The sequence below is a fragment of the Rhododendron vialii genome, chromosome 1a (genome assembly GCF_030253575.1).
Source record: "Rhododendron vialii isolate Sample 1 chromosome 1a, ASM3025357v1".
In the NCBI taxonomy this organism is placed as follows: Eukaryota; Viridiplantae; Streptophyta; class Magnoliopsida; order Ericales; family Ericaceae; genus Rhododendron; species Rhododendron vialii.
In genome coordinates, this window is record NC_080557.1 from 24,786,028 (window position 1) to 24,858,116 (window position 72,089).

General features: G+C 44.6%; 2 protein-coding genes and 1 long non-coding RNA gene across 12 annotated transcripts in view; 2 read left to right on the forward strand and 1 right to left on the reverse strand.

The window, feature by feature from the left end:
* Nucleotides 1-1,850, forward strand: part of LOC131334320 (uncharacterized) — a 4,431-nt gene extending 2,581 nt beyond the window's left edge. For 5 of the 9 annotated variants that reach the window (XR_009202121.1, XR_009202128.1, XR_009202120.1 and 2 more), the window contains 2 exons: nt 1-1,501; nt 1,603-1,850. The exon at nt 1-1,501 is cut by the window's left edge. This is a non-coding gene — a long non-coding RNA (uncharacterized LOC131334320). The remainder of the gene's footprint in view (nt 1,502-1,602) is intronic. The other 4 variants (XR_009202124.1, XR_009202125.1, XR_009202129.1 and 1 more) reach the window with 4 other exon arrangements.
* Nucleotides 1,851-4,141: 2,291 nt separating this feature from the next.
* LOC131334312 (LIM domain-containing protein PLIM2c-like) lies at nt 4,142-7,798 on the reverse strand. Of its 2 annotated transcripts, XM_058369255.1 has the most exons (5): nt 7,457-7,792; nt 6,783-6,882; nt 6,464-6,492; nt 5,887-5,976; nt 4,142-4,665 (listed from the first exon to the last, which is right to left on the reverse strand). In XM_058369255.1, the coding sequence occupies exons 1-5, from the start codon at nt 7,589-7,591 to the stop codon at nt 4,405-4,407; spliced, it is 615 nt and encodes a 204-aa protein (XP_058225238.1). In that variant the 5' UTR covers nt 7,592-7,792; the 3' UTR covers nt 4,142-4,404. The 2 variants fall into 2 exon arrangements, with proteins under 2 accessions (XP_058225238.1, XP_058225248.1); XM_058369265.1 differs by lacking the exon at nt 5,887-5,976 and having other exon boundaries at nt 7,457-7,798.
* A 2,691-nt stretch (nt 7,799-10,489) lies between these two features.
* LOC131329949 (uncharacterized) lies at nt 10,490-11,893 on the forward strand. Its single transcript, XM_058363397.1, has one exon. It carries the CDS (start codon nt 10,490-10,492, stop codon nt 11,891-11,893), a length of 1,404 nt encoding a protein of 467 aa, XP_058219380.1.
* Nucleotides 11,894-72,089: the final 60,196 nt, after the last annotated feature.

A 72,089-nucleotide genomic window follows, 5' to 3' on the forward strand; every position in this document is an offset into this window, starting at 1 on the left:
ACAAGAAAAAGGGGAATACGCAGCAGTTTGTTTCCGGCGTTTGTACAAAACCCAGGTAAAGTCCAAAAGTGACTATAGCGGAGCAGAGGCCTCCGTGCTAAAATTACACTATCCCCCTTTTATGTTATTTGTCATTATCTGTTTGTTGACTCTAATTGTTCCTCCGGGGGAAATATGGTGGATGCCTTTCGAATGCATGTTCCTCCAGGAGGTTTTGGTTTCTAAAGAGACCACCTCCTTGAATTTAAATCCAGAGGGTCCAAGCCAACTCTACAAAGTTGTGTTGGCCGGTTCTCAAGAGTATGCGTTGGCTCGCCAATCTTTAAGTTATATTGTTTGACTCTCCTCGTTGGATTTCCATTGTTTAATAGCTTTTGGCGGCTTGCTGTGTCAATTGCACTGTGGTCAAAATAGGACGCATTGGTACTTCAATGAATGCGTCACAAAGGCTATGTCAAAGCAGCATCTATGGTTGAACTATGTCGATAAAATGAATCTGTGAAGGACTCCTAGGATATACTACTTTTGTTTAGTAAGCAGTGCACGTTAAAGCGGTCCTTGCATTATAGCATTGACCTTTTTAGACAGAGAATCTTCAAAATAAGCATCCATCTTTGGTTTGTGAATTGTCACGTGTTTCTTGTACGCATACTTTGGTTGCTTATAAATGTTTGGTGATTATAGGTAGTGTTTTGTGATGTGATGTGACTGGGAAAATTCTGATGAAATGCTTTCTTTCTGGAATGCCTGATTTGAAGTTGGGTTTAAACGGTAAAATTGGCCTTGAGAAAGAGTCACAACTTAAGTCTCGTCCCACTAAGAGGTAAATTCTGAGGGCTTACTATTTTTCGCTCCCATCCTGTATTCGCTTGTCTGTGTACATCTTGGAAGTTAATATAGTTCCCTACTTCCTTTGAGAAACTTGTAGAAACTAGACATGCTGACACGTATGTTCCTTTTCATAATTTTTTCTGTTGAAGAAATAACTTTGTTAATGCACACCTTCTGGGAAGAAATAACTTTGTTGATGCATTCCTGGCCTGATAAAAACATGTATTCTAAGAAATATGTTGCTAGGTGAGCTGCTAGCATAACAGTTGTATATGTAAGTTAAAATGTTCCATCTGAACTAAGCCTGACTTCTAGGTGCGTGGGTTTTAGCTTTGATGCTTAACTTCTAAGTTTACCGTTTGAACTGCTGGATTTGTAGCTTTAACTTCTCAATTTGTCACTTTTTGTTTGTTTGTGATGAGTTAGTGCATAGTATTCTTCTGCCAGCTGCAGGCCAAACATGAGGAAGGTGCAACTAGTGGGAGATAACCAGAGATTGAGGTGGGTCTGATTTCATTTTAAGTGCAATTGTGGTACATCTCTGCAACATAAGGAAGTACATTCTTTGCTTTGGTACTGTAACATTTATTTGTTTGTTTTCTTATTTCAAGAGAAGGTTACATGGAACTCTTTTACAATGCTAGGTGACGAACTGCTTTAGTGGTTGGAGGTGAGTACCTATTGTAATGCCTTATTTCATAGTTTCATTCTTTGCTGCTTTCATATTATTTATTCTCCAGTTTTCAACTAATATTGCTTCTTTATTTGCAGATGCTTGAGAAACAGATGATCGGGAGAATGTGTTTGATAAAGGCGCGCGGGATACTGTTTATTTTGGGGACTTAGTGTTTATTTTCTTCGACTTGTTTGTCCTTTTTTTCCTTGACTGTATTTTATTGAGTATGGTTACATATGAACATGAATTTGGATTGCGAAAGTATGAATTATTGTTTCTTTTTGCTAGTATATGGATTCTAAAGTTTTGTTGTTTGGATATCAAGCAGCATTCTTGTAGATTTTCTTTTTAAAAAATAAAAAATTCCCGACGTTTTTGTAAATGCCGGTAAAACCCACCCTGCCGGAATTGGGAAAAGTCCAAGGTAAAGTCACAACCTTGGACTTTTCCCGGCGTTTTTGTAAACGCTGGTAAATCTCTGCCGGAATCAGAAAAAGTCGCCGGCCTTGGACTTTTCCCGGGGTTTTTGTAAACGCCGGCAATTGTAATAAAAACATCGGCGAACATTACCGGGGAATAGTTGTGGCGTTCACTAAAAATGCCTGGAAGACTTTTGCTGGCGTTTATAAAACGCTGGGAAAACCAAGATTTCTTGTAGTGCTGGAAGAGCATTGGACATTGTTTTATGGTACCCCTTACAAATAAAAGATTGCCACCACAAAATGTGGGTCATTACTTGTCTCCCAATTACTAAAAAAAAAAAATGTTAATGATTCTATCGTAAAATTGTTGCAACGTAAATGGTTGGGAGTATCACGTAGACAACGCCACGTGATACTTTGAAGACGCTAAATTATTACTGGTGTACACCAGCCACTCCACTCATAATGGGTGTGACCAGAGAGTGAGAGTTTAACTTAGATGTATATGCATGCGATGAGATTCAAATGCATTTTGCATATATAAGTGCAAAATTTGTGCTATGCATGAAAGCAAGGCACGCGAAAATTAATTTATGTTTCTCAAGATTACACTTGTTTTAAAAATAGAAAATATTACACTTTTACCATAGCTCTTTTTAAACCATATGCAAAAGAAAAAAAAAATTGAGAGAAATGGTGACAATAAATGAGTGATATGAGGAAGTGAAAGGATGGAGGAAGAAAAGACGTGAGATGAGAGAAATGAAGGGGGGGTGATGCAGAGCTCTACATGTATGATTTTATTATTCTCTTAGGAATAGAGGTAATGCCAAGCCCACTACAACTCTCTATGCTACGATGACATACATATGCATTGTATAGAGGGAGAGAGGGGGTGGCGGGAAACGTATGAGATCGGTAACTGAAGAGAGGGGGTGGCGGGAAACGTATGAGATTGGTAACTGATGAGTTAATTGCGAAATGGTTGGTAAGAAAATCCCTTGAGAAGCAAGGACGGATTCAGAAATATCGTTTAGTGGGGTCACTTTGTTAATTATAGTAGCGAAAATTTATTTTTCTAGTTAACCACAATAAGATCGTTATATAATTAAAGCATGCAATACAAATTACAAAAATATATAACACATACTTTCACTTAAATTATGTAAAAATAAGCACAAAATCTCAGACAAAATTTGAGAGTATGTTTTACATGAACATCGACAAATTTTAGAATGATCAATATAATTTTATTAATGATATTATTTTAAAATATTGCTCCTAGACGGTTAAAAATATATACAATTAAGAAAGAATCGATCCAAGTAGACAAATAGTTCGAAAATCAACAAGTATAAATGCACCATATGACGAAATTGAAACATAAAAACTAGTTTTACATGTATATTTTCAAAATATATGCACTTGTTTATGAGTAGTAGCACACTTAATTTCATAATTATGTAAAATATACAAAAATATATAAAATTATTTTAGTTTCGAGCGGGGGCACGTGCCCCCCTTTCCCTCCGTCCCTATTGAGAAGGATGCACAGGCGACTCTGGTTGACTACCACGTGTACGAGTTCGTAGAAGGAAATCCATGAATATCTTACATAGCAAGTGATGAGGAGAATTGTGCAAAAATTCCCTATAGAGAAAAAAAAAAAAAAGACTGTTGTTTGGAGAGTTTTTGTGAGCATTGTAGTATTGGTTTTCTTTTCCTTCCACTTTTTCCTGTCTTCTTTCAGATTTTGTTTATTTGGAGAGTGTTTTTTTAGCATTGTTAATCCTATTTAATGGCTTATTGTTTGTTTATAGAACTAGAAGTTTAATTTCATACCCATCTCTCTTATATTACCAATATTCTCTATTTTGTCTTTTTTTTTTTTTTGATCAGTCTATTTTGTCTTTGTTTGCATGAATTTATCTCATTATCCTTTCATATGTGAAAATTAAACTAATAAAAGAATTGTATATTCACATAAAAAAAAATACAATTGATATTGATTGTTGTTTTAGCTAAAAAAACAACAACAACAACAAAGTTTGTGATATACTATGCAAATGTTTTGTTCGATCGTTCTCAGCCACATGATTTTAGTCACTATTTGGAATCCAACTAATTTTAGAGATATCATTATTACACTTGTTTTCATAACGGTTTAAAAAGTACAAAACTTTAAAATCACCCTCTATTTAGTTTTAAAAAATAAACAAACAACAAAAGGAATTTCATAATTATACCATGCCGAATATTTGTTTGAATTACATACAAAACCTTGAAAACTCAAAGCAACAAGAAACAAATTATGAACAGTCAGACAAAGAAATTTCATCATAACATGAAGAGTAGTGGTGGTTGGCAAGATGGAAAATTGTGGAAATTCAGAAAGAAATTAATGAAAATGGGGGAAACCAATTACAGTAATTTGGTGAGAGATTAATTAGGACCACTCCACTCCACTCCACTCTACTACTCTTGTGTCTCTTCTGGCTCTGATTTGGGCACATCCACTTCGTCTGCTGCAGGCTCAACAGGTGCCACAGCACTCTTTTTATGAGTGGCAGCCTCAAGGACATGGCTGTAATTTCCCTTCTCCATGAAAAGCTGAGCAAAATGGTGCTTGCAGTAGAGGACTCCATTAAGGGCAGCATAGGATGAGTGAGTCAGGGGGCAGCCTCCATGGGCACACTTGAAGCATGACTTGTGGAAAGATTCTCCCTCCATTGTCACCTGTGTGTGTGTTTGGCAAAATGTCAATTTCTAATCTAAAAGAGAACTAATGCACGGGTTAGGTTATTCTTGCACTAGTTTAAACTAGCTTATTCTCCATTTGCAGTACTAATTACGGAATACTCCCTGAGTCTCATGTGACATCGGTTACATGAATTTTCTAGTAATGAGATTTCCCAAAATATACATGTCTATGTGAGAAAATCACAACTTTTTCTCATAACAACCCAACAAAATAGTGATCGATTTGATGTCCTGTCTGTAAAATTTTCCATAACGCAACTTGTTAGAAGTACCATATAATGTAACATATCACATGATCCTCCAAGAGCGTTCGATAACTACTCTTTCATCACCATTGAATGCCGATTGTTATAAATGTATCACTTATTTAAGATTGTACTAGATTAGAATTCAGAGTTGTTCCCTTAGGTTTGTTGGAATGATGTATTGAGAAAATACTCAAATTAGGAGATTATGGTGTTGTTCTCCTTGACTGAGATCTAGTCCAATTTCCTTTTCCTCTTGTCTAGTCCAGTTTTGGGGCATTTGTGGGCACTTCCCAGGCCCATAACAATTATCAAAACAATTCACTTTTTAGAGCTTGCCAAAAATATTGACCATGTCGAAAATCACGTCAATCGGATACAATTTGATATGATTTTGAATTGCATTAAGCTTCATATAATTGTGTTACATGTGTTGCAATTCCGTGTTGCACAATTATTATTTTAGGAACTTAATGCATTTCAAAATCATATCAAATGGTATCCGATCGACGTGATTTTCGACGTGGTCAATGTTTTTGGCGAGCTCTAAAAAGTGAATTGTTCCGATCATTATTATGGGGCCGGAAAGGGCCACAAATGGTCCAAAGCTGGATTGGACTTGAGGGAAGGAAAGCGGACCGGATCCTTCCCCCCGTTCTCCTTAGTTTTTTTAGAGCTTTTTGGACTTTTTTTGTCATCATTCAAATTTTTTTTGCTTTTATTAGTCTTGTGTCAAACTTTTATGATATATTGATTTATCTTGACAGAAGAAATCGGAAAAGTAAAAGTATTATATTTTTACCCAAATATTTTTGAAAATATCCAAGATAAAGCCTAAAAAATATATCTGTCGTTGTTGTTATTCATCTGATCAATGAAACGTTGCAATTGCGTGAATGTTTTCAATTGTGTACAAGCTTAAATAAGATCACTCTATGAAAGAATTGCAAACCTTCTCCAGTGGATACACAGTTTTTTCACAAGCTGGACACTTGTCTTGGGTTCCAGAGAATAGGGAGGAGAGTTTGCTTGGGGCCTTTGTCTGCAGAAGATATAAAAGTTGCGTATTTCATGAACTTATGTTTGGCGAAAGGAAGGGAATTACACAATGTGAACAAAGGAAAATAAAATGGAATGAAAGGAGCTAATTTTGTTGCTGTGTGTTTTGACTGTTTGGAACTTATGGAAAGGAAGAGAAAAGAAGAAAAAATTTAAAAAAAATTCCTTTTTTTTGTTTGTTTGGTTGGCAGTGGAAAAAGAGAAGAAAGATGAAAAAAATAGACAAGAAGAAATAGTAAAATCTTCTCCCAACTTTCTCTACATTTTCCCTTCTTTTCTCTTTCTTTCCTCGACTATAAAACAGACCCTGAGTTTGTCTGATTTGGTAATGAGAATGATGAGTTAGTTAGTTAACTCGTCATTTTCGTTAATTTTATGACAACTGTGGCTTATGAATGGAGTTAAAATTTAAACTTATAGAATATAAAATTATAAAGCAATAACACTTTTCAGGACATTGGAGAACATACCAGTGAATTTTCCCTCTCATGCTTCGCTGCTGAAATTTTCATCACGACAAAGCAAGCAAAGTCAATGAGACAATTTATAACTCAAGACTGCGTTTCGGTCTTGAATTTATAAGGGACTTTATCCAAAAAAAAAGGGTAAAAGATAGGGGCGAAATGGAATTTGATAGGCTAAACATAATTGTCTTTTTCTATGACCAGGTCCGAATGAAGAGGAGAAAATGAATGTATCATTGTCAAACTATTCCCCTTCCATTTGACAAGTCCAAAATCTTAACATAGCCTTGAACAAATTGGAAGATGAGTACTAGAAAAGCCTCACCTGGTTGGAAATTCTTGGTGAAATTGCCAGACTCCTTGAAAAGTTGTTCAAAATGAGTTTTGCAGTAGAGAACTCCGTCCATGGAGGAGTAATTAGACATCTGTCAAATGAAAAACAACAACTTAGTACTGATTCTAATTTTTTTTTTATAGGCAACACAAGTTTTATTAAGAATACTTAACAAAGAGTACATCAAGTGGGAGGAGGGAAATCCAATCAAGGGTTGGATGAAAAAAGAAAATAAAACGATGGGTCAAAGCCCACCAAACATCTAAAATAAGGGCTAGGCACCAAAAAATAAACTTAGAAATCACATGGGCCAGACCCAAAAAAGAGCCGAAACAAACCCTAAACCCTAAGCCCAAATCTCTTCCAAACACCAGCAAAAGCACCAAAACTCTAATTACCTATACATAGAACACCAAAATTAAATCTCCAACACTATAACTTAACCTTTTGCCATCTTTAAGCCAGAAATCAAGCTAAAAATTATATTTTTGCTTGATGCTGAGCGGAGGTTTCAAATGTGATTCGTGTATTAATCGAAAATCGTAGAACTAATGTGTTTTTTTTATTTCTCATTATTGTTGCACTATGGAATTCTTTGGATTGGCAACAAATTAAAGGAAATTGCAACACATTAATGAAGAAAAAGAAAAAGTGAGGACACATACAACAAGAGTTCCTTTGCAGTGGCTGCATTTGAAGCATGATTTGTGATAATTAACACCATCTACAGATAATAAATCAGCAAAGTAAACCGTCTTATCACAAGCCTTGCATTTATCCAACGTCCCCGTAAACGACATTTTCTTCCCAAAACAAAAACACAAAATATCAATTCGCTGTCGATTGCTTTTTATTCTAAACACTTGTGAAAGAGACAAAACCAAAACCCGAATGGATAAATGGGGTTTCCGAGGATCAAAGTGTTGTTTTCTATTGTCTTCTTTTTCCTCTACCTCGGAAGAAAAGCCTTTGTTTTGTCTAAAGAAAACTGATTTATACCAAAATAAACTAGAAAGGTGGTTCTAAACTAAATTCGATATTGCACCGATAAATTAAGGACACGTGATTGGTTATCCCAGAATATGAGGCTAAAATGGAAAGTTGATGGAGTGAATTGTGGAGGAAATGATTGGACTGGATTGAAACAAGGGTGGTGCTTTGACTCATTCTAGGAACAAAATTGGAGGGGGGGAAATTATTATGCGAAGATAATTTGCAATATTGGTAGTTACGTTGATTAAAGAGTTTCTTAAATATTTTTCGGAACCCCAATTTATAATATAAAAACAAATCAGTCTGTGGTGGCGTCGGTACCAAGCTAGGTAACGGTGCCAGATACTGTTAGCCGAGGTCCCGTGAGGGTCCGATCCGTAGGTCAATGCAAATGGACTGCGATGCATTGATTCGGTTAAACGTTCGGTAAAGATCCTTCAGTGCCAACCTCGGTAAGTTGCCAGCAGCATGCAATTTATTTGCATGGACGTTTCCGCGGAATTCATGAAAAGAGTTTGTTATACCGGGGGGGACCAGAAGGGTTACGTGGCAAATGTAATCATTATGATCAGATCTGGTCATGTGCTCCGTAACCGTTTTCGCTCGTGTCGTCATATATGACATCATCCGAGGCGGTTACGTGAGCGTATCCTCCACGCGCTAGCTTGGAGGGCAAGCAAACCTAGGTCTATAAATACAAAGGGATTCTCATCTTTGAGAGGTATGACATTCTTCCCTAACCCTAGATCTATATTCTCCCTTGAGGTCTGACTTGATCGTCGAAGGGTCACTGGGCTACTCCAGCCCTGTGACTTGTTCCAGGTCCAGAAGCAGGAGAACGAACCTACGGAAGGAGAACCCTAACCCAAGCCAAGGTCCTGTCAAATCGAACCCCAACAATTAGCGACTCTACTGGGGAGTCTAGCCTGATCTTGAGTATTCATCTCCCGTTCTCCAAAAGACCATCCAGATATGGTGGAACTTAAAGAAACGCACCGTAGCGACACTACCTTAGGATTCAGCCCTCTCGGAGGCCATGACCTGACCCCTGGCGGAGCCAACGCCCAGGGAAAAGCTCATTTGTCCATCGGAATCAGAGCCGGAACCTCAACACCAGACGGCACTCCATCCTCTGAGCTCCACTCTTACATCCGACACCTGGAAAGGAAAATCGATGACCTATCAACGGTTGTAGAACGGGACAAACACGTCCGAGACGAGCTGGCAGAGATAAAGCACCTCTTGCAGATCTCTCCATCTCAATCCTCCGGAAGCCGCAGCGGAAGAAGACACCATCACCGCCTTTCCCGCAGCCGCGAAGGAGGTCGCCTGGTGGAACACCGACCCCGACCCTCAGTCAAAGACCGTTTGGAACCACCAGATGCAGTTGATGGCCGAACCAATCGGGAAGCAAGGAATAGAGAGTGTTCTCATTCTCCTAATCAACCCCGTCGGAGGTTATCCGCCTTCGAAAGGCTCAGAGCAGGAAGCATCTTTGCCTCTTCCACTCATTCGGTTCGGATCGGCAGGAAACGGCGTGAATCCACCCCAAGCATCACAAGGCCCAACAAGGAAGCCCGTAACAGAAGCCCAGTTACAGAGCGCCTCGAGCCTTCCCCCCGGGATAGCCAAAGAAACCACGAACGCTCCCCCCGTAAGTTATCAAGCATCATTCCGAAGAGAAAGGAGTATGAGAGGCTGGATCAACTTGCACCGAAAAAATGCACCGCACCCGAGCTTCCAGACGGTTTCGACCGTTCGATCCGACCTCACCGCGATGCCAGACTCGAAAGACTCACGACCTCTCCCTTCACGAGAGAAATTGACTCGGTCACCCCCCCGAAAGGATTTACCCAGCCCAAGTTTGCCAAGTACGATGGCAAGACCGAGGCATACACTCATCTGGTACAGTACAAGCTCGTCATGTCCCTTTTTCTCCGGAATGAGCCTTCGGATGATGCTTTATTATGTAAGGTTTTCCCTGCAAGTCTCGGCAACCTGGGCCTCACATGGTTCAACCAGCTCCCAGCACGGTCGATTTCTTCTTTCGACTCCCTCTGCGATGCCTTCATGGCTCGGTTCGTTACGAGCAACAAGCACGAGAAGGAAATTGATTCTCTCCTTGCTCTCCGAAAATGAAACGACGAAACACTCCGACAGTACGCCGGTCGCTACTGAGAGTTGTTTAACGAAATAGAAGGCTGTGATGGTCTCATCTCGGCCCGGGGATTCAAACTCGGCCTAACCTCCCAAGATGAACAGGTCTACGATGACCTCGCCCGCACAAGCCCAGCTCCATGAAGGACCTCATGACCCGTATCGAGGTCTGGTGCCAGCTCATCGAGTCCAAGGCCGAGAGGGGCATCGGGAAGTCCACAAGTTCAAAAATAGCATCTGCTTCGGTCCCCGCCCCGGCTCCCATACCCGTCTCGATCTAGAAGAAACAGGTCAACAACATCAAGCAGTCCCCACGGAAGGGACCGAAGCCAAATGATTTCAACGCCGAAAAAACCGTCTTTACCATTCCTATCTACCGGATCATAGAGCAAGTAAAGGATCAGCCCTTTTTCTCCTTCCCAAATCAGAAGCTTGGAACTGAAAACGGGAAGATCAAAAACCCTATCGTTCGGTGCAATTACCACAATGAGCAAGGTCACTTCACCACCGCTTGCAAACCCTTTAAGTCTTACTTAGAGCAGCTTGTCATGGAGGGTCACCTTGATAACCTCATTGACCACGAAAAAATCAGGGTCCGGGCACAGCGCGTAGAAGGCAGCACCGAAGAAAAAGTTCGAACGATTCATGTTATTCACGGCCCTCTCAATTCCGAAGCCGCTCGCGTCCTTCGTGCCGAACTATATGACGCCACTTCCTCCAAGCGCATCATGATGGTTGGTCCCAAGCCCAAGCGCCCAAAAACAGATGACGGCTCCAAGTGGACCATCACATTTACCGAAAAGGACCTTAACCGCATCCAGCTACCTCATAACGACGCCCTCGTGATCACGCTGCGTATCAGAACCTTTAACGTCCGACGCATCCTCGTTGATCAAGGTAGCTCTGCCGAGGTCATGTACTACTCTCTATTTAAAGACCTGAAACTCTCGGATACCGACCTCCATCCCTCTGAAGTCCCCCTCATTGGGTTCAGCAGAGCCCCGGTATGGCCCCTCGGTATGATCACTCTCCCCATTCGTGCCGGTTCGGTGGTCCTCGACATGGAATTTGTGGTGGTCGATGTTCCTAGCCCATACAACGCAATCGTCAGGCGTACCTGGCTACACAAACTAAAGGCCATCGCCTCCACTTATCACCAAGTGGTCCGTTTCATCGGCGCCAATGGGCGACAGGAAGACGTATACGAAGACCAAACCGCGGCCAAAAGATGTTATGTCAACGCGGTCCGAAGCAGTAAGCAGACCTCCCGGGTCAACTTCATCGAGGTTCCCGAGGACCCAGTTCTAGAAGACGTCGGCAGACCTACCGACGAGAAATCCAAAGAAGACCTCGTCACCTTTTCAATCATCGAAGACGGTTCTCGTTTCTTTCTCATCGGTTCCTCACTCAGTAATTCCGACAAGAGCGAGACGTTCGATTTCCTTAAAAGAAACATTGAAGTATTCGCATGGACCCCATATGAAATGCCTGGGGTCGACTCCTCGTTTTTCTGCCATGAGCTCAACATTGACCAAGCCAAACGCCTCGTTGTGCAAAAAGCACGGCGATCCTCCCCTATCCACTCCGAGGCCGTCATAGACGAAGTCAACCGACTCCTAAATGCAAAGGCTATCCGAGAAGTGCAATACCCTAAATGGCTAGCAAACACCGTCGTGGTAAAAAAGAAGAATGGTAAGTGGCGAGTCTGCGTTGATTATTCCAACCTCAATGATGCTTGCCCGAAAGACTTTTTCCCCCTCCCGCGGATCGACCAGCTCGTCGACACCACGGCCAGCCACGCCCGACTCAGCTTCCTGGACGCCTATTGGGGCTACCATCAGATTGCCATGAGCGAAGGCGACGTTGAAAATACAGCCTTCATCACCCCTCACGGGATCTTTGGGTATGTCGTTATGCCCTTTGGCCCGAAAAACGCCGGTGCCACCTTTTAGCGAATGATAACCAAGATGTTTGAGCGTCTGCTCGGTGACACCATGATGGCCTACATTGACGACATGGTAGTCAAAAGCATGGTTGCCAGCGATCACCTATCCCACCTCGCCGAAACCTTTGTAATTCTCAAAAACCACAAACTCCGTCTCAATGCCGAAAATGCGCCTTTGGTGTAAGCTCCGGTAAATTTCTTGGCCACATCATTTCCCGACGCGGTATCGAGGCAGACCCTGCTCAGCTACTTGCCATCGAAAGACTCTCGGCTCCACACAACAAGAAAGATGTTCAGCGTTTAACAGGCATGGCCGCCGCCCTAAATCGATTCATTAGTCACTCCTCCGACAAATGTCAGCCATTTTTCGCCCTCTTAAAGGGTAGCCAACGGAGCTTCAATTGGACAGAAGACTGTGATTGAGCCCTCTAGCAGTTGAAGACTTACCTATCTACAGCCCCCATCCTCGTCACACCTCGGGGTCAGGAAGACTTGTTCTTATACTTAGCTGTCTCTCCGCACGCTATAAGCTCGGTGCTTGTCCGAAAGGATGGACGGGAGCACTAGCCCATTTACTACTCAAGCAAAACAATGACCTCCGCCGAGACGCGTTATTTACCATTTGAAAAGCTCGTTCTTGCCATCGTCTCAGCTTCTAGGAAGCTCGCCCCTTACTTCCAGTCACATCGCATCATCGTTCTTACCGAATACCCTCTCAAGTCTCTCCTCCGGAAGGCGGATCTCTCCAACAGAATCTCTCAGTGGGCCGTTGAACTTGCCAATTTTGAAATCCATTTTCAGCCTCGGACAGCAATAAAAACCCAGGTGCTCGCCGACTTCATCGCCGAACTTACTCCGCCCAATATACCCACTTCGACTCCAACCCCAAGCACCGAGGCAGCACTCCAGGCCAACCCTAGCACAGCCTGGCAACTTTTTCACGGAGATGTTTGGAAAATGTATGTCGATGGCGCCTCCAACAGCCGAGGCGCAGGTGCAGGCGTTGTCCTCCTCTCCCCCTCCGGTGTCCTGCAAGAAAGCTCACTCTCCATCAACTTCCCAGCCTCTAACAACGAGGCCGAATATGAAGTAATAATCTCAAGACTCAAAACTGCCGAAGCCATTGGCATCGAAGAACTCGTGGTTTACAGCGATTCCCAATTGGTGGTTAACCAACTCTCCAAGGAATATGAAGCTCAAGATGATCGCATGCATACCTACCTCAGCGCCGCAGTCCAGCTCATTAAATGCTTTAAAGCAATTAGAGTCGAGCACATCTCCAGGGAACAAAACGCCCACGCCGATGCCCTTGCAGGGCTCGCTTCGGCATGCTCATCTATAGGACACCATTCCATCTCCTTCAGTTCCATTGACAAGCCCAGTTTTGAGCTTGAAGCGCTAGATAAGGAGGTACTCAACATAAAGCTTGGCCTAAGCTGGATTGACGAAATCATCGGTTACCTGCGAGATGACTCCCTTCACCCTGACAAAAAGGATGCTCACCGACTCCGCAACAAGGCCGCTCTCTTCTGGCTCAATCCAAATGGGAAGCTCTATCGAAGATCCTTTACCGGCCCATATCTACTGGTTGCACACCCACACCAAGTACAAGGCATCATTGAAGAACTCCATTCCGGTGACAGCGGTTGCCACTCCGGTGGACAGTCCCTCGCTTACCGAGCCATTTCCCAAGGGTATTGCTGGCCGACAATAAAGAAGGATTCTGAAGAGTTCGTCAAGCGCTGCAAGAAATGTTAAATGTTCGCCCCTATCATCCACCAGCCAGCCCGGGATCTTAGCCCTCTCATAAGCCTTTGGCCTTTTTCCCAATGGGGCATGGATATCGTCGGTAAGCTCCCCGTTGCTCCAGGAGGATTTAAGTTCCTCCTAACCGCCACTGACTATTTCTCAAAGTGGTTCGAGGCCGAACCCTTGGTAACTATTGAAGAAGCAGACGTCATTCGTTTTGTTTGGCGAAATATCATTTCGCGCTTCGTGTCCCTTTTGCCATTATCATAGACAACGGACGGCAGTTTATCAGACAGAAATACCGAGCCCTATTAGACGAGTACGACATCAAATGGGACACATCCACTCCGGCTTACCCCCAGGGCAACGGACAAGATGAGGCTGCAAACAAGGCAATTTCATCCGGACTTAAGCGACGACTCGAGTCACGCCGAGGCAAGTGGGCCGAAGAGCTACCCAGGGTACTCTGGGGCTACCGTACTACACTTCGGCGATCCACCGGTCACACTCCTTTCTCCTTGGCATTTGGAATGGAGGCGGTCATCCCCCTCCAAGTCGGGCTCTCGACAATGCGGACAGAAAACTTTGATGAGTCAGTGAACAACAACAGCATTGCGTCGGATCTCGACTTAGCCGAAGAGGAACGTGACAACGCAAGGATCAAGCTCGCATCGTACCAACAGGAGGTTGCAAAAGGCTACAACCGAAGCGTCCGCCTTAGGTCGTTCAAGCCTGACGATCTCGTCTGGAAAAAAGTGGTGGAGAAGTCCAAAAAGCGAAAGCTAATGCCCAACTGGGAGGGCCCCTACCGAGTCCTCAAGCACCTTGGCTCAGGGAACTACAAATTGGAGAAGCTAGATGGTTCTCCTATTGCTAAAACATGGAACGCAAACAACCTGAAGAAGTTCTATGGATAGTACTCGGTTGCCGGAACCCAATTCATTTCTTTTATGTTGCATTTCCTTTAAGTTTCAAAGGCAACTTGCTTATGTAATGACAGCACCCTAACAAGTATGAATGAGAATTTTCTTTTCTTAGCACTACTTGTATTTTTTGCTGTTTAATTACTTACACTCGGTTCGTTCTTGCCCGGACCGTTTTTACACCGACTTCAGAGATATTGTTCTCTCATAGGTGATACCCTTGGACAAAATTCCCACTAAGTCGCCCCGGCCTCTTCGGTCGTCTGGACTTCTGGTCACTCACTTTAAGGATACTCGGCTTCCTCCCGAGCCCCTTATACTGACCCACCAATGTCTCTCACTGCTCGGACTCGCTGCGTCCCAAACTTGTGGCCGAAGCCATATCCCTTCGCGACTCCAGCCTACGTCCCCTAGCAGTACCACCGTCTCACGAGTCTACCCCTCGCTAGGCTTATTTCCGTTAACAAGTTGCCAAGGCTCCCTAAGTCCAACGCAGGGGCATGGACTGTTCAAAATTGTTCCTCACTTGCTTCGGACTAGGTCACCCGTCCCTCCCAGGTCTTGCTACTGATCGGGGTTTCGATTTTGCCCCCCCCCCCCCTCCCGGCCCTTTTTTTTTGGGTTCAAATTTGCTTCGGATCATGCTTCAGATAATTCTTCGGTAAAATTGCTCCAGAAGCGTAACCGAAGCAGGGGGATCATCACCCATGCAACAAGCATAAATGCATACAAGCATTACAAAGATAGCATTTAGGAAAAAGAAACCAATAAAGCTTTGGCCAACTGTTCGGCTCCTATCACAATATCAAATATTTACAAACCCTGGAACGACAAACTCCAAATGTCCGGAGTCGTCCAGTCAAATCATAAATAAAAAAGATTAAAGTATCCACAGAGATAAGAAGGATGGAGGCTACGCATCAACAGGAGCGGTGGCACTGGGATCAACTTGTTTTTCAAGCACTTGCAACTCCTCCTAGATCGGCACCTACTCATCCTCTTCCTCGGGTAGCACGAGCTCTTCGGGAGGAGGCTGGGGCACGGCTCGCAGCTCGGAGTCTTCCGGCAGATTAAGCTTGTTTGCCAAGGCTTCATGACCGTACCGAAGTCCGTCCAAGAATCGATCTTTGAAGAGCTCGGTCTCAATCTCTCGGACTTGCTTCTTATACTCCACTCCGGCTGCATCCGAGCCTTCGTCGTAGCCTTTGTTCCTCGCGAACTCGACCTCCCGCGCCCTAGTAACCCTCAGGGTATTAGCGTCCTCATCTGCTTTTGTTGCTCGTCCCTCAGCAGCTATCTGTTCCTTGTCGCACCTCTGGAAATCCGCCAAGTAGAGGTCGCAAGTCTCCCGAGCTATCTTCAGATTGTCCTCCCTCTGCCCGAGAGCCTTCTTCAACTCCCCAATCTCCCTCTCTTGTGACTTATACCTGTTGTGCACCACCAACGCCCGGGCATCGGCCTACCAACGCAATTAAAAATGATCAAACTCCAACATTCAATCAAGAAGAGGTCAAAGAAAAGTAACTTACTTTCAAAAGCGCCTGTGCTATCTCTCCTGTCAGATCCTCGGTACATCCCTCGATAGCTCGAGCGTCCTTCGAAAGAATACACGACCGAAGCAGCCCAAATGCTATCCCAATGTTGGCAGATGCACTATCGGCGTGATGAATTCGGCATGTAGTGACGAACTTCGGGGGCCCATGGGACCTCTCTTGCTGGAACACGGGTCCCCGTGTCGGTTTCCCCCCTGCTTTCCACATCTCCCTCGTCTCCTCGGACTCCACTTTCCTCTATCAAGATCGGCTCCCCGCTTCTCCCTTGACCGAAGCCCTCTCCCTCGGTCCGAGCCCTCTTCTTCGGAGGCTCTTGCGGAGAAATCGGGACGACCCTCGAGGTTCCGACCCCCGAAGGCTCTTGAGAACCTCCCTTCCGTGACCGCTCATCTCGTCGTTGAGTCCCGTTCTCTCTGGGGTCTCCCGGTCGATCTCCTCTCGGATTGTGCCTAAGGGACCAGAATCACTCACTTCGTCTTCTGGCGTCCCAGCTCCTTCGTCTCCCCTTCCTTCTCCTCTTCCTCGGCTTCTCCTTCGGCCACGTCCTCATCCCGCTCGAGGAACACCCTGCTGCCTCGGCCTCTTCTTCAAATAGTCGGTATAAGTCAGTTTGTACCCAAGCAGGTCAGGAGCATACCGACTCGTGATAGGAATGGCATAGGGAGCTGTTATCCGTGCTCGAACAGCCCTTTCCCGAAGTTCTGTAATAATGCCCTCGGCTGAAGGAGAAGTAATGAAAGAATCAGTATACGATGAGGTTAAAAAGAACATGCAACATATGTACTAAAAATAAAAGAGGTTTCTACCGACCAGGAGCTCCGGTCCCGAATTGAACCGTGGTGGCAGTGTCCACGCTCTCCCCAGGCCCAAACATAAAGTTATCGGTAACCGATACGTAAATGCTCGTCCACTCTTCAGAGTCGGGAAGATGGTCAATAAGGAACGTGTCATATCCCGTCCTACAGGAAAGGTAATACCGATCGCTCTCCCGGTTAATTCTAACCAATTACACACCGAAGAGCTCCTCGAGTCCAAAGGTAAGGTTGTATTGCCTCCTCAGCTCTATGATGCTAGTAATGATCCGGTAGGAGTTCACTATGAGCTGAGAAGAGGTGAGAGAGAGGGCTCGGAGAACCCTTCGGACGAACTGATGGAGGGGGAACCTGACACCTCCCTCGGTGATAGCCATTAAAGGGAAAATCAGTGCCCCCTCCCGATGAGGAAGATCCTTGGGGTCGCTATTCGGTAAAAGCCGGACGTCAACATCATGAGGAATGCTGTAAACCCTCTTGAATTCAACATAAGAAGCTGACGAACCATCAAAATATCGGTTCCGATATGGGCATGGCCTCATCGCCCTCCTACGTCCCCGAACTTCCTCGGGGGCACCTGCGAATGGACCTGGACCTTGATTTGAGGTACTTGGGGCTTCCATCTCTTGGGGGTCGAATGTCGTCACCTCACGAGGAGCTCTCAAGGTTTCAAGTGGTTCAATACAATGCTCGGATCCGAAGTGCTTGGCGAATATCCTCGGGAATTTCAACGGGAGAAGAGCCTGAACTACTAGAACTGTCCGAAGAGAGCTCGATGACCATTCGCCCCTACCTAACCAAGGAAAAGAATGCAAAAACCCATTAGCTATATGCTCAGGGAAAATCAAGGTCTAGTGCTCGGGACGGAATGGTCGTCACTCCTCGGGATCTTCAGGTTTCGGTTCCTACAAGAGCATTTCCCTTGCGGGAAGAGTCCTTGGGGTCTAGAAATTTATTCTTATGGTATCGGGATGAAGTTTGGTCTCGGGATGAATTTAGGCCTCAGGAAAAACATGAACAACGCCAGAAAAATCCAGCGCCGCCCTGAGCCAGACGGCGGCGAGCGGTTGCTCAGCCGAAATGCACACAAAAAATGACAAGAAACTTGGAAAAAATGGTCAAAACATGAAGATTAAAGCAAGGAGATCGACATACCTCAAATTCGTATGAGAGTCCTCAACCAAAACGCTCAAAATCTCGATCGAAAGGCGAAAAGCAACGGCGGCGGTAGTTCGACTTCAAAATCAGGAGAGGTTTCCCATTCTCTCTCTCCCCTTTTTATACTCGGACGGTTTAAAGGGGGCGCGCGGGAAACGAAGCGTCGCGCACCAAGTCGATGGATTTCTGACGCGTGGCACCATCTGACGGACAAGAACGAAAGTTCTGCGCAGAGGTCAGAATGCCGAATCACCGAGCCATTAGGTTTTTGACGCGTGTCACTGAAAGAACAGTCTGTACCAATCAACTGGTATTTCACGTGCTGAGACAACAATTGACTCCTTGTACCTCGGCGATGATCAACACGTGGCTTCGAAACCTGGGGGTGGCGTTCCGATAATTTTTGATGTCACTTTTCTCTTCGGTGATCTATGTATTGGAAGTTAAAGCATGATGGTGTACAGAAAAGATTAACTCACTGAAGCAAAGAGTCGATGCATCAGAGAGTTAATGGGCTATTGTGGTGGCTTCGGTACCAAGCTAGGTAACGGTGCCAGATACCGTTAGCCGAGGTCCCGTGAGGGTCCGATCCGTAGGTCAATGCAAATGGACAGCGATGCATTGATTCGGTTAAACGTTCAGTAAAGATCCTTCAGTGCCAACCTCGGTAAGTTGCCAGCAGCATGCAATTTATTTGCATGGACATTTCCGCGGAATTCATGAAAAGAGTTTGTTATACCGGGGGGGGGGGGGGGGGGGGACCAGAAGGGTTACGTGGCAAATGTAATCATTATGATCAGATCTGGTCATGTGCTCCGTAACTGTTTTCGCTCTTGTCGTCATATATGACGTCATCTGAGGCGGTTACCTGACCGTATCCTCCACGTGATAGCTTGGAGGGCAAGCAAACCTAGGTCTATAAATACAAAGGGATACTCATCTTTGAGAGGTATGTCATTATTCCCTAACCCTAGATTTATATTCTCCCCTGAGGTCTGACTTGATCGTCGGAGGGTCATTGGGCTACTCCAACCCCAGTGACTTGTTGCAGGTCCAGAAGCAGGAGAACGAACCTACGGAAGGAGAACCCTAACCCAAGCCAAGGTCCTGTCAAATCGAACCCCAACACAGTTTATAAATGTGATAGCAAAAGTTGAGAAATGAGAGATATACTTCGTTCCGAGTAATATATATTTGTTCGTGACACTTCTTCGCGATACTCTTGACTAAGGCGATTTTTGGGGTAGAACAAGATGACTTATGCTTGGATGGTCAGGAGACAAAAGGTGGCTCACGTAATGTTTGTTAGTGTAGCTTATTTCTTGGGAATACCGCGTGCTATTTCCGCAGGACCTAACAAAATGCTAATTTTTGTTTTTTTTTCTCGAGAATAACTAGTACATTCTTGCGACAATTCTGCATTTCGCACAGAGAATCTAAGATATCCTGGGTTTCCTACACGAGATAGAAATCATAGAGCAACAGGGATGCTTGGGCAGCAAGCATCTATGAATCTATAAATACGAGATAAACCTAAAGGTAAAAGGTGCGCAATACGCAGCTATTTGCATTATACAAGTTTCCTTCTGATAATTAGGGATTATTGCTAGCACGTGATACTAACTTAGGCATCGGAGGGCCTTTGTCACGAGAGACAAAGGTGCGCTCACCCCTTGTTTGTTTTGCAGATTAGGGTTCCGACGACGAACTAGGATTCCGGTGAAGAGGCACTAGTAGCTATTGCAATCTAGTGTTGTTCTAAGCACCAATTATTTTCATCCCCCTACAATTGGCGCCGTCTGTGGGAAACGAAAGAGTTCTCTTTGAAAAACGACCATGGTGGAAGAAAACCCAACAATGCCTCTTGACCCAAAGAATCTGCTTGGTGGGGAAGGTGATAAATCCCCACCAGGGGCTCCGAGAAAGCCCGAAGGCGGACATGGGAGGAAGGTGACAAGCAAGGGTAACCCTCTGACCGTCCTGGATAGCTCCAAGAATAGGGAGGGTAGGACAGCTACGGAGTCCACACGGAGGAGCAAATCCCACCGTGAAAGGGAATCAGTTGCACACTCAAGAAGCATGCACAACAGTGAAGATATGCTCGACAAAAAGAGGCAAGAAATCGATGAGTTTGCTCGTTTGATCAAGAAACGAGAACACGAGATTCGAGAGTTGGAACAGATCCGAGAACATCTTGAGGACTTTGGACTTTCACAAAGAAATTCCAAGGGAGACAGACATGCTATGTCACGAAGAAGAAGGAGCAGGAGTCTTACTCCTAGGTGGAATAGGACTCTCCATGAAAAAGAAAGAGCAGAAGTAAAAGCTGAACACCAGAGCAGCAGAGGACTTCACGAAAAAGAAGGAGCAGGAGCCGAAATCCCTCTTCTGAGGAAGAAGGGACCAGAAAACATCACAAGGATAGGTACGAGAGACATGATTTCGATTGGGAAAGGAGTGCTCCCAAACAAACAAAGGAACGTGAGGAGGGGACCATGTCTGCATGAGAAACAGCATGAAAGGCCCTCAGCAATATAGCATCCTCCCCTTTTGCAAGGAGGTTACAAGAAGCGAGACAGCCGAGCAGGGTGAAGCACAGTGCATTCATCCTCTATGAAACAAGCACAGATCCCGTGGCACACATACAGCATTTCCAGCAGGCAATTTTTATGCACAACGAGGATGATGCAATTATGTTCAAGATGTTCCCATCGAGTTTAGGTAAGGTAGCTTTGTCTTGGTTCCATAAGTTGGGTCCGCGCTCCATCCGAGGATGAAGGTAGTTGGCCAAAGAATTCACTGCTCGATTCGTGACGAGCAGAAGAGCACCAAAGACTTTTGAGAGCCTCTCCGTTATGAAGCAAAGAGAGGATGAGCCAATCAGGGACTATGCGAAAAAGTACTGGGAGACTTTCAACGAGATTGAAAGTTGCAGTGAGGAGTACGCAATAGCAACATTCAAGACCGGGTTGCCTGTTCGGGGGGAGCTGCGTAAGTCATTGAATATGAGTCCAGTAGGAACACTATCAAAGCTAATGGAATGTATAGAGTAGCATCCCAGAAATGACGATGACATACTCTGAGAAGACAGCAAGGTGGTTGCCGAGCAAGCCAAGGAGCCTACGAAGAAGGTAGATAAACCAGAGCCCAAGACCTATAGGGAGCGAAAAGAATATGGGCACGCTAAGAAAGAACCGTACAAGGAGAAACGAGCTCCTGACCCCAAGTCCTTCTTTTCAATAAATACGGTTTGGAAAGAACCAATCTATTGGATTCTTTATCGAATAAAGAATCAGCTTTACTTCAAATGGGAGGAGATAAAGATGCAAAGCGGGCTACGAATCAGCACTGCAGCTACCACAAGGATTGGGGCCACATGACTGAAGACTGTGAGATGTTTAAGAAGCACCTTGATGATTTGGTCTCTAGTGGCTACCTCAAAGAATTTATCCAGGAAGACCCCAAAGATAAAGAGAAAGTAATGGAGTTGGATTGCGAACAAAATCCAAGGGCGTAATCCATATGATACATGGATTGGCCGAGCCTTATACGAGAAATGAGGTGAGATTGCTCCAGAGGCAGATTAAGCATGACCAACATGTCATGCAAATGGGAAAAAAAGAGGATGTGAAGAAGTATGCAACGAGGGCATAGCCTTCACGGATGAGGACCTGGGAGGAGTCCAGGTGCCCCATAACGATGCTTTGGTCATAACCCTACGAATTGGGGAATATGATATAGAGAGGATTTTGGTAGACTTAGGAAGCTGCTACGATGCGTTCAAGAAGTTAGGACTGACCCAGACAAATTTGATGCAGTCAATAACTCCTCTAGTAGGATTCGGTGCAGGTGCAGTTTGGCCATTGGGCAAGGTAACTCTGCCTGTTCGGACAGGGACAATAGTGCTACGTATCGACTTCCTAGTAGTGGATGTTCCGTCTTCTTATAACGCCATTATAGGAAGAACCTAGTTGCACATTATGAGGGCAGTTTCCTCCACTAAACATTAGATGGTAAAATTTCTTGGGTCCAATGGAGTTGAAAAGATTGGTGGAAACCAGAAAGTTTCCCAACAGTGCCTGATTTCTATAATCAAGTGCCTGATTTCTATAATCAAGAAGGCACCTAAAGCAAAACTGGTCCAAGCCGTAGAGATTCCGGACCAGCCGACCATCGAGGATGTCGGAGGGGATCCCGCCGAGAAAGTGGTGGAAGATTTGAAGAAGATTCAGATCAATGAGACTGATCCAGAAAGGTATTTCCTGATTGGGGAAAACCTGAGCAAAAAAGAAGAAGAGGAGTTGGTTGGATTCCTGAGGGAATACATTGACGTGTTTTCCTGGGTCCCCGAAGACATGCCTAGGGTGGATGCAAACGTGATTTGTCACCACTTAAATGTGGATCCACAACACAAGCCCGTGATGCAGAAAAAGCGAAGATCAGCCGTACAACACGTGGATGCTGTAATCGAGGAGGTTGACCGCTTGTTAGAAACAAAGGCTATACGAGAAGTTTATTTCCCATAGTGGTTATCTAATACGGTGGTAGTAAAGAAAAAGAATAGGAAGTGGCGTGTCTGTGTGGACTTCACAGATTTGAAGAAGGCCTATCCAAAGGACAGTTTCCCCCTTCCAAGGATAGATCAACTGGTGGATGCAACAGTTGGGTATGGGCGGATGAGTTTCCTCAACGCATATCGGGGGTATCATCAGATTGCCATGTATGGGCCCGATTAAGAGAAGACTTCCTTTATCACACCAAGAGGGATGTACTGTTATAGTGTCATGCCTTTTGGTTTGAGGAAGTTGCTCAACAAAACTATGGAGGTGTACATAGATGACATGGTGGTCAAAAGCAAGGAGAAACAAGACCACATAGCTGACTTAAATGAAGCCTTTGAAATTCTGAGAGAGTACATGCTGAAACTCAATGCCTCGAAGTGTGCATTTGGAGTAAGCTCAGAGAAGTTCTTGGGTGACCTTGTGATCATAAGAGGGATAGAGACAAATCCCGATCAAATAACAGCTTTACAGAGGCTCCAAAGTCTGAGGACCACGAAAGAGGTCCAAAGACTGACTGGAATGGTAGTAGCCCTTAACAGGTTCATCAGCCGGTCCAGCAATAAATGTAAGCCCTTCTTTCAGTTGCTGAAAAAGAGAGAAGGATACGAATGGGGAGCAGAATGCGAACAGGCTTTCCAAGACCTGAAGAAGTACTTGGCAGCGACCCCGCTTTTGTCTACTCTTGAACCGGGTGAGTCCTTAATTTTGTACTTAGCAGTCTCTGAACATGTTGTTAGTGCAGTATTATCGAGGGACAAGGGATCCAATCAAATCCCTGCCTACTACGTGAGCAAGACGTTGTTGGATGTAGAAACGAGATATCTGCCTCTAGAAAAATTGGTCCTGGCATTAAGGACAGCAGCTTGGAAGTAGCCCTATTATTTTCAGAGTCACAGAATTATGGTTTACATTGAGTTTCCGTTGAAATCTTTGCTACAAAATACAGATTTCTCGGGACGTATATCAACCTGGTCGGTAGAGCTGAGTTAGTACAATATTGACAACCAATCGCGCACTGCAATAAAGGGACAGGTATTGACAGACTTTGTAGCAGAGTTTTCTCTTGCAGTGGCTCCACAACCTCCTACGAGAAAGGAGCAGCTAGTTAAGCCATCAACCAATAAGGGTAAGGCACCTGCCGAATAGGATCCCTTAGAATGGGAACTATTCGTTGATGGTTCCGCAAGCAATACTGGATCAGGGATTAGTATTGTGCTTTTCCCCCCCGAATGAGTAATGATGGAATTGTCTGTTCGGCTGGGTTTCAGTGCATCAAACAATGTGGCGGAGTACGAGGCACTCTTAGCTGACTTAAGGAGTGCAAAGACCCTAAAAGTGAAAAAGATAAGGGTGCACTGTGACTCACAGCTTGTGGTAAACCAGTTTTCAGAGGAATATGAAGCCCAGAATGAAAAGATGGCAGCCTATGTGGAAGTCGCCAAAGATCAGCTTGATACTTTTGAGAAAATGTACATTGAGCAGATAAGTTCTGGGCAGAATGCCCATGCAGATTCACTAGTTTGGTTGGCTACAGCTATACCAACAAAGTTCAAGAGAAGAGTGGCAGTGGATTATCTTGCTGAGCCAAGTATTGGAAGAAGTGTGGAATTGGTCTTGGACGTGAACCAATGACCAAGTTGGATGGATTCAATTGTGGAGTTTTTACGAGATGGGACACTCTCCACTGACAAAAAAGAAGCTCACAAGATAAAACCAAAGTCTGCACGTTTTTTGCTATCTCCTGAAGGGAAGTTGTATAGGAAGTCCTTCACGGGTCCGTACTTACTTTGTGTGCAACCTGAAATGGTGCAAAAGTTTCTCCATGAGATCCACGAGGGAACATGTGGAAGTCATGTTGGGGGCAGGTCCATTGCCCACCGAGCAATCACCCAAGGTTATTGGTGGCCACACATGCAAGAAGATGCAAAGGTGTATGTGAAAATCTGTGAAAAGTGTCAAAAATTCTCACCAATGATCCTAACACCAGCCAAGGATCTGGTGCCATTAACAAGTCCTTGGCCATTCGCACAATGGGGAATGGACATTGTGGGTCCACTCCACAAGGCAACTGGGAATAGGAAATTTCTGTTGGTAGCAACAGATTATTTCACTAAGTGGATTGAGGCAAAGCCATTGGCCAAAATCACTGACCCTATGATAGAAAGGTTCGTATGGAAGAGCATTATTACTAGATTTGGGGTCCCTTATTCGCTGATTACAAATAATGGGTCCCAATTTCAAAAGAAGTTTAAGGCTTTTTGTGCCCAATATGGCATAAGAAATTCTTACTCAACCCCAGCCTACCCTCAGAGTAATGGGCAGGCAGAGGCGTCCAACAAAACCATCCTTGACGGGATCAAGAAGAGGTTGGACAAAGCAAAGGGGAAATGGCCCGACGAATTGCCACTAGTCCTGTGGACGCACCAAACAACTCCTATGAGGTCTACAAGAGAGACCCCCTATTCATTAGCATATGAAACGGAGGCTGTTATTCCATTGGAAGTTGGCTTGCCGAACAACAGGACCATTTTGGTTGAAAGTAGAGGCAATGACAGAGCCCTGGAGATCGAGTGGGATCTAGCTGAGGAATGGAGAGAGAAGGCTCTCGTTCATTTGGCCTCATATCAGGAGCAACTGATGAAAAGTTACAACATGCATGTCCACCCATGAGAATTTGGCGTTGGAGACCTTGTGCTTCGTAAGGTGCTCGTCAATACCAAGGTGGCCAATGAGGGCAAATTGGGGGCCAATTAGTAAGGCCCATATCGAGTAACTGAGATAGTGGGCATTGAGGTTTATCGTTTGGCAGACCTGGACGGGAACCCGGTGCCAAGGCCTTGGAATGTCCATAATTTGAGGAAGTTCTTTGTGTGAAAGACTTCAGTTTATTTTTCATTTTGGTTTAGGATGCGCATTGTGATTGTGTGGGAATTACGAATCAAATTCCCTTGTTTTTTATTCTTTGTTAGTTGCAAGGGGTACGAATAATGCCCCCTTGAGTTATCAGATCATGAATAATGTATTTGTATGAGTTTTTTCAAATTTTATGGTCTTTTATGGTAATGGATTTTTACTCCATTCCTTTGTTTGAATACGGAGCTAGAAAATTGTACTCTATCTTTCCTTGCTTCGTATTGGGGAGCAGAAAGGTGTAGTATAGTGCAAAATTACGAGCAAAGATTTTCAAGTACGAATATACTTGATTATTTGTATAGGTAGGCATAAACCTAGAATGCATACATGAACATGCACAAATTCTACCAAATATAAATACATTTGGGCACTCATCTAAGTATGTGAAACTTACGGTATAACCTAACTATGAAAACACTTAGGAATATTTCCGAGTACGAAATACTTAGATACATATGAGCACACGTAGTAATTTATCCAAGTATGAGAACACTTGGGATGCATACGAGAACATGCAGTTTATTCAAGTACGATTACTTGAGCAACATTTAATATACAATTAATTGTCTAAGTACGAGCAAACTTAGGCATTTATCAAAGTACGTGAAACTTGGGGGAGCATAGGTGAATATGCATAATCATCTAAGCACGATATGCTTAAGCAAGCCAAAGGGCCACGAAGGGCCATTAACGAGATTAAAGGCCACGAAGGGCCACACAATCAAAACCAAGTGTTGTGCCACGAAGGGCCAAATACTTATGTTAATCAACTTTGTAAATGTACTTACGACACGCAGAGCCTACAAACTGTTTCAAGAAAGGAACATTGTTTTAAGGTGAATGACACATACTTACTCATCTACAGTTAAGTCCTGGACAGAAGGAGGACTAACTTGAGCAGATATATCCTCCACAACTGTGCAATCATCAATAAGACCACCACTGGCTTCCTTTTGGCCAGGATCGGTCACCTTGATAGACACCTTATTAGGATCTTGTTCGGCATGAGCAAAAGGTTGTTCGGGGATATCAGCATTGGATTCTCTACCAAAGCTATCCTCCTCCTCCTCCTCCGTAGGTCTTTCAGGTACTATTTGTCAGCTTGGAAGATCGTTCTCAATCCACAATGGGGATGTCTCTGCAACTTCAGCCTTGGTTAGAGCAGCGGCCCCGGCAGCTGCCCATATTTCATCTTGGATTCCTGGCATTTAAGTCTTGTAGCTCTCTATGGCCATGTTGATCCCTTCATTGTATCCCTATTGGTATGCAGATTTTGCTTCAATCTTGCTTGACTCGAGCTCCGTGAGAGTCTGGTTCAGACTGTCCTCGACTCCGTCTAGTTTACCCTTTAGTTCATCCACCACAGCACGCGCTTGGTCTCTCTCTCTCTCTCTCAAGCCTAATGATTGAGCGCTGCAATTTGGCATTCTTGCCATCAAGCTTAGCACGTTGAGGCTCCAACTGGCCCAATTTTTGAGCCATGACCACCATCTTTTGCACAAACTGAATGAGATATGAAAGAATTAATGAACAAGAATTAGGTGTCAAGTAAATTGCAGGGTGTTCAAGAGAATCATACCTTGATGCTGTTAACCATGAATGAGCTAAGGAATTTGTTTGGAGAGTTCTCTATTTCTTTCTGCATGTCCTTTGGAAGTAAAAAGGCCTGCGAGAGAGCTAGGGCGGTTCTTCTGACTCAGCACTGTCCCATATGTTTACAGGACGATTTTCGTGTACCAATTGAGGGGTCCATGCTAGGATGGAGATCATAGATCTTTGGGTGGTAAGGGAGCCGTCAGAAGATGAGTCGAGGTGCTGACGCTTGTCACGATGCGCCTCGGCCACCTCGCTGGGGAAAAACCCTGGAGGTGCATCAGTTTGGGGGTGGGGCCGACGACCGTGACCTTAGGAGCTGCTATGGCCCCGAGAAATGCCACGTCCCCGATCAGTACTGGAGATGGTTAGAAGGCTCCCAAGGTTGATTGGCTGGTTCATCTCTTGAGTTGGAGGTGGAGGAGAAGGGGTGCAGCCGCTGGATGTGGACGTTGATGCTTCTTTGGCCAAAGTGATTGGCTCGTTTGGTATAGGAGGCGTTTGAGAACGCCTTTCTCCCCCTTGCTCGAGATGACTAGCAATTGTTGGGTTATCGGCTGCACAGGTGCGCCGATCAATGAACCCGCCGTATGAGGCCCTGTAGCTGATAAGCACTTGGGTTGCCCTTGCTCGGCCAGCAAGGTAAGTACCCCGTCCGTTGAAAGCGAGTGCGCGATTAATATCCGCTACATGGACTTGTGGAGTAATGATGTCATGATCTTGATTGACATTTGTGGCTGCAAAACACGAAGTTAACAGTCAATAAACGATTAATTAAAGTTCAATATGGAAAAATTGCTCGGCAATTAGTTCAACGAGGAAAAAAGAACTAACGTGGGGAGCCAAATCGGTGAGGAGCGTGAAAGCCTATCACCCAGCTGTCCTCGTCTTTGGGCTCGAAGTTCCCCGTGACGATGAGGAAATTGTCATCATCTCCTCGGGCGGAATCAGGAAGTTCAAGCACGAGTTTTTTCCTTGAGTCCCTACTTTTAAGGTAGTGGGTGAGGGCATCTTTGGTCCTAGAAATACTATACAGGTGGTGGATATCGTGCAACCCTAAAGATGTGCCTAACATTTGATTTATGGCATGAATGCCTATGACCACACAGAAAAAATTAGCAGAGACCTGCATTGGGAAAAGTTTGTAGTGGGCTAATACTTGATGAAGAAGGGGTGCTAAAGGGAACCTAACACCGCCTTCTACTACGGCGACTACTGGAACATGGAGGGTGTCGTTTGGACTTTGGCGAATGGCGTCCTTAGGGGCCAGAGTGGTGGCTATGTTGCCAAGAATCTCATAACAAGATCTGAAAGTAGCCATGGCTTGAGGGGTGTCGAAATGGCGCCTGAATCTCCCCATTTCTTGTGAAAAGTTGAGATGAAAACCCTAAGGGCGTGTTTGATAGCAGATTTTGTTTTGGAGGGATTCGTAATGAGATGGGATTAGGATTGGGATTGGTAGTGAGGTGGGATTACTAATGAGGGGATGAATCATTTATTCATGTTTGTTTTGCGCAGGATTAGATTGTAGGATTGTTAATAACGTGTTTGTTTTGGCTAGGATAGGATAAGATTAAATTACTTGTTTCCAATTTTACCCTTACAATAAGAACACCATTTTCATTATTTTCCTTTTATTTTTGTGTTCACTTCTATTTCAAACCACAATTTTTATGGTTTTACCTTTTTTTTTTACCGTTGGAATAATAGAATGGTTTTACCAGGAGTATTTTTTTTTTTTTTACTGTTGGAATAATAGGAGCCGTTGGATTACATCTAATTTGCTGTTGGAATAAGAAAACCACTGGGTAATAAAAGCACCAGATAATTTGTTTTAGCCTTGATAATATCGATCTCTTTCATCGCTCTCTTTTCTGAGGTCACAACCGAGCAACAACAACTCTCTCTCTCTCTCTCTCTGTCGCAAGATCCATTGACAACCAGAAGAAAAAAAGAGGAAGAAGAAAATTGAAAGAAGTTGATTCCGACGAACTCTGCATGTTCTCTATCTCAAACATCTATCACACCGATTAATTGAGCTCCGACGACTTCGATTGTCACACAATCCGGTGACTGAGGTTCAAAATTTTTGATTTGGTTGGATTTCCATTTTTTAGGATTTTTTAAATGGAGGAGTGAAAAATGGTATGGGGAGCCATTTTTGCATTGGAGATGAGGTCATTTTTGTCTTTCCTGTTTCAAACCCACCGGATGGGATTATTAGTAACGCCCCCCCCCCCCCCCCCCCCCCCCCCCCCCCCGCCCCCCCCCTTGGGATGGCTAATCCGGTGAAAAGAGGGGATTCATAGTCCTAAAGGATTAGCAATCCCATCCATCAAAACCAAAACAAACAAGAATTTTGGGGAGACCTCCACTTTAGTTATCCAATCCCATGGTCGAACTCTGCTATCAAACAGGGCCTAAATGGGGAAAAGCCCCAAATCGAAGAAAAATGGGGGCGAATAGAGGAATGATGACTTACGATGTGGCGCACGGGGTTTCTAGACACAGAAAGAAAGAACCACGAGGCAGTGAGCAGTATTCCAATGGCGGGTGCGCTCAAAATCTTTTTTCTGCAAAGGGAGTTTAGAGAGAGAAAATGGTATTGAAATGGGACGAAAACCCAAATATACCCTAATAAGTGGGGTGGCGTATGTGAAACGTCACCCCAAACACTGTTTGGGCGTTCTGTTCCCCAAAGGCTTCCTTCCACATTTAATATGAGCAATACGATGTACACCACGTGTAAAGGTAAGAGCAGGAAAAGCCTATCCAGCCCAAACATTGAGACGGTTTGCCTGGACTAAATGATGAGAATTGCACCAAATTTGTGAGACAAAGTGCAGGAGCAGGATAAATTTGCTCGGTACTTGGGAACTTTGCTCATCATTTAAGTAGAAATAACAAGTAAAGCTGGGGAGTAATTGTAGGGAGGTATTCCCGAACAGGCTGAAATAGGGCCCGAACACGTGGTACGTAGGAACATGGTTTTAATAAGACAGGATAAGTCGTCGTGCAATACGGTGGTCAGCAATAGGGACCGATGACATGAGAAGTCATTGGTCCAGGAAGTCCGTACGGAGTCGAGTTCCAGCAAACATGAGAAGTTGTTGGACCAAGAGATTGATATAGGTACAGTGACATGTGAAGTCACTGGTCCAAGTAGCTTGTACGACAATGAGAAGGCCGAACAGGAGGAGGGCTCCGGAGAAGACATTAGTCCAAGTAGTTGATAAAGGACCAGTTACATGTGAAGTGACTGGTCTAGGCAGTCTGTTCGACGATGAGATAGTCGAACAAGGAATAACTCCAATCAAGTGCTGAGCAGAGGGAATACTCTAAGAGGTTCCAAGAGAGTAGTGTTCCGTAAAGGAATGGGATCTTGAGAAAGTAGGATCCAGGAAAGATACCCAATGGGAATGGGATGTTCGGCCAATTATAGAAGAGCCCTAAAATGACTAAGGTAATGAACTGATAAGGGAATGAGAATCCAAGATATCATGGGGTTTTCTATACAAGATAGGAATCCTAGGGCAACAAAGATGCTTGGGCAGCAAGCATCTATGAATTTATAAATATGAGATAAACCTAGAGGTAAAAGGTATGCAATACGCAAGTCTTTGCATTATACGAGTTTCCTACTGATAATTAGGGATTATTGCTAGTACGTGATACTAACTTAGGCATTGGAGGGCCTTTGTCACAATAGGCAAAGGTGCGCTCACCCCTTGTTTATTTTGCAGATTAGGGTTCCGGCAATGAACTAGGATTCCGATGAAGAGGCATGAGTAGCCATTGCAGATTAGGGTTCTGCTGACGAACTAGGGTTCGAGTGTACTGTAGCGCAACCCATCATGTAAAATTTACCCCGCTTTTTGACTTGATCGAGACTTTGTAGGTTTATCTAACTTATTTGGAACCATGATTTTTTTCAGGCTATCACGTCTATGTTTTGGTGAACTTCAACCGCGCAAAGCGAACTCTTCCTTTTAATGGTACGATCAGGACTCGGGGTTTGGACTTGCTAAAGCCCCCTTTTTTTTGAACGCCTTTGATTTTCTCACATATCCTCATTCAATACATGACTCGTCTTTATGCAAAAAAAAAAATTCACTTTTCTGACTTTTAGCCATAGAATCAGAGACTTTTCTGAGACCGAGTAAATCCTTTATTTAATTTTTGTGATAAAAATAAATGTTGCATCTCTGGCTTGTATGGTACCACCGTATTTTCACAAAACACTTGAACGCTTTCCCTTAATTGGATTAACCTTCCAAACCTCGCCCGTTTTTGCATGCCACGAAGTGCATCTTTCCTATTGTGACCAAGACTTAAAGAACTGCTCGACTAGGATTTTCATAACATCGAGCAAATCCTTTTATTTTCTATGGCAAAAAGTTGTAATAGCAACACAACTTTTCTCTGAGTTTCTGATTATATGAAATCCTGAACTTGTGTAGACAATAATTTTGTAATAGCAGTAGGGTAGCTTGCAACTATTATTGTCTGGATCGCTATAGCTTTCGTGTAGCCAATAATTTTTTATGTACACACGTGCAAAGATCTTCTGAGTGGGCCCTCCCCCAAAATTTCCTTTTGCTTTAGGTGTCGCTATTCTGCATGTCATGCTTTGAATTACCAGAATTTTGACTTCAGGGAACTAATGTGATATTGGCCATGTTGCTTCACGCATGCAGTTTCTACTCTTTTGCCTTCAGTACTCACATTAACTTGACTGCTTGGATTTTATGCATTCGGCCCATCTTAGTGAATACTTTCTGACGGGATTGAACTGATATTTCTTTTTGGTCTTGGCAGGTGCAGAAACGTACCATCAAGTTTCAACTACTGAACAAAGTTTGGGTTTTAATTTTCATAGTGCCTTGACTCTTCCTTAATTTACATATCAATGCTTTGAACTTTTTTTTTTACTATTGCTCTGTCCGTATTTTTCTTGACAGATTTGAAGCCTTGCAATTTGCCCTCCAAACCTTCCGTTGTTCAAAGATGGCAATCTTTGCAGACACGATCCTTCATGGCCAAGCACTACTTTCCATTGCTGAGGGTCAAAACGCATCTGACGAAGCACTACTTCTTCCAGTCTTTGATCCGGTCATTGGTTCACCTTCTTCATGCCAACCTGCAGTTGCTGATTTTGCCCATCCGACACAATGGTTCATTGACACTATGACTAACTTGCATGATCTCACCACCTCTGCCACCATTCCTTCCTCCAGGGCGCTCTTGTTGCGATCATCACTCCATTCCAAAGATGATGGCACAGAGCACTTTACCTTGCTGGGTGATCAAATCAATGATGGAAAAGCCGCTTGGACAGCTCCTCTTATCAGCTTTGGCCAATTTTCATTCATCAATCAATATTGGAAGTGGGTAGAAGATGTACTTGGGCGATCTTCAAAAATACTTCTTGAGGCGAGGATCTATGGTGCCTTCTATGCCTATCTTTTCACATATGACCGTGATGCAAAACTCATTCAATCATTCTGTGAGCATTGGTGTCCTTCCACAAACACACTTCATATTCCAATAGGAGAGCTATCAATCTCCCTTTGGGATCTGAGTTATATTGGTGGTTTGTTAGTCTATGGCAAATTTTATGATGAAGTCATTCCGCGCGGCACGCGATCTGACAGGCGTCGACGACAACAACATGTACCTCCTTCCACCTAGTTGCAGGCACCTCTTTGCGGCGTACCACAGACTTTTTCGTGCTTCAGAAACTCACCATATCACTGCCCATGAATAGATCCATTTCTGGTGCAGGCTCAAAAGCAAATATTCAAATCTTTCTCCCAATGATCAGAGTAAGGGAGCAAGCAGGCCAACTAGACACACAAGCATGCCACCAAAGCGCACAAAGGATGAAGAAGAAGCATTCAACGAGCTAGGCATCAAAGCACGTTTAACGGAAGAAGTCTATTTAGCAGCCTTCATGTCGTGCTGGGTGTCTGTATTTGTCCTACCTAATGGAAAGGAGAACCAAATTCGTCCTACCGTCTTCGAAGTTGCAAGCATGATGGCGCGCAAATCTACATTTTCTTCGGCGATGCCTGTTCTGGCGAGCATATATCACGGCTTGAAGCAAATTTCATCATCTCCTACTCCAAGTCAATGCCATGCGACCCTTCCCATGCATTATATCTATGGATGGCTTGGCAACTACTTCGACACATACCTTCCATCCCCACACTCTCAACCGGGCGTTAGAATGGTCCGACTAGCCGGCTTGAAGAATGCCAAACATTTCACAGCAATTGCGCCTCTCAAACTCCTCAGAAGCGTTGATCCTTCGCGGTTATTGTCCTTGGCCATGTCTGACAAAGACGAGCGATTAGTGGTAGATGACGGAAAGTGTAGGGGGATGAAAACAATTGATACTTCGGATCACCTTGGATTGCAACGGCTTATTCGTGCCTTTTCACCGGAATCCTAATTCGTCTTCTGAACCCTAATCTGCAAAATAGACAGGGGGTGAGTGCACCTTGCCTCTCGTGGCAAAGGCCCTCCGATGGCAAGTTAGTATCACGTACTTGTCAATAAACCCTAATTATTAGTAGGAGATATCAAATAATGCAACGTATTGCGTATCTTTTTCCTCTAGGTTTACCTCATATTTATAGATTTACGTATGCTTGCTGCCCAAGCATCCCTGTTGCCCTAGGACTCCTTTCTCGTATAGGAAACCCTGGATATCAAGGATTCTCGTTTTTCTTATCAATTCATTAGAAAAGAGTCATTTTAGGATTCTTTTCCATTAAAAGCCGAACATCCCATTCTCGTTGGATATCTTTCTCAGATCCTATATGCTTGGGATCTCATTCCTTTACGGAACATGACTTTTCTGGAATCTTCTCGAGTATTCCCTCTGCTCTCACTCTTTAATTGGAGCTCTTTCTTTGTTCGGCTATCTCGTTGCCGAACAGTCTGTCCGGACCAGCTACTTCACATGTAACTTGGTCCAATGTAATCAGAATGTCTCTATCTGCCGAACAGTTAGTTTACACCAATGACTTCTCATGTTTATCGGTCCTTATCGCCGTTCAACGCACTGCTCGGCGATAAGTCCTGTCCAATCTTTCACGTGCTCTTATACATCACGTGTTCGGCAACTAGATGTATCTGTTCAGGAATACCTCCCTACAATTGCTCCACAGCTTTACCTATTTTCCACTTTTCGGGGGTAATGGGTGAAGCTTTTAGAGACAAACATTTAGACCTGAATTTCCTTTGAAACCGAGCAGTCATAGTATTTTAATACTTATTGATGCTTTTTGGCGCCTTTGTCATTATACCATTTCGGGGTAGTGACTCCATGTGGCATGTTTCGTATGCAAATGCATTAATTTCGAACTGACGTTTTATCAAACGTCGTCAGAACGGCATCTGCTTTCCGTTACTTTATTTTGTAACAGCGTGAGATGAGACGCTTCATCTCCGTTTCTTTCACTTAAATCCCTAAGAGGGATTTTCTTTGGATTTTTTATCCAAAACTCAGAGCCTTGTCTTTTCTTCTTCAAAAGTCAGGCGAAAAAACTCCCTTTCTACCGCCATAGCCGCCGCCTGCAACTCGCTCGTGTCACAAGGACCTTTTCATTTAAACTTGAAGATCTCTATTTCTTCTGCTCAGGTTTCCCACTAAGATTTCTCCCTTGTTCCATTAGTTTCCATCTGAGATCTCATTCTCAGATTTTGGGTCATTTCTAGGGTTTCAGTCGCGTCCATTTCCAGTTTTATTTTTTCTTCAAGTATATTCATGGCAGATGAACATAATCCAAAACCTAGTAAATTTAGGAAGCTCTGCGACACCCCTGCTGCCATGGCAGCATTTAGAACAGAGTATAACATTCCTGATAACGTAGGACTCGAACTCGCCCCTCTAGGAGCAGATAGGGATGGTGGCTCATGGGATAGAATGTGTATCCCTATTGTTGCCATTGTCGAAGGTGGAGTCCGATTTCCCCTGCACCCATTACTCCGCCAGATCCTAAACTGGTACCGTCTCACCCCCATGCAAGTATCAACAAATGTTTTTAGGATGATAATGGGAGTAGTAGCTTTGAATAGGATTCTGGGGACCCAGCTAGGAATTTGGGACATTCAGTGGTGGTACAGCATTGTACTAAACCCTGAATACAATACTTACTATTTCAAAGTTAGAAGGGCAGAAAAGCGTCTCGTGCTAAACCTGCCAGACTCTGCTCGGGATCATGAAATCGATTTCCTCTACGTCACTGGAGGCTTTGAGCCACTAGAAGAGGATGGTCAAGTGGTGGGCCTCCACTGCCCCCACATATGGGGATACCCACGTATGCTCCTCGTTTTCTATTTACGCAATTTTTGCATTTTCCCTTGTTTTTGTACCTCTGCTTATTTTAATCTCTGTTTATGCTTTGACCTGCAGCGGAGAATGCTAACAGGCATCCAAGACGTGAACCAAGCTACGTCCGGACAGCTAAGATTAATAGGGTTTTGAAGTATTCGAGTGAACCCGGCACCTCAACAGCTGGTCGGGGCCAGAACGCTGATGTGCTGTTGGGGTACGATCCCTCTTACAGAGGTGTTATAGACAGAAGACTTGCCCACCCCAGCACCAGTGCTGCCTCCACATCAACTGCTCCCCAGTCGAGGAGCACAAGAACTAACGCTGGAGTGACAGTAGCCGGTCAATTGGGTGACGTCCCTATTTCAGAAGGCATTCTGTTACCTCGGTAGAGAGTTCGAAGACCCTTACTGAGACAGGCTGCCTCTCAACCATAGTCCGAACAGCCAGCTCCCAGCCGTGTAACCAGGCAATCCTCCTCTTCAGGTTATTCTCCATCTCCTCCACACTCAAGCACTATGACACGTCAGCCCTTAAACCTCAGCTCCCTTCTCACCGTCTCTTCTCGGGGATGTGGATCTGGTCGGGTAGCTTCCACCGGGAACACTCCTCATGTACCCCGTCGTAATAGAGGAGGTTCTACCCGTTCCCCTTCTTCTACCCGAGGAGCAGATTCTGCTCTCGATGCCAGTGATGCTCATCGAGATAAACGGCCTAGGTCTGAGGACCCAACTGGCACTGCTTCTCAAGCAGATACTGAAACCCATCACCCTACGTCACCAACTACTCAAATCCTTCCCCAGACATGGACTCCTCCATTTACTAGGGGAGACTGTCCCGTTCACGTTGGGGACAGTGCTAGTTCATTAGAAACAGCATTTGCCCTAGCCCAAGGGTTGCTGCTTCCAGTCGACATGCAGAAAGAATCCGGATCTGCACCTGATCGTCTTGTAGCCACTGGTCTCGTCAGTGATATTAAGGTAACAACAAATACTCTCCTTCTATTAAGCTAAAAATGTTCTTGTATTATATTTGACCATCAACTCTTTTTGGTACTATTTTAGTTCATTCAAAAGATGGTCACTTTGGGGCAGAAGTACCAAGAAGCCGAGGCCGAACGGATCAGACTATTGAACGACAACACTCGACTACTTCGGACAGTTTCCTGCTTAGAAAGGGAGAGAGACAAAGCCAAGGCGGATTTCGATGGTGCTAAGGGTAAACTTGAGATTGCCGAAGAGAGCCTCAATCAGGCTTTATCAGAGATCGACAGCACCAAAAAAGCTTCCTATGAAGACGGCTATCAAAAAGGCTTTGACGCCACAACAGCAAGTTATGTCGAACAGATGCCAGCTATACAGGACCAAATCTGGATTGCCAGCTGGGAGGCTTGTCTGACAAAGGTTGGTATCGCTGAAGATTCTGTGCTCTGGGTGGAAAATGATCTGCCGAGTAGACATTCTGTAGCTGCTCAGGAACAGGAGGAGGCCCCAAAGGATGATGTTGAGCAGCAAATTGAAGATTTTGCTGATGCAGGGAAATATGTGCCAACTGACATTCATCCCATACCATCTCCTGTTCGGGAATCATCCCTTGAACCCATTAATTTGGAGGAGAATGCAACTGAAGGTGATACAACTGCGGGAGCCAGTGGAGAGGCTCCAAACGCAACTCCTTCTGAAATCCAGAATTTAGATTGACTTGGTAAGTCTGCACAAAGCACTCTTTAAACAATTTTGGCTGGTCCTACGTGACCATGATATTTGAGCCCTACGTGGCACCAGTACTCTCTCTAGTATGGTAATACTTTGATAATACAGGTATTCGGCCCCTTGTGGCAAAACTTATATGATTTGCTCGGCTAACTTTGTTGTTTGCATGTGTTCGGATGCAAACAGATTTATCTAAGTATTTGTGTTTGTTAAATTCCAAGTTTCACGTACTTAAGAACCATACAAGTTTGTTCATACTTGTACTTGGTTAAGTTTCACGTACTTAAAAAACCATACAAGTGTTTCATACTTGTGTTTAAGTTTTCACGTACTTAAATAAGACATACAAGTGTTTTCATACTTGTTAAGTTTCACGTACTTAAAAGAATACGTACAAGTGTATTCATACTTGTTAAGTTTCACGTATTCATACTTGTTAAGTTTCACGTACTTAAAGAATACATACAAGTGTTTTCATACTTGTTAAGTTTCACGTACTTAGTGTATTCATACTTGTTAAGTTTCACGTACTTAAAGAATACATACAAGTGTTTTCATACTTGTTAAGTTTCATGTACTTAAATGTATAAGTGCCTATTCCCTGCTCCCCAATACGAATGAGGGAAACCAAGCCCGTAGTTCGTATTTTTAAGACAAATACCAAGAACGCAATATTTATACCACAAAAAGTGATTTTATTCATAATCTGTAAAACTCAAGAGGGCGTTATTCGTACCCCTTGCAACTTATATAACAAAACTATAACAAAGGAATTATATTCGTAATTCCCACATAAGTACGTAGTGCAATTTAAAACAAAACTTAATCCTTTTAAACAAAGAATTTTCGTAGATTATGGACATTCCAAGGCCTCGGAATTGGATTACCATCCAAATCTGCCAATTTATAGGCCCTTATGCCCACAACCTCGATTACTCGATACGAACCTTCTCAGTCGGCCCCCAACTTGCCTTCATTGGCCACTTTGGTGTTGCCGAGCACCTTTCGTAATACGAGGTCTCCAACACCAAATTCTCGAGGATGAACGTGCCTATTATAGCTCTTCATCAACTGTTCCTGGTAGGAAGCCAGATGGATCAAGGCCCTTTCCCTCCTCTCCTCGGCGAGATCAAGCTCAATTTCAAGGGCCCTATCATTGCCCCCACTTTCGACTAGTGCAGTTCTATTGGTTGGAAGACCAACTTCCAGTGGTATGACAGCTTCTGTTCCATATGCCAATGAATAGGGGGTCTCTCCCGTAGACCTCCTAGGCGTTGTTCGGTGAGCCAACAGAACTAATGGTAACTCATCAGGCCACTTTCCTTTGGCTTTGTCTAGCCTTTTCTTGATCCCGTTAAGGATAGTTTTATTAGAAGCTTCTGTCTGCCCATTACTCTGAGGGTAGGCTGGGGTTGAATAATAATTTTGTATTCCATACTGGACACAAAAAGCCTTGAATTTCTTCTGAAATTGGGATCCATTGTCTGTTATTAATGAGTAAGGGAACCCAAAGCGAGTGATAATGCTTTTCCACACGAACCTTTCTATCATGGGTTCAGTGATTTTGGGCAATGGTTCTGCCTTAATCCACTTAGTAAAATAGTCTGTTGCAACTAGCAGGAATTTTCGATTTCCAATTGCTTTGTGTAGTGGACCCATGATGTCCATTCCCCATTGAGCAAAAGGCCAGGGACTTGTCAAAGGTACCAAATCCTCGGCGGGTGTTCGAATCATTGGTGAGAATTTTTGACACTTCTCACAAATCTTCACATACACCTTTGCATCTTCCTGCATGTGTGGCCACCAGTAGCCTTGGGTAATTGCTCGGTGGGCAATGGATCTGCCTCCAGCATGGCTCCCACATGTTCCCTCATGGATTTCATGAAGAAACTTCTGCACCATCTCAGGATGTACGCATAGCAAATACAGTCCTGTAAAGGATTTTCTGTATAACTTACCCTCTGGGGACAGCCAAAACCTAGCAGATTTGATCCTTATCTTATGAGCCTCCTTTTTGTCAGAAGGGAGTATCTCGTCTCGTAAGAACTCCACGATTGGGTCCATCCAACTTGGTCCTTGGTTCACGTCCAAGACCAAGTCTACATTCCTCCCAATGCTCAGCTCACTCAGATATTCTACTGCCACCTTCCTTTTGAACTCAATTGGTATAGCTGCAGCCAACCGAGCTAATGAATCTGCATGAGCATTCTGTCCAGAACTTATCTGTTCAATATATACCCTTTCGAAGGTATCAAGCAGGTCTTTGGCTGCCTGTACGTAGGCTACCATCTTTTCACTTCGGGTTTCATATTCCCCGGACAGTTGATTGACCACAAGCTGTGAATCACAGTACACCCTAACCCGTTCTGCTTTTAGGGTTTTTGCACTCCTTAATCCAGCCAAGAGTGCCTCATACTCAACCACATTATTCGATGCACTAAAACTGAGCCGAACAGATAGTTCTATCAGTACTCCTTCAGGGGGAAAAAGAACAACCCCAATTCCTGAACCAGTATTACATGCTGATCCATCAATGAATAACTTCCATTCCATAGGATCCTGTTCGGCTGGGTATTGATTCTTTATGGGTGATGTCTTAATCGCCTGTTCCTTTCTCGTAGGAGGTAGGGGAGCTACCGTAGGAGAAAATTCTGCCACAAAATCTGCCAATACTTGGCCTTTGATTGCCGTGCGTGGCTGATAATTGAGATTGTACTGACTTAACTCGATGGACCACGTCGAGATCCTTCCCGAGAAGTCTGCTTTTCGTAGCAGTGATTTCAATGGAAACTCAGTGTAAACCATAACTTTGTGGCCTTGGAAGTAGTGTGGCAGTTTCCTTGTGGCTGTCCTAAGTGCCAGGACAAGTTTTTCTAAGGGCAGATATCTCGTCTCTGCATCCAGTACTGTCTTGCTAACATAATAAATAGGGATTTGTTCGATTCCCAAATCCCTCAACAGGACTGCACTTACTGCATGCTCAGAAACAGCTAAGTACAAAACTAAAGACTCACCTGGCTGTGGAGTTGACAAAAGTGGGGGCTCGACCAGATACTTTTTTAGGTCCTGGAAGGCCTGTTCGCACTCTGCTCCCCATTCGAATCCCTCCCTCTTTTTCAATAATTGAAAAAAGGGTCTGCACTTGTCACATGACCTGCTGATAAATCTATTAAATGCTGCAGCCATTCCAGTCAACCTCTGGACTTCCTTAGTGGTTTTGGGACTTTGAAGCCTTTGTAGGGCTGCGATCTGATCGGGGTTAGTCTCAATCCCTCTCATGGTCACCAAATGGCCCAGGAACTTTCTTGAACCAACTCCAAACGCACATTTCGAGGCGTTGAGTTTCAGTTTGTACTCCCTCAGGATTTCGAAAGCTTCTTTTAAATCAGCTATATGCCCCTGTTTATCTTGACTTTTCACCACCATATCATCTATGTAAACTTCCATAGTCTTTCCAAGGAGCTTTTTGAACATGATGGTTGCAAGTCTTTGGTTTGTTGCCCCAGCATTCTTTAGCCCAAACGGCATAACGCTATAGCAGTACAACCCTCGTGATGTGATAAAGGAAGTCTTCTCTTGATCAGGCCCAAACATAGCAATCTGATGATATCCTCGATATGCATCGAGAAAACTCATTCGCTCATAACCAGCGGTTGCGTCAACCAACTGGTCAATCCTTGGAAGAGGAAAACTATCTTTTGGACATGCCTTGTTTAGGTCTGTGAAGTCTACGCAGACACGCCACTTCCCATTCTTTTTCTTCACCACAACGGTGTTGGACAACCACTCTAGGTAGTAGACTTCACGTATTGCTTTGGCCTCCAGTAAACGATCGACCTCTTCAATTACTGCATCAACATGTTGCACGGCTGCCCTCCGTTTTTTCTGAATGATCGGCTTTTGCTGAGGATCAACATTCAAATGGTGACAGATCACACTTGCATCTACTCCGGGCATTTCCTCTGGTACCCATGCAAATACATCAACATATTCCTTCAGAAATCTTATCGATTCAGCTTTTTCGTCCGCTGGTAATGATTCTCCGATTAAGAAATATCTTTCAGGATCAATCTCGTTGATCTGAATCTTCTCTAAGCCTTCAACCACCTTTTCAACCGGATTTCTCCCAACATCCTCGATCGTTGGTTGATTTGGTATTTCTAACGTATGGACGTGGTGGGCCTTTGGGGCTCTTTTAATGATGGAAATCAAACATTGTTGGGCCACTTTCTGATTGCCTCTAAGTACCTCAACCCCATTCGATCCTGGAAATTTTACCATCTGGTGATAAGTCGAGGAGACTGCTCTCATCTTGTGCAGCCATGTCCTCCCTATAATGGTGTTATAGGAGGAAGGAACATCGACTACTAAAAAATCTGTCCTTAACACCACTGATCCAGCCCGAACAGGTAATGTTACTTTTCCAAGAGGCCAGACTGCTCCTGCACCGAACCCAATCAGAGGTGTTGTAGATTGCTCTAAGTCTGTTTGGGCCAGCCCCAGCTTCTTGAACGCATCGTAGTACATCACCTCTGTACAACTTCCTAAGTCCACTAGAATCCTTTCAATGTAATATTCCCCAACTCGTAGGGTTATGACCAAAGCATCGTTGTGGGGTATTTGGACTTCTCCCAGATCATCATCTGTGAATGCTATGCTTTCATTGCACACATCATTCTCTCGCCCTCTCTTGTTTCCCAGTCGCATCACATGTTGATCGTGCTTGACTTGCCTTTGTAACAACCTAACCTCATTTCTCGTATAAGGTGTGGCCAACCCATGTATCATGTGGATTACTCCTTTAGGATTTTGCTCGTAACCTAGTTCCATGGCTTTCCCTTTCTCTTTTGGATCCTCCTGGATAAATTCCTTGAGATAGCCCCGAGAGACCAAATCATCAAGGTGTGTCTTGTACATCTCACAATCCTCAGTCATATAGCCCCAATCTTTATGGTAACTGCAGTGCTGATTTGTAGCACGTTTTGCATCCTTGTCTCCGCCTAGACTCGGGGGCCATTTAAAATATGGCCGATTCTTTATTCGATAAAGAATCCTATAAATTGGTTCCTTCCAAACCGTAGTGATAGAAAAGAAAGATTTGGGGTCAGGAGCTTGCTTGTCCTTGTACGGCTCTTTCTTAGCCTGCCCATACTCCCTTCTCTCTCTATAAGTTTTGAGCTCTGGCTTATCCACCTTTTTAAAAGGTGCCTTTGGCTGTTCGGCAACAATCCTGCCATCCTCACGGAGTATGTCGTCCTCCATTCTGGCATGTTGCTCTATCCGTTCCATCAGTTTAGCCAACGTGGCTACTGGATGTTTATTCAATGAGCGACGCAGCTCTCCCTGAACAGGCAAACCAGTCTTGAAGGTGGCAATTGCATACTCCTCACTGCAGCTTTCAATCTTGTTGAAAGTTTCCTAGTACTTCTTTGCATAATCCTTGATCTGCTCGTTCTCCTCCTGTTTCATGGTGGAAAGACTTTCAAACGTCTTTGGGGCTTTTCTGCTTGTCAAGAACCGAGCAGTGAATTCCTTAGCCAACTGCCCCTATCCTCGTATGGATCGTGGGGCCAGTTTATGAAACCAAGCCAAAGCCACCTTGCCAAGACTGGAGGGGAACATCTTGCATAAGATGGCATCATCTCCCTCGTGCATAAACATAGCCTGTTGATAATGCTGTATGTGAGCCACGGGATCCGTATTTGTCTCGTAAAGTACGAACGTACCGTGCTTCACTCTTCTCGGCAACCTAGCCTCTTATAGCCTCTTTGCAAAGGGGGAGGCTGCAATATTACTTAGGGCCTTGCGTGCTACTTCTCGTGGAGTCACTGTCCAATCCTCGAGTTCCTTCGATTTGTGAGCCGTAGCCTTGACCAAATCAGCATCAGGCCTCTCGTACCTGTCTCGATGATGCTTCCTTGTTTCTTCCTCTTCTAGGGTGGAACTTCGATCTTTGCTCCTCTTTTTTCGTGAAGAAGCCCTTCTATCCGGTGTTCGGCTTTTACTTCTGCTTCTCCTTTTTCGTGGAGAAGCTTCGTATCGCCCTTTGTTAGGACTCCTGCTCCTTCTCCTTCTCCCTCGTGAATGAGCCTGCTTATGGACTACCAGAGTCCGTCCGTCCTTCTGGGAATTCCTACGAGAAAGTCCAGAATCTTCTGGGTGCTCTCGTACCCGCTGCAATTCCTGTATCTTGTACTCTCGTTTTCTAATCAAACGAGCGTACTCCTCGATTTCCCTTCTCTTTTTATCGAGGACATCATTATCATTGTGTATACTTCTTGAATGGGTGACTGACTCTTCTCTTTGATGGGACTTACTCCTTCTCGTGGAGCCAGTAGCAGTCTTATCTCCTTTTTCTTTGGAGTTATCTCTGTCATGTCTACCAGTGGGATTTCTCGGAGCACCTGGTGGGGATTTATCTCTTACCCCACCCAACTGGTCTTTTGGGCTAAACGGCATAACTGGATCTTCTTCCATCATGATTATTTTTCAGAAAAATTGTTCGTTTTCCCACAGACGGCGCCAATTGTAGGGGGATGAAAACAATTGATACTTCGGATCACCTTGGATTGCAACGGCTTATTCGTGCCTTTTCACCAGAATCCTAATTCATCGTCTGAACCCTAATCTGCAGAATAGACAGGGGGTGAGTGCACCTTTGCCTCTCGTGGCAAAGGCCCTCCGATGGCAAAGTTAGTATCACGTACTTGTCAATAAACCCTAATTATCAGTAGGAGATATCAAATAATGCAACGTATTGGGTACCTTTTTCCTTTAGGTTTACCTCATATTTATAGATTTGCGTATGCTTGCTGCCCAAGCATCCCTGTTGCCCTAGGACTCCTTTCTCGTATAGGAAACCCTGGATATCAAGGATTCTTGTTTTCCTTATCAATTCATTAGAAAAGAGTCCTTTTAGGATTCTTTTCCATTAAAAGCCGAACATCCCATTCTCGTTGGATATCTTTCTCAGATCCTATATTATTGGGATCTCATTCCTTTACGGAACATGACTTCTCTGGAATCTTCTCGAGTATTCCCTCTGCTCTCACTCTTTGATTGGAGCTCTTTCTTTGTTCGGCTATCTCATTGCCGAACAGTCTGTCTGGACCAGCTACTTCACATGTAACTTGGTCCAATGTAATCGGAATGTCTCTATCTGCCGAACAGTTAGTTTACACCAATGACTTATCATGTTTATCGGTCCTTATCGCCGCTCAACGCACTGCTCGGCGATAAGTCCTGTCCAATCTTTCACATGCTCTTATACATCACGTGTTCGGCAACTAGATGTATCTGTTCGGGAATACCTCCCTACAGAAAGCAATCCCACTTCTGGACAGCCTACACCATCAGTCTTCGTTCAAGCTACCTGACTCTTTGTTGCGATACGCAGTATATTGTTGAGTCTTACAGCCCTTATCGATTCTTACGACAATTCAACTTTTACCAAGATGTGCCTGAAAAATTGGTGGAAGAAGCATGTCCCCTCAACCTACCCGATGTCGTAGGACTTTGGCAATCCTGCACGAAGCTTAGTACCAAGGCAAAACTGAGAATTCATGTCTCCTCGCTCAAAGGCCTTACCACAAAGCGATATCAAGAGTGGTGGACAAAGCATGCAAGCGACTTTGTTAAAGGAGACATTGAGCCCACCAAAAAGCAAGAAAAACCCAAGACTCCAGTCAGAATTCACCTAACCAAGGGCAAGGGAGCAGTTACACCTATTGAGAATTCCCATGAAGTTAAAGGCACTAACGCAATAGTAAGCAAAGCCAAAGCAAGCAAAGCTAAACCAATCAAGGCCAAACCAGCAGTTCTACCTACTGTTAGTAACGAGGAAGTAGATGACACTAATGCAACATTAGGCAAAGCCAAAGCAAGCAAAGCTAGACCAAGCAGGGCCAAACCGAAAGTTCCACCTGTTGCTAGTACCCATGAAGTTGACGACATCAATGCAACAACAAGCAAGGCCAAAGCAAGCAAAGTTAGACCAAGCAAGGCTAAACCAACAATTCCACCTACTACTAGCACCCACAAAGTTGACAGCACCAATGCAACAGTAAGCAAAGCCAAAAAAAGCAATGCTAGACCAAGCAAGGCCAAACCAAACCATGGAAAGGATCTACGCAACGATGCATCCAAAGAAATGGAGAAATCAACTCTCAAGCTTAAACCTCTCTTGAAGATTTCTACTCCAAAAATTTCATCCATGATTGTCAAAAATCCAACCACCGAAAATGGAGACAAGAAAAGAGGCCTTGTGATTTGTGATGGGGACAGTAACTCTAGCTAAGGTGATCGTCACTGGAATCGTCCCAAGAAGAAGAAAACCATAGTCCAAGTCACACCCTTGGAGGATATCCACATTGACACGGACGGTTTTTTCCAAGACGTGCCTGATAGCAGCACACCTTTGGAGGATTTAAAAGCACATGTAAGAAAACACATACTTCCTCGAATGCTTTCACATTATTATTTTTTTACTTTTTCTATTTCACTAAATTGCTTAAGTTTTTCCCCATATATGTGCAGTTGGAAGTCAACAACTTGAATCTTCGTGATGAACTATACTCTCAAAGCAGTGGAGGTTCTATAGATGGTCCAGATTCCTTTGGATTACTTTCTGGTAAGGGAAGATCTGTCGAAGAAGCATCACGTCAAATTTCTCATGAGAAGGCTCCTGTTGACATGCCCAAAGTACTAATAACAGAACCAAGACAATTTCGAGTGAAACCTTCTGGTCCCACGTTATCCAACGTAAGTGTCTTTCAAGGGATCGATGTGATTGCTAAAAGTCAGTGTGAGTATGTCTCAAGGTTGTGGTCCCAGGTTTCACATAAGATTGGGAAAACCTGCTTGGATCATGTGGACGACATTGAAGATGAGGCTGAGAAGGTCCTCGAAGAGATGAGAAACATGAAAGTAATGGACATTTCTCTATTACAGCGCAACCTTAAAAGCTTCTTTGATGATATTTGGGCCTACAAAAACCGTTCCGCTTCTATCAAATCATGTGCAAGTTAGCTGGCAAATATTTCTCAAATTCTCTCTCATGCTAAAATCAGAGAAAATGAGGTAATTAAAAAATATGAACTTTGTAAACAAGAATTTGAAGCCTTGTAGTTGACAAGGCTAAGTTGAAAAGAGCATTGGAAGGCATAGACACCAAGCTGAAGGCCAAGGAAGCAGCGGTTGTTGCAAATGAAGAAGAATTATCCAAGGTGCAACTTGAGATCTTTAACCTTGAAGATAAGGCCTCTGCTATCAAGAATGTCGTAGTACAGACTGATGAAGGCAGTGCAAAATCAGAGGAGATGAGAAGGTTGCTTGAAGCAAATCAAAACGAGTTGGCGAACTTCAAGCTATTTCCTTAGTTATTTATTTATTTATTTATTAGGCCGGAAGGATTGTTTCTTTCTTTTTTTTTCATGATTAATAACAGTTGGTCTACTTATTCGTTTGAGGAATATAGCAAACACAATTTGTCATTATTGATTAGAGGAAAGACTAGTTCCCCTTTTTTTCATGATTAATAACACTTGGTCTACTTATTCATTTGAGGAATATAGCAAACACAATTTGTTATTATCATTTTTTGGCATGTTATGACTGTGCTTGGAATAATATTTCAATACTATCTACGTACCCAAAATGGGATCAAGCCAAACGTAGTTCATAGGGAATTTTTTTATTTTTTATTTCGGGACGACTGAGCTCGAAATTCAAGCTACCAACGTAGCCAACATGGGATCAAGTCAAACGTAGTTCATATTTTATGTTTTTGGTTTTGGTTTTGATTTTGGTTTTGGTTTGCCGTGCACAATTTTAGCTCATGCAGTTTAAGCTCGTGCGTCATGGAGTGACGTTTATTTTTTCAAGGGTAGTAGCGCTTCAAGAATTTGCAGTTTATGGGGCCAACTCTCAAGCCATCTTCAACAACCAATTTGTAGGCACCACTTGAGTGAACTTCTTGCAAACATATGGTCCATCCCACTTGGAAATGAATTTACAACCAATTTTATGAGTGGTATTAATGGACCTTCTTACAGCAAGAACCAAGTCTCCTTTCTGAAAAGAATGAAGATGAACCTTCTTGTTGAATGATTTGGACATGCGGGCTTGATAACATTCAAGATGTTGTTGTGCCTCAAGCCTTTTTTCATCAAGTGAGCATTGTCTTCATGAGTGAGGCCTTCTTGAATGGCAACCCTTAAAGATGGAATTTGACGTTCGAGTGGCAAAATAGCTTCCACGCCATACACTAGTGAATATGGAGTGGCTTGTGTAGGTGTTCGATACGCCCAAAGAGCTTCTTCCATTCTCTCAGGCCAATCTCTTCTTGCTTATTGAATGCTTCTTCAATAAGCCAGACGAACCATCCATGAATGACAAAACCTCATGTCCAGTAGTAGCATCGACCATGAGTTCAGGTATAGGAAGTGGAAAGTCATCCTTCGGACAAGCATTGTTCAAATCACGAAAGTCAACACAAACTCGGATTTGCCCATTTTTCTTCTTTACTAGGACTATGCTTGAAATCCAGGTGGGGTACTTGACTTCTTGAATGGAACCAGCTTCAATGAGTTTATTGACCTCCTCTTCAATTTTGGGAACCAAGTCAGGTCGAAAGTGTCTTTGAGATTGCTTAACAGGTCGGATGTCGTGCTTCACTGAGAGATGGTGAACAACGACTCTTGGGTCTAACCCTGGCATTTCCATGTAATTCCAAGCGAAGACGTCTTTATACTCTCATAGGAGTTCAATGTAAGCAATTTCTTCTTGAGGAGTGAGCGAGGCACTTATGTAGGTTGGTCGTGGCTCATCTTCAGCCCCTAGGTTGATCTCTTTTAAATCGTCAACGGTGGACTTCACGCCTTCTTCCAACTCTTATGGAGCATCTTCAGCATCCTCCTCTACTTGGACTTCATTACAAGAAGCTGTGATATGGAATGAGGAAGTGAAACATCCTTCATTAAGGCCATCTTTCAAGCCCCAAGAAGGCACCTTGGTTAACACCACAGTTTGTCGCTTTACTTTCAACAATTCATCGTCAACTGCCACGATGAGAGTAGTACGATGCTCCATGCAAGAGGGTATTTTGCTCTTCAACTTCTTATTATCTTCTGACAAGAGAGTAGTCCTCCATTTTGAAGCTTTCTTGATGGTAGTATTTGAGACACCCAATCTACAATGCAAAGACTTTCGAGGAGCGTTTGATGAAGACACCTCATTCGGTAGACTCAATCTGCTATGAATAGACTCGCACAAGCTAGAGGGAATAGGGCTTTCACTTGCGGCCCTAATCGGCTTTGAATGGATTTTCTCATGCGAGACAATAAGACTATGTAGACACCTCAATCTGGTTTCCCAATTGTTTTACATTGTTTTTTTTCAGTTTCTTGTTTCCCAGATGATGAATCAGATCAAAAACAGTCTCGAGAGCGGAATGGTTTGAGCTTGGAGTGAGTGGAGCCCGTTTTTAACCCAAAAACCCTAAATTAAAACCCTGACCTCAGGTTTGACCATCGCGTGATCTATTGGATTCCTCGCGCGATGATCCATCTGTCAGGTGTTGGTCAAAGTCAAAGCCTTGACTGTTGACCATCGCGGGGCTGGTTTAACCATCGCGCGACGGTGTCATTTTATCGCGCGATGGTCAACACCTATCACTTTCACCTTTTTCCAGTAGGATTTTGTGATGATCAGGGGGCCATTGTCCTGAGGAACCCCATTTTCGTCGACTGAACAGTGTTCTGCAGGTGCATGGGTTGCACCACCCTCACAACCACTCCTATCACCTTGTTGGCCTCTTCCTCCACCAAGGGAAGATGGCCAGCCTAGTTGGCTAGTTGCTAAGCCAAGTTCTTCACCCACCATACACCTCCTCTTGCCCTAGAAGTACCCCCTATGGTTCTTCTTCCAAAAGGTTACCAATTCTCAAGCAAAAAAGACTCTACAAGCCCTGGCACACTTGATATCTCCTCACTCTAACCACATCCATACACTCATTTTCCAAGCTACACCACCTTGTTCAATCCATTTTCAAAACACTCAAGCAAAGGTATAATTCCCTACTTTTTACTGTTTTAATCCTTGAGGGGGGCTGTCAGGGCCAAGGCTGGTAATCTATACCAGTCCTGGTCCTAAAGTCAGCAAGGCTACAAGAAATCATGCACTGGCAATCCCACGCGCGATGGACTCAGTCACGCGCGCGACGGTTCTCGTCAGCGCGCGATGGTCCACGTGGAGATGGGATGCTAGTTTATTTTCTGTTTTATCAGTGTTATGAATAACTGTGAAGCATGATGTGGGCAGCGTGCCCTTGGAATTTTCGGATTCCAAAATGCAAGGGCCCAGATCGAAGGAGCGCAAGCGGGGAAGCAAGAGCTCGCAAAATACAAAGTCGCCACTCGGGTTTGAAGGTTCGACACCCAAGGAACCGTATTTCGAAGCACTTGCCGCGCTGATTGATTTGAAAAAGTTAAGGAACCAATCCGTCATAACCATATCTGGGTTCGGGAGCCAGGTTACGAGAGGGGAAGGGTTTTATGGCACCCTTCTCGCCCAATCCGGAGATCGGTCTCTACTTAGGCATTTACGAAAGATGTTGTAGGTGGATAAATTCAAGTAGTGCTATAAACAGCACTGGAATGCAACGGCTTCACGTGCCTCTTGAACGTAACCCTAATTTGTCAATGAAACCCCTGTCCTGCAAAACAGACAAGGAGTGAGTGCACCTTTGCCTCTCGTGGCAAAGGCCCTCCGATGCCTTTGTTAGTATCACGTACTAGCAATCAAACCCTAATTATCAATAGGAAAGCAAATAGAATGCAGTGTATTGCGTACCTCTCACCTCTAGGTTTACCTCATATTTATAGATTTATGGATGCTTGCTGTCCAAGCATCCATGTTACCATAGGATTCCTAACTCGTATAGGAAACCCAGGATATCAAGGAGTCTCGTTTCCTTTATCAGTTTATGGAAAAGAGTCCTTTTAGGATTCTTTTCCTTTAAGAGCCGAACATCCCAAAGTTGTTGGGTATCTTTCTCAGATCCTATATTCTTAGGATCTCTATCCCTTTATGGGACATGACTACTCTGGAACCTTCCAGAATGTTCCCTCAAATAGTACTTCTCTCTCTGTTCGGCCATCTCATGGCCGAACAGATGGCCTGGACCAATTACCTCACGTGTTACTGGTCCTATGGAAACAATTTGAACCATATCCTTTGTAAGGAACTCTCCTCCTGTTCGGCTCTCTCTTGCCGAACAAGTTTCTATGAACAGTGGCATCTCATGTCATTTTCCTTGTATTTGGTCCTAATAACGTCTCATGTTATTGCACCGAGAATCGTACAACCTCTCTGGACCATTGACTTCTCATATCACTGGTCCACAGTGCGTTGACCCTTTGTTGACCGTGCTCGGGCTCATTTTGCACCTGTTGGGGAATACCTCCCTACAGATGTTTGTTTGCGATTCTCTTTTATTAATCAATTCTTTAGCCATTTAGGGCGGGGGAACAGTTAATCGGGGATTAAAACTGTAACATGTTTGCAGGATGTGAAAAGATAGCATGGATGAGCAATTAGTATAGCATGAGAACAGACTGCTGTGGGAGTTTAAACAAACTGGGAGGCCCCTGTTTTGGAGTGACGTGTGTAAGAAGAAACCAGCATGCACTGAACAAGTCACTGCATGCTGTTTACTCCTGCGCGCACAACTCCAAGACACGCGCCGGTGAGCTCAAACCCACAGCTCTTATTCTCAAACCATCTGGGCTATGGAAGGACCAGTGCACACCCAGGACAAACCACGCAGTTTATAACAGCATAATATACAGTTTAAAGGTTGTAAAGCCCTACAAATTAATAAAACATCCCATAAACAGTGTGGGGACAAAATAATGACCTAAAACTAAGCTACCCGTGCAAGGCCACTCACTGGTCAAAGGCATGCTATCGCGCGACGGAGTCAGTCTGGCGCGCGAGGGTGCGCTCTGGCGCGCGACGGAGTGAGTCTGGCGCGCGATGGTGCGCCCTGGCGCGGACCATTGTTTGGTTTACACATTTCTGGGTTCTGGGACAGGTCCAGAATGATCCCAAGGGTACTCCAAAATAGAAGACATGCAAATTGAACTACGGCTAGCAATTTCTAACAAAGGAAAGCAGTAAACTGGTTTTTAACATGCTTAACAGTGATCTATATACAAAATAAAGCATGAAACTGTAGGACACCAATCCCCACGCGGTCCATCGCATGTAGCACAGGAGTGTCGCGCGAGAGAGTGGGACCATCGCGCGCTGGTTCCTACCATGACGGTTTTTGAAACCTTGCCAGCTTTAGAACCAGAACTGGTATAGATTACCAGCCTTGGCCCTGCCTGCCCCCCCTCAGGGATCAGAACAGAAAGCAGAACAAAGGTAAGCTATACCTAAATTGAGTTTGAAAGAGTGCTTGAGCTTTGAGTGAGAGGTTATTTATGTGGTTTGAATGATTGGAGGAGGAAGAACAAGCTTTGGTCTTGAATGGTTGAAGTGTGAAAATGGAGGATTGTGACCCAAGGTGTATTCTTTTGAAATTCTTGAACCAATTGAAAGAGAAACAAAGGGGGATATATATAGAGAAGGATGGAGGTGAATCTGGTTGGTGCAAACAGAGGAGTTCAGCCAGTCCACGAGGCTTGGCTGAAGTTGCATTGGTGGCCAACTGTCCTCCTTCAGAAAGGTTGGTGGTAGGTTGGATCGTCGCGAGATGGACTCAGTCTGTCGCGCGATGGTGCGCCCTGGCGCACTGTCGCGCGATGTAGTGAGTCAGGCGCGCGATGGTGCGCCCTGGCGCTCTGTCGCGCGATGGAGTGAGTCTATCGCGCGAGGGTGCGCCCTGGCGCGGGATGGTTGTGCCCTGGCGCGGACCAGTAGGGTTTTTGGTTTTTGAAGTGGCTTAGGCTAGGTTAGGTTCAAGGGTTTTGCAAACACTCAAAGCTCAAACACGCTATCATTCCCGGGGTGTTCTTGATCCATTTCATCATCGAGGAATCAAAAATCGTAAGTAAACTAATCTGGAAGCGCAGATTGGGATGTCTACAGTAGCCCATCTTTGACGGCACTTGAAGCACCATCGACTTGGTATAAGTAACGTCAAAGAATTCTAGACACCCCTCAAGGCAATCCAGAGTAGAACATACTAGCAAAGTAGACAAGCATACTTACAGAACCTGATCGGTGGAATGGACTAGCTGTCCATTGCCGGGGTTGGAAGTAGAAGTGGACGAGCGAATCGCCGCTTGTTAATCGAATTTGGACAGGACAGGCTGTCGTTGCAGATTTGGATGGGACAGGCCGTCGTTGTTGGGGATCAAGCTATCCTCGGCACAAAGTATTCCAACAAACACGGGTAGGTCGTGTCAGGCAGGTTGAATTCCATCTGTAGAGAATCAGAGCCAATCTCCTTATCAAAGACCATCCGAGACAGAGCAATAACCCTGCTGGAAGATGCACTTGCGGCTAGACTGAGGGTGATTGTCGTTCGGGACAGGCCAAGACGGACTTTCCTGGGGAACAATCAGTTGCGGATGAACGGACCATCGAATGATGTTCTGGTCGTTGTTTGTGGATTTGACAGGACCGGCTGTCGTGAAGGCGGACGGAGAGATCAATGTGCCGAATGATCAGATCGTTTGAGGAACTTTGACAGGAGACGGGCTGATCAATGTACCGAAAGATCAAGCCGTTGGGGGATTTGACAGGACTAGCTGCCGTGAATGCGGACGGAGAGATCAATGTGTCGAATGATCAAACCGTTGGGGAACTGTGACAAAAAGGATCATCAGTATAAATGATCGAACCGTTGAAGTCTGGATGGGAGGATCATCAGTATAAATGATCGAACCGTTGCAAACAGGATGGAAGGATCATCAGTATAAATGATCGAACCGTTGAAGGCATTTGAAAGGAGACAGGCTAATCAGTGTGCAGAATGATCAAGTCGTTGATTTTGTGGAGATAGATGATATGGCTGACCATCGTTGAATGACCGATATGGCTGACCGTCATGGATGATATGGCTGACCATCGTTGAATGACCGATATGGCTGACCGTCATTGATGATATGGCTGACCATCGTTGAATGACTGACATGGCTGACCGTCATGGATGATATGGCTGACCATCGTGGAATGACTGATATGGCTGACCGTCATGGATGATATGGCTGACCATCGTGGAATGACTGATATGGCTGACCGTCATGGATGATATGGCTGACCCTCGTCGAATGATTGATATGGGTGACCGTCATTGATGATATGGCTGACCATCATTGAATGACTGATATGGCTGACCGTCATGGATGATATGGCTGACCATCGGGGTTGATTGGGTCGGACGATATGGCTGACCGTCGTTGATGATATGGATGACCATCAGGTTGATTGGGTCGGACGATATGGCTGATCGTCGTTGATGATATTGGGTCGGACGATATGGCTTACCGTCGTTGATGATATGGCTGACCATCGGGTTGATTGGGTCAGACGATATGGCTGACCGTCGTTGATGATATGGCTGACCATCGGGTTGATTGGGTCGGACGATATGGCTGACCGTCGTTGATGATATGGCTGACCATCAGGTTGATTGAGTCGGACGATATGGCTGACCGTCGTTGATGATATGGCTTACCATCGTGTTGATTGAGTCGGACGATATGGCTGACCGTCGTTGATGATATGGCTGACCATCGGGTTGATTGAGTTGGACGATATGGCTGACCGTCGTTGATGATATGGCTGACCATCGGGTTGATTGAGTCGGACGATATGTTTGACCGTCGTTGATTTGGATGGGCGGGAAGATCACTGTGCAGAATGATTAAGCCGTTGGAAATTGGACAAGACCGGCTGTTGTTGATTTGAAAGGGGAAGATCAGTGTGCAGAATGATCATGCCATTGAGATTTGGACAGGACCGGCTGTCGTTGAATTGAAAGGGCAGATCAGTGTGCAGAATGATCGAGCCGTTGAGAAATGGACAGGACCGGCTATCGTTGATTTGAAAGGGCAGATCAGTGTGCAGAATGATCAAGCCGTTGAGAAATGGACAGGACCGGCTGTCGTTGATTTGAGATAGGCAGATCAGTGTGCAGAATGATCAAGCCAATGAGATTTGGATAGGACCGGCTGTCGTTGAATTGAAAGGGCAGATCAGTGTGCAGAATGATCGAGCCGTTGAGAAATGGACAGGACCGGATGTCGTTGATTTGAAAGGGCAGATCAGTGTGCAAAATGATCAAGCCGTTGTGAAATAAACAGGACCGGCTGTCGTTAATTTGAGATAGGCAGACCAGTGTGCAGAATGATCGAGCCATTGAGAAATGGACAGGACCGGCTGTCGTTGATTTGAAAGGGCAGATCATGCTTCAGGATGACCTTGCCGTTGAGAAATGGACAGGACCGGCTGTCGTTGATTTGAAAGGGTAGATCAGTGTGCAGAATGATCAAGCCATTGAGAAATGGATAGGACCGGCTGTCGTATATTTGAAAGGGCTGATCATGCTTCAGAATGACCTTGCCGTTGAATTGGATTGAATTCTGATTCCCCAAAGTGCATTCTAAGTGCCAACAGAGCAGGACAGCGAGGTTGTGTGCTTGATGGTTATCATGGCAAATGAGACAAGGAAAGTGGCGTGTGGCATTCCTCCATACTTGCACTAACTCGCAGAAGCGATTCCGTCATAGAATTTTTCTGCTTTAAACATTTGATATACAATATGCAAAGATGCATACTAAGAAAATGCACAAATTAAAAATGTAGATGCAAGCTAAGGGCGGCTCCTACGAGGGCAACGACGCCTAAGGACTACCACTGAGCCTAAATACTTTACTGCCTTTTGCCCTGGAGATGCGCACCAAGATAGAGAGAAATTAAGCGAGCTGGCGTGCCCCAGTTGACGGAATTGGGCTTGCGTGCCCTTTTTTCGATGCTTGGGCAGATGTGCCCCAGAGATGCTTTGCCTGGCATTGGGCTGACGCGCCCTTGCTCCTTTAAAAGATTTCGCTGCCTGTGGATTACTGATACTAGGGTAGCAATGTAACAATTGCGTTTTCCAGTTTATTGACACTCTTTTACAAGTGTTGAAGAGAATGCAAAAACTAACCACTAATATCTAATTTGCATTGACAAGTGATTTGAATCGACACACAGACGTGCGCACATAAACAGACTCGCCTAGCTCGAATGAAAAGGGAAAAAGAGCCCCAGGGTATAATGCAAACCCTTAGACACACGGAACATAATGAAATTTTGGGTATTAATGAGCCAAAAACTCACAACATTCCTTAGACAGGTGAAACTGACACTTGCGAAAGACTCAAAAAGGCATAAAGACCTGTACAAACAAAATCGAGAAAAGCATCTCGAAATGACAGTTGATTGGAAAGCTGGAAAAATGTCGCAAAAACAGACATAAGACGCAGATAATGACTCGTATAGGCCCGGACTGAAACCGACACCCCCGTGCAGTCACATTAAGTCCATATGACTGGCATGGTATGACAAGACTTGGCAAAAGCCCCTGGAATGACATTCGAGGATAGTAGCTAACTGCTACTGTCTGTTGCAAGAAGCGTGCGCAGGTTTGAGACCAACACGCATCACTTCGAACAAACGCGCTGCGGTTGCTTATACCAGACTTCGCTGAACTTAGAATAAATTGTGAGCCGGTTAAGGCCTCTAGCATTTCGTTCTGTTTTTGATGCTTCAAATATCACTACAAGAAAAATCAAAATTGATGACGAAAAAGTGGCGACGAAATTTAATTTTGTCACTAAATGAGTATATTTGGCGACGAAAAAATAAATTCGTCACCGTTTTGACATCTTCTGTGACGAAATAATTTTGTCATCAATTATACCTATTTAGCGACGAAAAAAATATTTTCGTCACCAAAAGTACCCATTTGGCGACGAAATACATTTTTCGTCACCAAAAGCTTAAAAAAGGTGACGAAATTATTTTTTGTCGCCAAAGATAATCATTTGGTGACAAAAAATATATTTCGTTGCTAAATGAGACCAATTTAGTAACGAAATATTTTTTTCGTCACCAAATGCTTAACTTTGGTGACGAAAAATAATTTCGTCATCAAATGGGTACCTTTCGTGACGAAATTTATAAATTACGCTTCGTCACTAAATGTATTTCGGACATAACTCTTTACTAAAAACTCCGATTGAGATAATTCAAATTGTGTTTGAACAATAACTCAATTGCCTACAACTTTCATGTTTATCAAAATTACTAATTTTAATGTTTAAAGGTTCAAAATTGCATTCAAAATATATTTTAATGTAAAACATATATGTTATATATTAGATATTTCAAATATTTACTGAAAAGTGTGTGTGGTGCAGTTGGTTAGAGCTTGCGCGAAAAACTCAATAGATTCGGGTTCGAAACCTAGCAGGAGCAAGAAAGAATGATTTTTTTCCCATATGAAAACGTCTTTTGCAACGAAAATTTTCGTCACCGATGAAACTCATTAGTGACGAATTTTTTCGTCGCCAAAAGAAATAATTTATGACAAAAAATTTCGTCATCAAAAAGCACAATAAGCGAGGAAAAAAATTTCGTCACAAATTATTCACTTTTTGATGACGAAGTATTTTGTCATCAAAAGACACTATAGGTGACGAAAAATAGATTTCGTCACCAGGTAGGAATCCTCGACAACCTTTAGTCGACAAATTTTTTTTCGTCACCTATATTATTTGTGACGAAAAACAAGCAATTTGTGACAATTTTCATTCGTCACCCAATGTAATTTTTCTTGTAGTGTATTTTAAGACTTATGCGCAGCCTGTAAATTGAAGAAGCAGTTTGTAATAAAATTGAAAGACAAAGGTTTTCCCCCTTCTAATTCCTCCAATGCAGCTTGATCTGATCTTCGATCCTCTTCGACCTTTGATGTGTACCAAAATGTCAACCATGGATCCAATTGATAGAATGTGATCAAGTCTCAAAGAGAGACTGCCTACGTATCCCAAGCCGGGGAATCAGGTCAGAACGTAGTTCAAGCTAAGGGTTAACTCTCGAGTATTTACCTCTTCTTTTGCGCTCTAACTTTTGCCTAGTACCGCCCATTCGGGTCTTCGGTCTAGCGAGCTTTTGAATATTGCCTATTCATTTTTGCCTAAACCACCTTCAAAGGTTTTGGTCTAGCAGACTGCTCTAACTTTTGCTTGGAACTGCCCACCCTTGGGGTTTTCAGCCCAACAAGCTTCTCTCAGGGAAAAGTCGCTTTTGAATTGATATAAGTTGACCAAGGTATTGAATTTGTCGCCGTCGAGGTCAAAGACCTTTGGCTGCAGCCCCAGATAATATGGCTTTGATGACGCAGAGTCAAAAGTGCTTCGGTTGACATGCCTTGCTCCGGGCCATTTTGTGCACTTTCTCACTTGTACTTGGTGGAACACCACTGTTGTTGCCTTTGATCATGATGCAAGGCCCAGAGCCTTCTAAGCTTCTGCTTTTTGGATTGGCACCCGGTAGCAGGGGATTTGATGCTTTTTTATCTCAGGACCAATGCAAGGCATGTCTTAATGAGACAACGCCAAGACGTTGATGCTTGTCTGACCGGGCTCAATGCTCCTTTGGGGGCAGTGCTTGGACCAACTTTGAACCTTTCGGGAGGTTATACTTGTCTTTCAAGTTTATTTGAAACTACTTTTCCTTTTAATAGGCTGAGCACGCCTTTCGTCTTCCCTTTTGGCGAGGGAACACATTTCCTTGGGGATGATCCCATCGAAATCTATCCCTTCGTCGTTAGAGTCGACACAGTTTATATAAAAGCCAGCGAAGTACTTAGAAGCAAGATAAAGCATATCATAAAAACCCTCGGGTTCGCCAAGTACAGCAGACTCGAAACCTGAAACAAAAGCTACAACGTGGAGGGCCAAGAGGCACAACCTCCGACTCAAAGCTAGACTAGACAAATGCAAAAGACTCCGTGTCAGACTCAGACAAAACGCCAATGCAAACTAGACGTGGTTTTGAAAACGCCATTGTTAAAAAGCTACCCGTAGCTTCCACAAAAAGAGGTAGGATCCAGCGGGTATCAGGCCCAAGCAACAGCACTTCGGCCTCCTCAGCTTCTTCGACCAAACCTACTCGGTGCTCCTTTGATCAACGGACCTCAGCCAGTCGGTCCTCTCATTTGCAAGCCCCTCATCACTGTCAAACCAGATGTCGGCAGAGAAAGTCCCAATTGCACAAACAGCAGCTAGCAGGCTGTCCTCGGGCTCGGACGAGATGGGTACATTCGGCTCGGAGCTCGGGTTGATTTGAGTAGGGTTGACTGTTATATGACCATCTAGAGGGTCAGACCCGTGTTGAGGCAAGGAGTCAAAAATGACATTGGGCTTTGGTGGAACTTGAATCGTGCCATCGTCAATAAGATCTTGTATCTCGTGTCGGAGACGATAGCACTTGTCTGTGAGATGGCCAGGCATTTGGTGGAAGGCACAAAAATGGTTGGCATTGCAGTTGGCTGGTAAGACTTTGGGTGGGGAAGTCAGGGTCAAAGGCTTGAGATGCCCGGATTGGAAAAGCTTCTCCATTACTGTAGATAGAGGTGCCTCGAAGATAGAGAAACTCCGGGGTTGGGTTGGGGCTCGGAAGCTTTGAGCGTTTTGAACCTGATTGATATCGGTTGTTGATGGTGGTGGGGTTGTGATGATACCACAATCAACGAGATCTTGAACGGCATGTCGAAGCCGGAAGCAAGCATTGGTAGGATGGCCAGGCATCTGATGGTAGGCACAATAGAGGTTATACTTGAAGTTGGGTGATGGATTTTTGGGTAGACGAGTTGGATTGAGGGTCTTGATGGAACCAGCATCGAGGAGCTTCTCATAAATTGAGGCCAAAGGTGTAGAGAAGCGTGAGAAAGTCCTTGGTGGGTTTCGGCGAGTGAACTGAGAATCCAAAGCGGAACCCTTGTTTGCTTCGTAGTTGCAACACATTGCCTCATCAATAGGATGCATTCTTTTGCCTTCGGGGCTGAATTCATCACTAAGTATGTCCTCCCCTTTGGTAATGGCTTCGACAAAGGAATCAACATCCTCCTTCGAGTGAGTCTTAGCCTCATGGAATTCAACCAGGTCCTTGAACATGTCTCCCGAGCACAGCTTGATTCTAACCGTCGGAGGGTGGTAGGCTTGAGAAGGTTCTTTGACTAGCCCCATATCTGGCTGCGAGGCTGTGGAGGTAACGAGGCCAACGAGTCCCTGGACCATAATCATCTGTTTGTCCATCTTGTGACCCAATTCTTCTACAGCCTTCTTGAGCTCAGCCAGCTCCATTTGTACTGCCATTCTGAATTGATGAACGAGGCAGGTGATATGACCTTGGAAGCAAAGGTGCAACAGCTCCGGCAGATGTTCCTAAGCAGGTTTGGCTCTTCTTTTCGGTACTCTCCGACGATGCAATGGCCTTAAGCTTTGGACAGCAAAGTAAGACAAAAGCTCAGTGGTGTTCCTGCAGCAAAATGCAATGTACACTTCGTTGTCGGTGTCAACCCTAGACTCTAGAACTAGAGACAAGTCTGTCTCATGATGTTCGGATGCTGCCAGAATCCTCGGAATTCTTTTTGAGGGTGTATCCTTTGAATAGATCAAACTGATCCTAAGAGATGTGAAAACAGACTAAGTCTTCGACTAGTCCCATTTGAAGATTCGACTTTGAATTAAAAACAACTCGGTATTGATGGCGTGACACCTTAACCGGGGTGGCGTGAGCAACGCTGTGTTTTAGCCGGGGTGGTTGTAAGTGACAAGGCACTTGTGACCTGAATGATATCAATGTCACGACATCAATACTTTGTGGTTCCTTATTGTAGGTTGAATCCTTAATCGGGCATGAGCCAAGGACTTAATAAGGTTTGATTTCTCAAAGTCTCGTTGATCTAAGGACTTTGAAAAAAATTAACAACGTGCACCATCGAGATGCACGACTCTTCATCGGGTCTAGCAGCGTCCTAATAAGCATAAGACAGACTCGAAAGAGAGAGACAACCTAGAAGCCGCCCTAAACATGCTCCTACGCAAAACAGAATGTATGTATGTACAGTTCCAGAGACGAGTTTGCCTCACGAGTTTCAGACGTTGCCGGAATCCTCAGAATTCTTTTCGGCGATGTGTCCTTGAGTAGATCGACAGATCCTAAAAGAAGTCAAAATAGACTAAATCTTCGACTAGTCCCATTTAAAGGTTCAACTTTGAATTTGGAACAACTCGGTAATGATGACATGGCACCTTAACCTTGAACACGGCGGTGTATAGTGACTTCGCACTTCAACCTGGGTAGTACCAGTGACACGGCATCACTACTTCGTTGTTCCTTATTGTTGGTTGAATCCTTAATCGGGCATGAGCCAAGGATGTAGTAAATTTTGATTTCCCAAAGTCTCATTGAACTAAGGACTTTGCGATTGATAACGAACATTCGACAGAATGAACGACTCCTCATCGGGTCCAACAACGTCTTTAGAAAGCGTAAGACAAACTCGAAAGACAAAACAACCTTAAGCATGCTCCAATGGATGTACAGTACAGGCGATAGGGAAAGCAGTAACACGTAGACAGTATATGGGGGTTAGATGCAAATAGATCTTAACCTGTAGGTACCTGTCCTAGTTTGGAGAGTTCTAATGCTTTGTATATGCAAAGGCTGGTTTTGGTTTGTAACGGGTTCCTCGGACTAGAGCCAAGATATACCTCCCGCTGCCCGCGTAATCGCAGAGCAACAGTCAAACGGTAGAATGACTCATCATCGTCGAAGGTTGTTGGTCATTCGGGGTCCTCGACCTCCGGTAAATCGTGCCGGATTGCCAAAACGATCCAACGCGGCTTTATCCCACATCGATGCATATGAAAAATGCTAAAGAATTTGATTAATCGAACAGAATCGCAAATTCGCAAATGCCTTTTCAAATTTGGCTCTCTTTATTGATCAATACTTAAAAGAAACTACACGAGAGAACAATCGGAAAAGCCCCAGATTGGATGGCCAGACTCGAGGTCCTGTTAAATCACCAATCCTTTCTTTAGCAGCGCGAAGCTCACTATTTTGACAGACTTTTGTGGGATTGTTCTCGAGCGTATTAAAATCTAAGTATAGACCAATATTGATTCGGTCCACAGCAGAGTCGCCACTGTGGGCAGCGTGCCCTTGGAATTTCCGGATTCCAAAATGCAAGGGCCCAGATCGAGGGAGCGCAAACAAGGAAGCAAGCGCTCGCAAAATACAGAGTCGCCACTCGGGTTTGAAGGTCTGACACCCAAGGAACCGTATTTCGAAGCACTTGCCGCGCTGATTGATTTGAAAAAGTTAAGGAACCAATCCGTCATAACCATATCTGGGTTCGGGAGCCAGGTTACGAGAGGGGAAGGGTTTTATGGCACCCCTCTCGCCCAATCCGGAGATCGGTCTCTACTTAGGCATTTACGAAAGATGTTTATTTGCGATTCTCTTTTATTAATCAATTCTTTAGCCATTTAGGGCGGGGGAACAATTAATTGGGGATTAAAACTGTAACATGTTTGCAGGATGTGAAAAGATAGCATGGATGAGCAATTAGTATAGGATGAGAACAGACTACTGTGGTAGTTTAAACAAACTGGGAGGCCCCTGTTTTGGAGTGACGTGTGTAGGAAGAAACCAGCATGCACTGAACGAGTCACTGCATGCTGTTTACTCCTGCGCGCACAACTCCAAGACACGCGCGCGCCGGTGAGCTCAAACCCACAGCTCTTATTCTCAAACCATCTGGGCTCTGGAAGGACCAGTGCACACCCAGGACAAACCACGCAGTTTATAGCAGCATAATATACAATTTAAAGGTTGTAAAGCCCTACAAATTAATAAAACATCCCATAAACAGTATGGGGACAAAATAATGACCTAAAACTAAGCTACCCGTGCAAGGCCACTCACTGGTCAAAGGCATACTATCGCGCGACGGAGTCAGTCTGGCGCGCGAGGGTGCACCCTGGCGCACTGTCGCGGGATGGAGCCAGTCTGGCGCGCAATGGTGCGCCCTGGCGTGGACCATTGTTTGGTTTACACATTTCTGGGTTCTGGGACAGGTCCAGAATGATCCCAAGGGTACTCCAAAACAGAAGACATGCAAATTGAACTACGGCTAGCAATTTCTAACAAAGGAAAGCAGTAAACTGGTTTTTAACATGCTTAACAGTGATCTATATACAAAATAAAGCATGAAACTGTAGGACACCAATCCCCACGCGGTCCATCGCATGTAGCACCGGAGTGTCGCGCGAGAGAGTGGGACCATCGCGCGCTTGTTCCTACCATGACGGTTTTTTAAACCTTGCCAGCTTTAGGACCAGAACTGGTATTGATTACCAGCCTTGACCCTGCCAGCCCCCCTTAGGGATCAGAACAGAGAGCAGAACAAAGGTGTTATACCTTTGTTTTTTGAGTTTGAATGGTGTTTGAGCCTTGATGCTTGAGGTTGAATGTGGTGAGAGAGCTTGGAAAATAAGTGTATGAGAATGACTTGAGTGATGGAGTATCAAGTTTTGTAAAGATTGTATGCCCTATTGAACTTGAACTTTGTAACTTCCCCCTTCTTTCTTTTTTTTGAACCCTTGATTGTTAACCTTTTGAAAGAGAAACAAATGGGGATATTTATAGGGAGAGGGAGGTGAATCTGATTGGAAACAGAGGAGTTCAGCCAGTCCACGAGGCCTGGCTGAAGTTGCATTGGTGGCCAACTGTCCTCCTTCAGAAAGATTGGTGGTAGGTTGGACCGTCGCGCGACGGAGTCAGTTTGTCGCGCGATGGTGCGCCCTGGCGCTCTGTCGCGCGATTGAGTGAGTCAGGCGCGTGATGATGGGCCCCGGCGCTCTGTCGCGCGATGGAGTCACTCTGGCGCGCGATGGTGCGCCCTGGCGCGGACCAGTAGGGTTTTTGATTTTTGAAGTGGCTTAGGCTAGGTTAGGTTCAAGGGTTTTGCAAACTCTCAAAGTTCAAACACGCTATCATTCCCATGGTGTTCTTGATCCATTTCATCATTGGGGAATCAAAAACCGTAAGTAAACTAATCTGGAAGCCCAGATTGGGGTGTCTACACATGACTAAAACTGATTCACTGTTTTGCATGATAAAATTCGTAGTTTAACTTAGAACTCTTATTCATTAGCTTGGAAATGCCCCGGGGTTGCTTCTGAACATGTCTCAGAGCCCAGGCATGCAAAGTAATTCTTGGAAGTCCAGTCATGACACTCGCGCGATGAACTGACTCCATCGCGCGATGGTCAGCCTGTTTTCCAGCAATTGCCCTTGCATGGGCAACTTGGTCTAAAGGCCTCTACTTTGGTACCCCCACTGTTTAGGGGTCGTGTTTTATTCCTGTTATCCCTTGTTGTAATTATTATTTACTTTCAGTGCATATAAACTGCTTGGTTTGATTCTGGGTGTGCACTGGTCCTTCTAGAGCCCAGAAGGAGGTAAAATTGAACCTGTTGGAGGGACGTGACCATCGCGCGATGGTATGAGTCTGATGCGCGACGGTTGACTTGCATGCTGGCAGATCCATGCATGCAAGTTGGCTACTGCTTGTATCAGATTCATTCCAATGCACTGTTTTAATGTCCAGCCACAATGTTGGATCTTATCCCATTTATTTTCTCGTATATCATTCATCCGTGCAATCTTGTTCACATCCTGCAAATTGTTATAACTTTAATCCCCGATTAACTTGTTCCCCGCCCTAATTAGCTAAAAATTGGTTAAATAAAAGAAGAATCGCAAATATTTTCGCAAAATGCTTAAGTAGAGACCGATCTTCAGATTGGGCGAGAGGGATGCCTTAAAACCCTTCCCCTCTCGTAACCTGGCTCTCGAACCCAGATATGGTTATGACGAACTGGTTCCTTAACTTTTTCAAATCAAATAAAGCGCGGCAGGTGCTTCGAAATACGGTTCCTTGGGTGTCCGACCTTCAAAACCCGAGTGGCGACTCTGTATTTTGCGAGCGTTCGCCGTCCGCTCACGCGCTCCCTAAATTCCGGGCCCTCGCGTTCAGAAATCCAGAAATTTTCGAAGGGCATGCTACCCACAGTGGCGACTCTGCTGGGGATTATCAAACCAATATTAATCCATGCTTGAAAGTTTAATACACTTATGCACAATCCTTTAAAAGTCTGTCGAAACAGTGAGCTTCGCGCTGCTGAAGGTCGGAATGGTGATTTAACAGGACCTCGTGTCCGGCCAATCCAATCTGGAACTTTTCCGATTGATCACTTGTGTAATTTCCTTTTAAAATGGACTAAATAAAATGAGCCAAATTTGAAAAGGCATTTTTCGATCTTGTGATTCTTCTTTTCTTAAAATCAATTTTCAGCGTTCTTCATTTGCATCATTGTGGGATAAGCCTCGCTGGATCGTTTTGGCAATCCGGCACGGTTTACCGGAGCTCGGGGACCTCAAATGACCAACAACCATAGACGATGATGAGTCATTCTACCGTTTGACTGTTGCTCTGCGATTATGCGGGCAGCGGGAGGTATATCTTGACTCTAGTCCAAGGAACCCCTTACAAGCCAAAACCAGTCTTTGTATATACAAAGCACTAGCATTCTTCAAACTTGGACTGGAACCCACAGGGTAAGATTTACTTGCATCTAACCCCCATATACTGTCTTCGTGTTACTGCTTTCCCAATCGCATGCACTGTACATACATACCGTTTGCGTAGGAGCATGTTTAGGGCGGCTTCTAGGTTCTCAATTCTTTGAGTTTGTCTTAAAATGTTAGGACACTGCTTTGGGCCCGATGAAGAGTCATGCATCTCGATGGTGCATGTTGTCAATTTTCAAAGTCGTTAGATTAACAAAACTTTGGGAAATCAAGACTTTCTAAGTCCTTGTCTATATACCCAATCGAGGTTTCAAACAGAAAACAAGGAACAACGGAGAGAATGCCGTGATACTCGTACCACCTTGGTTATCATGCGCAGCATGTACATCGTTTAGGCTATGGCACTGTGCCGCCTATGCCGCCCCGGTTCCAGTATCACGTCATCTACACCGAGTTGTTCTAAGTTCAAAGTTGAAATTTCGAGAATGGAATAATCAAAGGCTTAGGCTATTCTGACATCTCTTAGTGTTCGTCTATCTATTCAAAGGATACACCTTCGAAAGGATTTCTGAGGGCTCTGGCAGTGTTCGAACATTTCAAGACAGACTTCTCTTCTAAATCTAGAGTCTAGGACGACACTGATGACGGTGATTGCGCTTTCGCTTTAGTCTTTTATTTAGATTAAAGTTATTACAGGACCCTATTGAGCCTTTCTTACTTTACTGCAAGCAAAGTTCTGAATCATTGCACCACCACGGAGAGTATCGAAGCCGAAAGGCAAACCCACTTGGGAACGTCTGCATCAGAATCCGGTTCAAAGGCTAGTCAGGTTACAATCCTAGTCAGTTGCAACGGAAGACTCTCTGCATTCTTTGTTGGCTACTCTTCAATCAGGCTCGTCTTCAGTTATTCAGGAAGTTAAACCCCCGACATCGCCAACTCCTTCATCTTCATCAAGTTCCTCTGAAATACCAATCATGGCAAATCAACCCCAACCACTCACTATGGAAGCAATGTTCACAAGCTTTCAGAATAGTATCGCCACCATGCAACAGAGGGCTGCTCAGATAGATGCCAATGTTACTCGTTTGAATGACCTCTTTAACACTTGTCTTCCGCCAGTAGCAGAAGTGGGAGGCGAGGTCGATGAGGATGTTCATGCAGAACCCATCTTTGTCGAGGACCCGAATCATGCAGGGCGGCTCATAGTTCAGCCCAATCCAAGAGAAGCTCGCCCAATAGCCGCAAACCAGAACCCTGCTGTCGTTAGGCCTACTCAAAATCCTGATTTGGCTGCTCTTATGGCCAAGATCACCAAGCTGAAGGAATCTGTCTCTAAATCTGAAAGGATCAATGCCAGGGGAATCGACTTGGACCGTCTGTGTTTGTATCCCAATGCCAAGCTTCCCAACAAGTTCAAAATGCCAGACTTAGCCAAGTTTGATGGCAGTGGCGACCCTAGTTATCACGCTGCTATGAAGCTCTTGTCAGTCGAGCCCGAGGCCATGTCACAACTGTTCCCTCAGACTCTCTCTGGTCCGGCTTTCCATTGGTTCTTGTCGCTCGACATTGCTAAGAGGAGGACTTAGGAGGATATAGTTACTGTGTTTATTTCGCAATACAGTTATAACTCCCTGCTGAAAATGACGACGCGAGAACTTGAATCCACCAAGATGGAAGCCAAAGAGTCCTTCGCGGACTTTATCAAGAGGTGGAGGGCCAAAGCCGCTCTAATGATTGAGCGTCCCAGTGAGAGGGATCAATTCCGCATCATTTCCCGCAATCTTCAGCTAGATTATGCTAAGCATTTGGTTCTTGTTCAAGCGTCGGCAAACTTTGAAACCTTCTTCGACTCTGGCCTGGCCATCGAGGATGCGCTGCAAAGTGGTATTCCATCAAAAGGAGAATCCTCTAACCCTCCGAAATCAAAACCTTGGGCATACTCTGGCAATGCCAATGCATTGTTTGGGGGCGGGACTTTCTCCAACGCAGCAACCAGTGGCACCAATGCCTCCTCCAACACTACCAATCACATCGCCGACGTCAATCAAGTGCAGACTCCATAGAACAACCATCCTCATAACCAACCCCACAGTTTCTCCGCATTCGAGGCTCCATTATCCTCTGTTATGGAAAAATTGATCAAATCGGGTCATCTGAAGCCCCTTGATCCAACTCCTCTACCGAAAAACCCTTCACCTAGTTTCAAAGCCAATCTCTACTGCGCCTATCACCAAGGGGCTGGTCATCTTATAGACTCCTGCTTTTGTCTCCGTCATGCGATTCAGGACCTTATAGATGAAGGGACCCTTTAGGCTCCACCTCCACCATCTCAAAAACCAAACATCCTTTCCAATTCCATGCCAAAGCACAATGCTGCTCCACATATCAACCACATATCCTCCAGCTCCACTCAAATCAACCCTCGCTCCACCATATTCAACCCTACTGACCACATAATTCTAGTGAATCAGCCCAAACCGGTCGTAACCATGCCTTTGGAGTCGGAAGCAGAACTCATGTTCATTGGAGAACCTTCTCGTCCTAATCCAACTCTTCAACTCCTTCGGACAGGCCTCGATCTCTTCAACAAAATAATTGGTGATCTCCATGATGACCCTATTCGGCCTATACGACTTGGTCCTACCTCGACTCGTCGTGATCCTATCCCGGTCATAAACGGATCTTAGTTCTTCTCGAAACTTTGAAAGCCAATTCAAGGCTGCACTACCGACATATTTTGAGCAAGAGCTTGAACTCAGCATGCAGGCCGTGGGTTGGTCCATAGCCAACGGTGATGATTATGCCGCTCCTTTAATCCAAGAGTGGAACCAGCTTGAGCTAGAAGGCTTCGCGTTACACCCCGAGTATCTCCCACTCCCTCAGCATGACCAGGCTTGGGACGAAGAATGGTAGGTCGGACACAACCAGGCGATGCTCGATCCTTTGGATGGTATTTCCTTGTATATGCTATTCCAACAGCCCGAACCTCTGCTTCCCGAAGAGGAATACTATTGGGATCCTGAACCCACTTGGCAATTTCCGTTGGATTTTGACACTAATCCTCTTCAAGGCTACGCTTTGCCAGATTACATGACTCACTTTGTCGAGGATGATTTTGTTCAAGAAGAACCTCGCATCTTAGGGGAATGTTTTCTCCCCTCTACCATCGATAGGCTCGATAACTCGGTGTCTGATGTCGAGCATGACCCCACATTCTACATCGTTGATGAGGGACTTCCACACCCTACAGTTCCTTTTCCGACTAGGGAAGATTGCAGTATTATGGTCACGGACCTTATCCTGCCAGCCGATCTTTGGGATGTCGATGATATAGTCAATATCCAAGTGGGGGCAGAGGTTTGGACTATCAATCGTTCTTTAGCTGATGGCGGACTTTGGGATGTTCCCTTCATCACCAACTCATAACCTGTTGCAGTGGTTGCGGCGGTCAAGGATTTGGACTTTTGGGACACACTTTCGGTAAAGGACTTGGCTGAGGATTTGGGTTTAGACTTGGAAGTACCTACGATGGCATTATCGACCGACAAAGGGAAGCACAAACTGGGTGAAGTCCCTACTGACCTCTGGGATATTGATCAAAACCCTCAGGTCGTGCCCTCTTTGGGAAACGTTCACAATGTTACGAGGAGTGGACGAATTTTTCAGCCTACTAATCTGCAGGCTGGAAGCTCGTCCAACCGTTCTAACCAAAGGAACGAGCCCTCTACCTTCCCAAGGTTTGCACCACTTCAGGTACCTGCTGGCACCCTGGATACGGACATGATTCAGAAACAACTTGAGCGAATTCCCGATGCTATATCGATCTGGGCACTGATTTGTTCTTCTCGTGAACATCGACAGAAACTTTGCCACAATCTTTCCCATCTTGAGTTTCCAGCTGATATCACTCCCGAAGCGATGATATATCTCATCTTCCCACCTACTTCCAAACACACCGTGATCTTCACTGATAAGGACCTGCCGGTTGAAGGGGTCGATCACAATCGCCCCTTGCACATCACTATCAAATGCCGAGGGCTCTGGGTTTCGACTGTTGTCATCGACAATGGTTCAGCAATTAATGCTTGCCCTTTAAGGGTGGCTTACCGTCTGGGGTTGTCTAAAAAGGATTTCGCACCTTCTAATCTGGCCGTTAAGGCATACGACAGCACTCGTCGTGTAGTCGAGGGTACGCTGATGCTCAAGCTCGATGCAAAGGGCTTTGAAATGGATGTTGAATTCCATGTTGTTGACATCCCTGCCACTTTCAACCTTCTGCTTGGTAGACTGTGGCTCCATAGATCTGACATCATGGCTGTGCCATCTACTCTCCACCAAAAAGTCATGCTGGGACTTCCTACTGGCACGTTAACGATTTGCGGGGACTCAGGCATTCGCCCGCTCAAGGAGGATGGTACTCCAGTTTTGGAAATTATGCACGGCGAAGAAGACGTGGATCTCGGAGGTTTCTCATTCAACACATCTGGCTCTGTTTTGGCCATCAACGTGGATGGGGACTTTATCATAAGCTCTGTTGCTTTGGATATTATTAGGAGGTTGTCCTATCTACCTAGGCTGGGCTTGGGATTCACCAACAAGGGATCCCGAAATTCCCTACCTTTCCTTCCTGCGAGGGCCGCTTTGGTTTGGGGTACATCACCTCAGCCAATGATGCCAAAAGGAGGAAATATGCGGGAAAACCTCGAACCCTCTATGGTGATCCCGACAGCTACTTCGTCTGCGAGAAGGGAAACACTATTTACACAGGGCAGGCTGAGCCCTTTATCGACTCAAAGACTGGGGAACTGCTACCGGGTTTTGAGATTTTCGCTAACGACACCTAGTCGGATAGCGATGAGGAGCCAGCAAGGATGGAATTCAAGAAGAAACTCAACCAGCTAAAGGTCAAGATTGACTGGCTGGGATCTTTCAATCAGGGAAGCTTGGAGCAGCTGTTTCATGAGTTCTCCTAAGTGGGTTTGGCCGAGGAAGCTGAAGAAGCCAAAGTGCTCATGCTCGGGCCCGATGCCCTTGAGGATCCCACCTCTCTTATTACAGAAGCCAAGGGTAGCCTTAAAAATTGCATTTTCAAACCGTGCTTAACTTGCATTGATGATGTGTCTGAGTCTGACACGTAGTCTTCTGAGTCTAGCTTTGAGTCGGAATTTGTGCCTCTTGGCCCTCCATGGCATAGCTTTTATTTTGAGTTTGACTCTGCTGTACTTGGTAGTCTTGAGGGGCCTTTTGGAATGAAAGAATATACTTCTGACTACTTTGATGATTTATACATAAATTGTGTCGACCCTAACAATGAAGGGATAGATTTCGATGGGGATGTTCCCAAGGAAGTCCGTGCCTTCATCGAAAGGGAAGATCAAAGGCATGCTCAGCCGTTAAAAGAAGAAGCAGTTTCTTTAAATTTGAAAGATGAAAACGATCCCCGAATGGTTTAAGTGGGCTCCACTTTGTCTCCAGAGGAATACCAAGACTTTAAAGAACTGCTCATGGAGTTCAGTGATATTTTCGCATGGTCTCATCAAGATATGCCCGGCATTGACCTCGAGATAGTGGAGCATCGAATTCCTCTACTGCCAAATGCTAAACCCGTAAAATAGAAACTAAGGCGGATGAGGCCGAATTGGGTGCAGAAGATCAAGGATGAGGTCACCAAGCAAATCGACGCTGGCTTTCTTATGGTTTCTCAATACCCCACCTGGGTCGCCAACATTGTGTCGGTTCCTAAGAAGAATGGACAAATCCGGGTATCCGTCGATTTCAGGGATTTGAACAGGGCGAGCCTTAAAGACGATTTTCCCCTGCCGCATATTGATGTGCTCGTTGACAATACGGTAGGACATGCCATGCTCTCGTTTATGGATGGTTTCTCGAGTTATAATCAGATTCTCATGGCACCAGAAGACCGTGAGAAGACAACATTCATCACTAAATGGGGGACTTACTGCTATTTGGTCATGCCGTTTGGTTTGAAGAATGCCGGTCCTACTTATCAACACGCTGTGATAAGCACCCGATTATGCAAATAGACAGTGTGCTAGTTATTTAGTTTTAGTCAATTTTATTGCTTAAACTTAGTTGCTTTGATTTCTTTCCGCTCGCGAGGTGTGTAGATTTTATTTTGTAGGAAATCCCCTAATAACAAAGTTTTAAATCTTGATGGCTAAGGCAAGATGACCCGACGGCTCGCTAAGGCCAGGCATGGCCAAGGCAAAAAGAAGACCGAGTGCTGAAGCATGGATCTCGGCATTGATGGACCATCTCAACTTCAATCGGTACCAATCAATCCACGCTCAACTCCTAACTTCATCGGCATCGATTGGAAGGAATTCTTTCCATCGGTACTGAGGCCATTAGCGCAACAGCTCAAGGCCTATGCCATCGGTACCGAGGACCTTAGAGGTGGATTTTTGGATCTTCTGAAGAATATTCCGTGCGTGTACTTGGAGGATATAAAAGCCCAGGATGTCATTGTACAAACAAGTAGATAGATTTTGATTGCATCATTTTTAGATCTAGATCTAGATTTTGAATTATTCTTGGTTGTTTTTCAATTTTCAGCTTTGAATCTTTAATTTTATGTCTCAATTAGTTAGTTTTTGATAGTGTCATCTTCATTAAAGTTGTAGCAAATTACTCGATCTATCGTTTAATCCAATTTTCTTCTAGCATTGTTATTTCAATTATGCTAAGTAGATTTTTGTTTGCTCTTATCTCAATAGATATGTGTGAGTAGTTTTCCAAGGTTAGGTCATGGGGTGATTAGCACGTCATGGCTCAAGTAGAATTGCATTTTTTACCATAAAGTTTAAACCTTTGGTTCGAGAATCGATGTGGGGTTCGGGTTTATTTGTCAAATTGCTAAGGTGTTAATCTCTTTGATCATGTATAGGTAAGAGCATCGCCTACTTATCACACATGATGCTTGGAGCTCTGATGCACAAGGCATTTGCTAAATAAATTCTAGAGCTAGCTTGGTAATCGAACCATCCTATTTCCCGGTTTGTGGACCTTAATTGTGTATCCTGAACCGCGTAATTGGGTGAGAAATGCAGTTTAACTTGAGTCGTGAGTGTTAGTAATTCCTAGACCTAACCTGCCTTTTACCTTAGTTTATTCGCTTTTCAATATAGCCCCTTTTAATTTCCACTACACACGTAAAACCAAGTTGGCTGTCTAAAAGCCGAAAGCCCTTGCTTGCAT

Bases quoted from the DNA above. Each gene is read 5' to 3' on its own strand.
- LOC131334312 (XM_058369255.1), bottom strand. From the start codon at position 7,591: ATGTCGTTTACGGGGACGTTGGATAAATGCAAGGCTTGTGATAAGACG. The intron at 6,883-7,456 runs GTATGTGTCCTC...TTCATTTGACAG, and splicing joins ACTGCAAAGGAACTCTTGTT to ATGTCTAATTACTCCTCCAT. The intron at 5,977-6,463 runs GTATGTTCTCCA...TATCTTCTGCAG, and splicing joins ATGAGAGGGAAAATTCACTG to ACAAAGGCCCCAAGCAAACT.
- LOC131329949 (XM_058363397.1), top strand. From the start codon at position 10,490: ATGGAGGGTCACCTTGATAACCTCATTGACCACGAAAAAATCAGGGTC.